This window comes from Papaver somniferum, chromosome 3 (genome assembly GCF_003573695.1).
Source record: "Papaver somniferum cultivar HN1 chromosome 3, ASM357369v1, whole genome shotgun sequence".
NCBI lineage: Eukaryota > Viridiplantae > Streptophyta > Magnoliopsida > Ranunculales > Papaveraceae > Papaver > Papaver somniferum.
Genome location: NC_039360.1, coordinates 175490299 through 175562387, shown reverse-complemented (window position 1 = coordinate 175562387; position 72089 = coordinate 175490299). Strand labels below are relative to the sequence as shown.

Below are 72089 nucleotides of genomic sequence, written 5' to 3'. Positions count from 1 at the left end.
TCCAAATTAACTTCGGTCTGGACTGTAGTTGAACCCCAATCAATCTCACACTGATCCAAGGTACAATTATGCTCCTACGCCTCTGATCCAAGCAGGATGTTATGTACTTGATTCCCTTAGCGGAATCACAAACGATGAGACGAAGTTTGTTTGTGATTACTTTTCTATCTTTTCTATCATAGATATCAATCTCAAGCCAATTATTACAATTGTACTCGTACGATAGAAACAACAAGATCAGATCACACAACTACGATAAAAGTAGTATCGATCTGGCTTCACAATTCCAATGAAGTCTTTAAGTCGTTAACCTGGTTTAGAAGAAGAAACCAAAGGTTAAAGGAGAATTGACTCTAGCTTAGCACAACTAGTATCACACATAATATGTGGGGATTAGGTTTCCCAGTTGCTAGAGTTCTCCCTTATATACACTTTCAAATCAGGATTTGCAATCAATGTTATCTTAGTAACAAAGCATTCAATATTCACCGTTAGATGAAAACCTGATTAGATTCAAGCTAATATTTTTCAACCGTTAGATCGAAAACTTAGCTTGTCACACACAAATGAAATGTCCAATTTTGGGTTTATGAACCGTACCTAAACATTAACATTTGTTGGTTCAACAAGTCAACCAAATAGTTAGCCATATGATTACTCTCATATCAACCTTATTCTTCTTCACCATAACTAGTTCAAATGACTCATATAAACTAGTTAGAGAGTTGTTCAATTGCAAGGAAATATTATGTAACTACACAAGACACAATTGAAGCAAAATCGGTTCATGAACTTTATAGACACGGTTTGCAAAATCATTCCTTAGTTTATTTAAACATTAGTTCAAGAACAACCGACTTTAGATATAACCTGCTCAAGTTCGCAGACTGGGTTCTCGAACTTAAGCTCATGGAAGGAGTACACAAACTCCAGCAGAAAATCTCGGGCCGAGAAATTCCGCAAGTTCGCGGACTGAATTCGCGGACTTGGCTCACGCCACTTCCAACTTCACTTGATCAATAAAGTTAGCAAACTTTGGCTCAAGGAATATGACTTATGCATATATGTGTTTCCACAACAATGCTTATATCCACCAATGGTTATGTAATCTAAACTCTCATTTCAATCATTGAAACACTCTCAGAGAACGTTATATAGCCGTTAGTCACAGACCATTTTTCGTCATAGAAATTTTCAAAGTGATCGAAACATAACATGACTTTCGTCACTTGTAAAGATGAATTCGGCTAAGTAAAAGCTTACCAACACACATTTCAAGAAATAGATAGGCGAGATAAACTCTGCTAGAAATAGCAAATGTGTATAATGAAAGTCTATATATCAAAACGACTTTTGTCTCAAGAGTAGGAGATAGAGTAAATAGACTTTTGAGTGACAAATAAGTTCAAGTCTCCACATACCTTTTAGTCGATGAAGATCCACCAGTTCCTTGAGTAGTCCTTCGTCTTGTATGATGATTTCCATGGAGTCTTGAGCTCAACTACACTTTCTATCCTAATCTAAGACCTTAGCTCTAATAGGTGATGAGTGCTAAAAAGTGCATATTTCTATATATTTTTCTTGGCATTTAACTCATCCTTGGTGCATTAATTCTACATTTTATCCCATATTCTGTATTTTCATTGTTTTCAAGAATAAATATTTTTATTAATTAATTTTGCATTTTTAGGTAATAAATAAAGACTAGATGAGTTGCGGAGCGAAAAGAGCAAAGACACGAAAAAAAGCCGGAGGAAACTCTAGCGGAAAAGAAGTGCAGAACGCGGTATGGAAGACTCAAGGATGAAAATGGGCTTAAAAAGAAAGAAATTGTTCTTAAAGAAGAAGTGGGCTCAAGATTACCTAAGCCCAAATCCAATTCCTAAACCCAAATCCATATCCTAAACCCAAAATCCAATACCCAAACCCGTTTTCCTTCTTAACCGTAAGATTGGATCCATTCCATTATCCAACGTTCGCTGCGTCATCATGCATCAAATTTCGATGCACCTGACCAACACTACAACACCTAACTCCATCTTGAGCCGTTAGTTTCGTTGTATTTTTGCATCCAACGGTCGCTCATAATCTGTCTCCATCTCGCCGTTAGATCCGTTTCAGAAGTTATCATCCCACGGCTCAGCTTCGCGAAACATCAAAATCTTTATCCCTTCCTCACACCTTAATACCCAAATACCTAATACCCACACCCAAACAAGACCCTAACAAATTTCCATCGGGTTCTCCTTCTTCTCCCCCTTTCTTCTTCTCCACAGCAGAGCCTTCCCCTTCCACCTGCTCCACCAACTCGCTGCCACCACCACAAACTCCACACGATCCCTCAAATCTCTTCCATATGTAAACCCATCACTACCCTACCCCTCTATCAACTTATTTCATCATTTCTCAACCCTTTTTCTCTGAATCCCTAGGATTAAGGGATGATGAAATAAGTTAGGTTAGAGAAGCAATTGAGAGTAGCAGGAGACGCAATAGATGAAATAGAAGCATGGGTCGAAGCTCTCAAGTGTTTTCAGATATTAGGTATGCATTAATTTCAATTTTTATCAAACCCTAATTTTTCTGTTTTTTGGAGATTTTGGAGAGATTGTGTATAAACTATAAATAGATGCTTTGGGGTGTTGTAATAAGTGTTCTTGGGTTAGCCGAGATACCCCCTAATTGGGTTAATTTTAATTTCATTTAATTTCAATTTCAATTATACTGTCAGTACTTGTTCTTCACTGTTAAACTCTGTTCTGATGTTATGTTCATGTTCTTGTGTATGTTAATGTTCATGTAAATCACCATGTTTGTTATGTTCTAATTCACCACTAGGGTGAGAATACAACTGAACTTTGTTGGTTAGCCATTTGGGTTAGACCCTGTTGAGCTCAAAACATTTAGGTTAGTAACATTCCAAAGGTTCACTGGCTTGTGATTAGTGGTGCTTTAAACAGACCATTAATGCTAGGAGTTAGTGATAATCTAAGGGATTCACAAAGCCATATTAGTTAGAGACCTAGACCCTAAATGACCTGTGATTGCCTATGCTTTAATCAGATAGGCAATGCTAGGGGTTATCCAAGAACTTTAGGTAGTTAACTAGCCACATGACAGGGATGTAACCAAGGTGAACTAGCTAGGTGAAGGAGAATTCTCATCCATCTTCATACACTTCCATCTTCAACTGTTTTGCTTGTTTTCTGTTTTCTTTCATTTTTTTTACCTTCATTTCTCACTGTTTGTTTTCCCCTCATGCTCACAGTGGTGTCTTAGCACCACAATCTTTACTTGTTTCACTCACTGTTTACTGCCCCCATTCAGCTCTCATACATCAGTCCATTCAGCTCCATGTTAGCTTAGGAAGCAACTAGAGAAGCTAGAAAACAACATTTGCTCCCCCTTGTCCCTGTGGACTTTCCCTTTCTTCCAATTCTAGCTACAATTGACCCTGTATACTTGCAGGTCAATTTGTAGGTTGTTTATAAAACCCATCAAGTTTTTGGCGCCGCTGCCGGGGACTCGGTTGCGGCGCATATGTTGTTTTTCTTTCCTTGCTCATTTGCTTGCTGCTGCTCTTAACTTGCAGCTGCACTTGCATCATTTGCTTTTTACATGGCATTCTTGTTGTTTACATCTTCATCTAGTTGTTGGCTTGCTGTTCTTGTACAACATCAGAGCATCTTCTTGCTTGTTGCTTTAGTGCACTGCTGTGAACTGCTTAGACCATTTGCACTGCCTCTGATGTTGCTGGTGAACTGGTGGAACTGAGGCTGTTACTCTCCCTGTTGCTGCATGCTGCTGCCTTCTGCACCTGTTGCTGTTGATCTGCTCCTGCTGCAAAGCCCTGAGCTGGTGAGCCTGCTGAAGACCAAGCCCAACAGGACTGTGCTGCTGAGGAGAAAATCACAAGCCCAACTGGGCCTGCTGAAGTTGCTGCCAAGCTTAACAAGTTGAGCCAAGCCCAAATGGGCCTCAACAAAGACAAAAGCTTAGGATGATCCAAAGCCCAACTGGGATTTTGCAACCAAACTGAGCAGCTGGGCTGTGCTTAAGCAAGTAAGCCTAAACCCGTTAAGACTAGAGAACCCAACCTGTGGGCTTCCATTTTTAATTTGTGGGCTTGTAATAATTTTTTCCATTTTTCTGTTGGGTTTGTAATTAATTTCTTGTGGGCTTGTTTGTTTAATTGCTTGTGGGCTTGTGGTGTTAGATTGATTTGGGCCTGTAGTTTTAAATTAGAAAAACTGAACTTTTAAAAGCCCAATTGGGCCGCAGACCAAACAAGCAACAATTGGGCTATCTCAAAAGCTACATTGGGCTTCAGTTTGCATACACATTGTGGGCTTGTTCACCTTCCCTTGGCAAAGCAATTTCTCCCACCAATGTGGGCTTGCTCCCAATACTAAAACCAAAATTTTTGCTCCCAATTAAAAAAACCAAATTTTTTCCAAAAATCCAAACCCATTAAAAACCAAATTTTGGGCTTTGTAACATAGTTACTTAGCTTTTGATCCAAATCATGTCTAGATCTTGGTCTACAGTTGGGGAATACAACAAATCCCTTAGAGAACTTGCGTATGGACATACTCCACGTTATGAACCTCCCATAGACCATGATGTCAATAGTTATAGGAATTATTATGGACATTTTCAAAGTCCCGAGCCTCAATCCATGAACCCTAATAACTATTCACACATGCATCATTCATCACAACGTGAAAATGAACATTTTGCTAGTGCCTCACTCACACAATCATCACTGATCGATCAATTAGAAGCTCGAATCACAGCTTTAGAAATGCAATCACATGAGGAATCTGTCACATCTAATTTTCTTAGGCAACCTGAAATCTATGCATGTCCCGCATGTGGTAGTTTAGACCACCCTGTTGAGAATTGTCATATTTTGCATAATTTTAGGCAATCTAGAGAAAATCCAAGGTATGAAATGCCCATAAATTGTGAGAATGGTAGTCATTGGGACCATAATCAATCCTTTGAGGGTTGCGATCAATATTTTGTAAACCCTAATGACCATGCACACATGTACCATTCACCACAATTTGAACATGAAGAATTTTGTACTCCCATGAATTTAGACTCCACCACAGAAGCTTTCAGACTCAGTGAGCAAAACTTTGATAGATCTACATCACGAATTCAGGCATGTTTAGATCAGATTTTGCTTCACCTACAAAAGGAGGAAATTCATGAGGAAATGTATGTTGTCCCTAATGAAGTGTCTAGTCCCATTCTTGTAAATGATGTTGAATATGAACCTAATTTAGAGGAACATGAATCGACTAATGACACCACCACTGTTAATGAGGACCAATATGCATGCTACCATGATGATGATTATGATGATATGTTAGAAGAACATGAAAATATTGTGGAACCTGTTGGTTCAAAAACATATGGCTTCTCGCCCTCGACCTTCATGAATGTTGTTCTTTCTAATACTCATTGTAATTCATATGATTTTGATATTGACATGGGATTCGTACAATTATTCTGTGAAGATGAGCATGACATAGGAATAGTTGAATCTTCTGTAGACACTAATGTTAATATGCATGAAAATATATTTGATGTGTCTGATTCTCTACCTAGGTCACATTGTGATATTTCTCCTGATTTGCCGATGCATGAGAATAAATCTGTTGATGATGTTGATGACTCTGATTGTGATCTTGCCAATTTGTTTGATGATTGTGAGCATGTTGTGACACGTGTAGAAGACTTAGGAGATGTTGATGTGATTAGTAATGATGTGCCTATCGTCCTACATAAGTCACAATCTGATGGCCTTCCACCCAACCTAGATTTGGTTTGTACCCATTGTCAAACCGACTTTTCTGAGAGTCCCAACTAGGTTTGGAACTGTGTGCTTCCCAAGTCCTTTTGGACTATTTTGCATCTAAGTATAATATCTTTGAGGAGCCACAGTTGGAATTAGCATGTTTGCCCGTCCCTAGCACAGTTCATTTCGAGCTAGACCTTGTGCATGATGAACCCCCAAAACTGCGAGATTTTGTTTCCAAAATTTTGTCCGTTGAAAAATCCAGGTTTGGGGGTAGCTCATTTTGTTTCACAGTTTCACTTGCGTTTCTTTCCTGTTATATTTGTGTGAAGCTGTTGAAACCTCTACACTTCGTCTTTTGGGTTGATCCTCAACTCTTTAGATTATTGGTGTATGGTGAATTTTTTGTACATAATCCAGTAGATAAATTTTTTTTAAAAAAAAAAAACCTTTTGTTCCTTTTGTATATATTTTCTAATCCAATATGATCTCGGCTGACATATGTTGGATTCTTGCCTTGAATAACGGAGTTCTAATCTTGCTTTCGCCGAAATCGGGTATTCTCTTTCCTTTTTCTCTACTCAGCATGATCCTCTTCATATGTTGTATTATAATATTGTTCATATTTTGAAACATTGAGGACAATGTTTAGTTTAGGTTTGGGGGTGAAAAGTAGATACTTTGATAATATGCCATAATTGAAAAAAAAAAAAAAAAAAGCAGATTTCTTTTTGAAAAAATTTAAAAATTCCAAAAAAAATTAAAAATTAAAAAATCATAAAAATGGAGCTCATTTACCTTGAAATGTTGACTCTTGTGCAAATATGTATTTTTATTAGGAGTCTTAGTCTAGATATTTAGGCACCCTGATTCTAGCACAATTCACATAGTGATAAGAAACTTGCACGCGCACGATCTACCAATACATGTATAGCCTCATCCTTGAGGTGTTCTATCGGAAGTTTTAGTTGCCAATCACTTTAGAATACTGAACGAAACTTGACTAGCTTGTTCTTTGGTTGGTTGGGATAGAAGGTGGAGGTTACATTAAGAAAAACAACCATCGAATTTAACTGGGTGCATCAAAAAGGGCTACCTCTTGCAAAGTGTCATGTAATTTTTTGTTTCTTTTTCCTTATGTATCAAAAGTGTTTCCTTGTTCCAAAAAAAAAAAAAAAAAAAAAAAACGATGTATATATTCAGAAAAAATATCAGAAAAATACAAAAAAATCAAGTATTTATCAATTCCATCCTCTCTTGTTCCAAAAATAAAAGAGAGTAGTCAATGTAAATAAGAGTCATGTAAAGAGTCATTTTGTTGTTTCATTGTAATAAGCAAGGAGGGTGTATGCCATTGATGTACAACGCGAGTAATTGTGAAACCTCCAACTCATTCACAATTCTCGTAAAGTCCGGACAGCTAGCTAGATTTCGACCTTGGTTCTTAGCCTGAGAAACTATCTCTTGGTGATTAGTAGTCATAACATCCGATCTTTCTTTACACATGTGTAGATACACTTTACACTCTTATCACATGTCTTTATTTGTTATCAGTGCTAGGATTGTGCCTTTGATAGCTAGATTGACATCTCCATTTTGCTGTGAGCTTAAACTGACTTGCACATGTCACATTTGATGGAATCTGAGCTTATATTTTGACCTAGAACTTTGTAGGTACGTTCTAAGCAAACCTTCACGATACTTCACTCGTCCACTAGGGACACTTAGTGGTTTAAAAGGCTTAGTGCATACGCTAAATGCATTCGAGAGACCAGCGACAGTGGTATAGGTAGGATTTCCTTAGTTTTGTTTTACCTGAGGACAAGTAAAATTCAGGTTTGGGGGTATTTGATGAGTGCTAAAAAGTGCATATTTCTATATATTTTTCTTGGAATTTAACTCATCCTTGGTGCATTAATTCTACATTTTATCCCATATTCTGTATTTTCATTGTTTTCAAGAATAAATATTTTTATTAATTAATTTTGCAATTTTAGGTAATAAATAAAGACTAGATGAGTTGCGGAGCGAAAAGAGCAAAGACACGAAAAAAAGCCGGAGGAAACTCTAGCGGAAAAGAAATGCAGAACGCGGTATGGAAGACTCAAGGATGAAAATGGGCTTAAAAAGGAAGAAATTGTTCTTAAAGAAGAAGTGGGCTCAAGATTACCTAAGCCCAAATCCAATTCCTAAACCCAAATCCATATCCTAAACCCAAAATCCAATACCCAAACCCGTTTTCCTTCTTAACCGTAAGATTGGATCCATTTCATCATCCAACGGTCGCTGCGTCATCATGCATCAGATTTTGATGCACCTGACCAACACTACAACACCTAACTCCATCTTGAGCCGTTAGTTTCGTTGTATTTTTGCATCCAACGGTCGCTCATAATCTGTCTCCATCTCGCCGTTAGATCCGTTTCAGAAGTTATCATCCCACGGCTCAGCTTCGCGAAACATCAAAATCTTTATCCCTGCCTCACACCTTAATACCCAAATACCTAATACCCACACCCAAACAAGACCCTAACAAATTTCCATCGGGTTCTCCTTCTTCTCCCCCTTTCTTCTTCTCCACAGCAGAGCCTTCCCCTTCCACCTGCTCCACCAACTCGCTGCCACCACCACCAACTCCACACGATCCCTCAAATCTCTACCATACGTAAACCCATCACTACCCTACCCCTCTATCAACTTATTTCATCATTTCTCAACCCTTTTTCTCTGAATCCCTAGGATTAAGGGATGATGAAATAAGTTAGGTTAGAGAAGCAATTGAGAGTAGCAGGAGACGCAATAGAGGAAATAGAAGCATGGGTCGAAGCTCTCAAGTGTTTTCAGATATTAGGTATGCATTAATTTCAATTTTTATCAAACCCTAATTTTTCTTTTTTTTGGAGATTTTGGAGAGATTGTGTATAAACTATAAATAGATGCTTTGGGGTGTTGTAATAGGTGTTCTTGGGTTAGCCGAGATACCCCCTAATTGGGTTAATTTTAATTTCATTTAATTTCAATTTCAATTATACTGTCAGTACTTGTTCTTCACTGTTAAACTCTGTTCTGATGTTATGTTCATGTTCTTGTGTATGTTAATGTTCATGTAAATCACCATGTTTGTTATGTTCTAATTCACCACTAGGGTGAGAAGACAACTGAACTTTGTTGGTTAGCCATTTGGGTTAGACCCTGTTGAGCTCAAAACATTTAGGTTAGTAACATTCCAAAGGTTCACTGGCTTGTGATTAGTGGTGCTTTAAACAGACCATTAATGCTAGGAGTTAGTGATAATCTAAGGGATTCACAAAGCCATATTAGTTAGAGACCTAGAACCTAAATGACCTGTGATTGCCTATGCTTTAATCAGATAGGCAATGCTAGGGGTTATCCAAGAACTTTAGGTAGTTAACTAGCCACATGACAGGGATGTAACCAAGGTGAACTAGCTAGGTGAAGGAGAATTCTCATCCATCTTAATACACTTCCATCTTCAACTGTTTTGCTTGTTTTCTGTTTTCTTTCATTTTTTTTACCTTCATTGCTCACTGTTTGTTTTCCCCTCATGCTCACAGTGGTGTCTTAGCACCACAATCTTTACTTGTTTCACTCACTGTTTACTGCCCCCATTCAGCTCTCATACATCATTCCATTCAGCTCCATGTTAGCTTAGGAAGCAGCTAGAGAAGCTAGAAAACAACATTTGCTCCCCCTTGTCCCTGTGGACTTTCCCTTTCTTCCCATTCTAGCTACAATTGACCCTGTATACTTGCAGGTCAATTTGTAGGTTGTTTATAAAACCCATCAATAGGCTAGTAATCAAGACTTATAGTTTTGATCACTAATATTGACAAACATGCTTGAGATAGCAACGCATGCGAGTTCGACCGAGCAATGCTCTAACAATCTCCCCCTTTGTCAATTTTAGTGGCAAAACTATTAATACATATGGAATACAAAAAATAAATAAATTAACTTTTGTAGCTCCTATTCCACATGCCTAATCTTCAACATTACTCGAAATCTTCGTCACTTCCAAGTACTCCAATGATCCCAAAGGTTGTAAGTTTAGCATCATCGTTATTGAAAATTCTTAGCTATAACAACAAGAAAACAATAGTTCTCAATCATTGTTATACAGTGTCATAGTATCATTATACAGCGTCAAAGTTCAATTGTATCACAACTTCAACAACAATACTATGGTGATATGTATCACTCCCCCTTAGTCAATACTCCATCTCACATGGAAACCACTCCCCCTTACATAATGATCCGAAAACCATATGTATTTGTAGTGTGAACTACATATTAATTCTCCCTCTTTTTTGTCAATAAAATTGGCAAAGGTACAAGAACGGGATCCTAATGAAATTTCCGAAAGAGATATTTCATGACCAAAAGAAAGAACACACATCATCTTATTTAGATGCAATCATAAAGCCGAAGCTAAATGCATTCATCAAGGAGTTTAAAGATACAAGATAACCCCTATAATATTCCACAACCGCACTCCCCACAAAGATTTTGCAATTAAGTGCAAGTTCAAAAAGAACTCTCCCCCATAATATGTCATTCCCAAGGGAACAACAAGAGCGACCTTAATTTCGAAAGAGAAAAAGGATTTCTTTGGACATAACAAATCACATACAAGTATGAATTTGAATCCAAAATATTAAATTAACCACAAGAAGTTCATGATTAATTTAACCGAAAATGCTCAACACAAATAAACTTATGGAGACTTAAGAGCGCTCAATTAGTTTAGTCACAAGTAAACCCATAATTAATCTAATCGAAATACACAACCAAATTAACCACAAAAGTAATCAATTTAATTGGTCATACTCGATAAATGCCTAAGTTAATCATGAAGCAATCAACCCAGTGATGAACGCTCAAACATAAGAAGACTTATGGAGTCATAACTAAATAACCAAACAGGATGATTAATTTAGTTCAAAATGCTCGACATAAAGTACCTTACGGAACAACAACAAAGCTAATCATAAAAACAATCAACTTGGTTGTTTCGTGCTCAACTTAAGACACATTACGGAGCCACACAGTAATACATAAAATATGGATCAGGGAAGATCAATTACTGCGGAATATACAAGGATTCATTATATTTTCCATCACTATTTGCATAACGACATTTAATAGACATAATCCTTGCAAACAAAAGATTTTAACCTATCTTCCATAAATAATTGACAATATAGGACTTTTGTATTTGTCAAAAGTCCATTCATTCTTTCATGAATACACGCATATCAATTCATGAACGACTTTACTTTTGACAAGATATGAGACAATCAAGTTCACGGACGCAAACACACATATCCCATAAAAATATTGCAATATATAAAACCATAAAGATTAATACTGCAAAATCATCTTCCAAACAATTTAGAATTTAAACCAATAAATCCAAAAACATGAAGATGAAAACATTTGACATAGATATTTTTAATCACAATAATGGCTATTCCAAACTCTAGTTATTCTTCTAAACAAAACAAGAAAATAGAAGATTTACTAGGCATCAAGACAAACTCGTAATGCACATACAAGATGATTTGTCTTTACAGGGTAGAATCAATCTTTTTCGCATGGATTTACACCAATAATAGCTACCAAAGGCGTATAAAAAGATTTTCTTAACAAAGAAGAACATACAAAGTCAATAACGACCATGCACCATAGTTCACATAGGATGATTGTGAACATTCAAGAATTCCATAGCACTGCGTACTACTTTCCATTCTTGAACTTCCTTTTTTGTGATTCACCAACAACATTCTTGTAAAAGCTACAAATTAGCTTAGAATAGTATTATTCCAAGAATCCAAGTGCCCAAGTTCAAGAGAAGTGGAACAAGTGCGACGAAACGGAGCAAAATACTCTAAAACAAGAGACAGGACAAATACCAATATTAACTCATCCAAATTCAAGGTTTCTCATCTCCATTTTGTATATAATTCAAATAGGAAGAGAGTGCAAAAATAATAAGGTCAATCCGAGTTCGTACGAAGAAGTTACGGCCAAAACAATTTTACCGAATATCAACGTCAAGTATGCATACGGGTTTGCAAACGAATTTTCGTATCCTGGAGCAGTATGCAGACGGGGTTTGAGAACTTAAACCCCTGGATTTTGGTTTTAAATGATGTTATGCATACTTGGTATGTGTACCATGAAGTCCAAATATCTCGAACTAATGTTTTCAAACCTAAACATTTAAGAACCTTAAACACATATGAAGTTAGGTAGAAATGAACGATAATCAAGGTACATGGATGTATCATTATAAGTACTCAAACAAGTAATAAAAACATAAAACTTGCTAAAGTTTATAGACATACCTTTTTAGAAAAGTCCGATTGAATTCTACAGCCTTACCGAATATAATCTATGCGCCCCAGTTGTTGTGCTTCCCTCACCGTATACATAACAGGGCATTTTTTGGTGAGGATGTACTTTCAACACAAACAAGTTGTGTTGAGGTGAACAATGTATTGCTCACCATGGCACCAAGAAAGAGTTTCTTTCCAACAACTCTTAAATCTTGTAGTGTTGAGAAGCACCCAAGGAACTGTTTTCATAAGTCTATCAAAGAACTTCAAGAGAACCCAAAAAGATTTGTGTTTCTGATTTCTTGTTTTCCAACTTATAAAAAACATTTTCTGCAGATAGTTTTTAGTACTGCGTAGGGAAACTCTTTTGATAAAAAGAGACGTCCTAGATTCTTCATAAAAGAAGACAATACTACTATCTTGATAGGAAGTATCAGGAATTGAGCAATGAATCAATTCATGCTTTGAGGTGATACACTCAGATGACTGAGATTGAAACGCCTCTTGTAATTCGTTTAGTTTAACACAACTAATTGGATTATGCAGAGGAGGAGCATTGCTCTCACTGATTAGTAAATCAATATCGACCTCAACATGAATATTATTCATCGTAACTTGATTTAGCCTGTCAAGAGATTCTTGCACTTTCTGGAAGTATAACTCAACATCAAGAGATAAGCTCTTAAGCTTCTTTTCAAGCCCTGAAAACACTTCAAGGGATTTTGAACCTGGTGGAGGTTTAGATAGAATTTCTTCTACAAATTTTATTAAATCAGTCATGGAAGAGAATTCTGAGATCCCTGCATCTGGTGGTGCATTTATTGAGATAACACTACTGTCCATAGAGTCAGATCACTACAAACACAGACTTGTAAGGTCTTGAACGTGTTTTCCTGCTCTGATACCAATTGAAAAATGGGGGTACAATAACCACACCCAATATTTCACTTAGCAATCTGTATGGACAAAATCCAATATACTTCTAGAGAATCAACTAGACAGTCAGACTCAATCTAGATAAAAAGTATATCAAAAAGTTTATATCTCAATCTCTCGATTTGATATATACTCAAGCAAATAGAAGTCTGCGAGTCTTTATCAAATACTAGAGAGATAACTTGGATGGTACCAAAGAACAATATCCAAGTGTCAATCAATTTAAATCAACAACCAAAAGGTCGGATATTCTAATTGATTGAACAACACACAACCTGTGATATTTCAATTATATAACAAAATATAATGCGGAAAAGAAATAACACAGACACCAGAATTTTGTTAACGAGGAAACCGCAAATGCAGAAAAACCCTGGAACCTAGTCCAGATTGAACACACACTGTATTAAGCCGCTACAGACACTAGCCTACTCCAAATTAACTTCGATCTAGACTGTAGTTGAACCCCAATCAATCTCACACTGATCCAAGGTACAATTATGCTCCTACGCCTCTGATCCCAGAAGGATGCTACGTACTTGATTCCCTTAGCTGATCTCACCCACAACTAAGAGTTGCTACGACCCAAAGTCGAATACTTTAGTAAACAAATCTGTATCACACAGAAATGTCTACGATAATAGATAAATCCGTCTCCCACGAATATACCTACGAGTTTTCTTCCGTCTTTTGATAAATCAAGGTGAACATGAACCAATCAATAATACCAGACTTATATTCCCGAAGAACAACTCAGTATTATCAATCACCTTACAATAATCTTAATCGACGCGGAAAAAAAAGATATTGCGGAATCACAAACAATGAGACGAAGTTTGTTTGTGATTACTTTTCTATCTTTCCTATCGGAGATATCAATCTCAAGCCAATTATTACAATTGTAATCGTACGATAGAAACAGCAAGATCAGATCACACAACTACGATAAAAGTAGTATCGATCTGGCTTCACAATCCCAATGAAGTCTTTAAGACGTTAACCTGGTTTAGAATAAGAAACCAAAGGTTAAAGGGGAATCGACTCTAGATTAGCACAACTAGTATCACACATAATGTGTGGGGATTAGGTTTCCTAGTTGTTAGAGTTCTCCCTTATATACACTTTCAAATCAGGGTTTGAAATCAATGTTAGCTTAGTAAAAAAGCATTCAATATTCATCGTTAGATGAAAACCTTATTAGATTCAAGCTAATATTTCTCAACCGTTAGATCGAAAACTAAGCTTGTCACACACAAATGAAATGTCCAATTTTGGGTTTTATAACCGTACCCAAACATTAACATTTTTTGGTTCAACAAGTCAATTAAATGGTTATCCATGTGATTACTCTCATATCAACCTTATTCTTCTTCACCATAACTAGTTCAAATGACTCAAATAAACTAGTTAGAGAGTTGTTCAATTGCAAGGAAATCTTATGTAACTACACAAGACACAATTGAAGCAAAATCGGTTTGATTCACACGAATCGGTTCATGAACTTTATAGCCACGGTTTGCAAAATCATTCCTTAGTTTATTTAAACATTAGTTCAAGAAAAACCGACTTTAGATATAACCTGCTCAAGTTCGCGGACTGGGTTCGCGGACTTAAGCTCATGGAAGGAGTACACGAACTCCAGCAGAAAATCTCGGACCGAGAAGTTCCGTAAGTTCGCGGACTGAGTTCGCGGACTTAGCTCACGCCACTTCCAACTTCACTTGATCAACAAAGTTAGCAAAATTTGGTTCAAGGAATAGGACTTATGCATATGTGTGTTTCCACAACAATGCTTATATCCACCAATGGTTATGTAATCTAAACTCTCATTTCAATCATTAAAACATTCTCAGACAACGTTATATAGCCGTTATTCACATACTATTTTTCGTCAGAACAATTTTCAAAGTGATTAAAACATAACATGACTTTCGTCACTTTGTAAAGATGAATTCGTCTCAAGCAGAAGCTTACGAACACACATTTCGAGAAATAGATAGGCGAGATAAACTCGGCTCGAAATAGCAAATGTGTATAATGAAAGTCTACATATCATCAAAACGACTTTTGTCTCAAGAGTAGGAGATAGAGTAAATAGACTTTTGACTGACAGATAAGTTCAAGTCTCCATATACCTTTTAGTTGATGAAGATCCACCAGTTCCTTGAGTAGTCCTTCGTCTTGTATGATGATTGCCATTGAGTCTTGAGCTCAACTACACTTTCTATCCTAATCCAAGACCGTAACTCTAATAGGCTAGTAATCAAGACTTATTGTTTTGATCACTAATATTGGCAAACATGCTTGAGATAGCAACGTATGCGAGTTCGACCGAGCAATGCTCTAACATGAGCCGATTAGTTGTATTGTCTCGACTCAGTCCATAGACAATCATTTCGGAGAAAGGACTTATAGGTGGAAAAGTTTTAGCTTGAGGTATTGATAGACGCATTTATGTGTCTAATTTGTCCCAATTGTTTATATTGTTAGTGCTCGATTTTGTACTTATTTGGTTATTTTATGTCTTTGTAGGTGTTTTTGGAGAAATAAGCTTTTGCGGCGAAATTGGCTCAAAATGTGGCATTTGAACCTCCGTAGATAACGCACCAGAAGCACCCCAGAAATACCCCGGAGGAACCCTGAAAAAGTGTTGAAAATATCCCAGAAAAATTACTATTTGCACCCAAGGGGAAAGTGTTATTCGGACTCTCACTATGGATAAGGGGTAACCCAATTCGGACATGTGCTAAAGGGACACCAGAACTGGATAAGGGGGAGGTCACCTTCACCGTTTGAAAACAAATTTTGGCGGGAAAATTTCCTTTCACCAGACAGATTTAGGGTTGGATTTTCGGACGAGTTTTAATGAGATTCAATCACTGATTCTCATGGGATGGACGTGATATGGATATACAATTCTAGTATGGATGATTTCATGGGCTTAATTGGGCTAGAATATCCGGGAGAAGCAATCAAAGTTAAAACAGAGAGACGTGTCCTGTTGTGCACTTTCAAAGATTTTGTGGAGATTTTGGGAGAGTTTTACGCTGGATAATCATGTATTTGGTCCTGTTCAAGTCATAGGAAGAGTTTGGTGGCTATTTTATAGCTAACAGACGCGTACAAACACTGACAGAGGTGATTATTGTTTCAACGGCAGAGAAAAAAAAAAGAGATTCTATCGGGATTTCTTTGAGCTGTGAAGTATATAAGAGGTGTAGAGAAGTTAGAAAAGATTTTGTCGAGAGTTTGGGGAGGTTTGGAGGCGATCAGAGAGGCGCAGGAGGAGTTGCAGAGAAGTTACCTGCTGCTGCTGCTGCCATTAACACGCCTGAAGAACACGAAGAACGGACTCTCAGCAGAAGTCGTTTATCAACAGAAACATCGACTGTCGACCGTGGGTCGTAGTTCTTCAACGACAACAGCAACTCAGCTCTGTCGTTGATTCTGGACGTCTTCTGTGGGTCGCATAGTTCTGTTTTACATCAATTTCTTGTATTTCTCTTCATTGTAAAACACTTTTGAGCATAAATGAATTATTTTGAGAGCATTTTTACTATGATGAGTTAAACCCCAACACTGGGGCGACGGAGGAGGCCGAGCTTCATAAATGGGTAATTTTATTAATTCTTTTTAAGACTTTTGCATTAAAAATTAATTGAAATATGATTTGATTAAATTGGGTGTTATTTGATTAGATGGGTCATGCTTAGCTTAGGTGATTTGATGTTCCATGCTTAACATTTACAACCAATGTTTTGAGAATCGACTTTGGCAAAATAAGAGTCCATATATGTTTTGAGCTATTATTGTTGAGAATAAATCATTAAGCCTTATGTTATGAAGATTGGCCGAATCATTAGTCCCAGTACCTCTCTACCAATTTGTCAATATTTGTATATATATTTTTAAATCTAAAAATCCATTACCTTCACAAGTTCGATTTTGAACGATACCCCTTATCATCATTACTACAACCACCAAAAAATCTTTTATCAAAATGGCGCCGCCGACGCGGATTTGTGCTTAGGTAGAATTTTTAGGTTTTTTTTTTATTTTATTATTTGTTCCTTTTTACTTTGTCTTTTTGTCTTTGATTTACAGGTTCGAAGTGGAGCACTAAGGACTTGGAGAGGAAAAAGCTTAAAGCGAAAAGCGAAAAGAGAAGAAAAAAGGACAATTTTAGGATTTAATTTTTAATTTTTTTTAGAGTGTGTGAGGAAAACTGTAATTTTTTTTTATTTATTTTGGACTTTGGACTTTAAAAATTGGACTTTATTTTTTTAACCCTACGGAAGGGTATTATTAAAAAAAAAAAATTATTATTATATAAACTGTGTGCAGGGAAGGACGACGATTACTATATCGTCTCGGCCCCTCGGGTTCGCACACGGCATAGGAGTCGTGGCCCGAGTCGACGACAACGGTTCATCCCCGTCTGGTACGGGAGGTAAAATTCTAAACACCCGCGAATCTCCTGCAAGCGGATTACTGTCTGCCTTAAGGTGATAATTGTTTGAGGACGAACCGGACTGTCTTTATTTTCCTAGTAAAGGGCAAGGCCTGGCCTAAACAAGATAAGGGTTCGGATTTCATCACCGTTCCCTTCTTGCCCGCCTTAGGAAAACGAAACCTAACGCGAACCCAAGCTTAAAATTTGGAATAGAACGAGACCGATAGGGTAACGAGCTTAATAGGAAACTCGTTCGAAAAATATTGGTTGCTCTTTAAGCACACTCCAAAGTTCATGATGGTTTCTGTGAGTTGAATGCGTGACTGCGCCGCCTTGTGATAGCGGTGAGGCCTTGGGTATCAAAGCTCCACTGAGCTTCCCTCGCCTCAATTCAACTTACTTTGACTCGGAGTGATTCCAGAGGGGTTTGCTCAAATTGCAACGAATTCCCTTTCGAAAGATAGAAGCTGGTCTAGAAACAATCTAAGTGGAGCCATCATGCTTTTTGTTTGCTAGAAATCTTTAGGTTTGCTTTGGTGGAGTCGAGTCGGCCTTGTTTGTGATTGTATAGAATACCTCTGTAGTTTATATTTCTTCGGTGATGAATCCTTTTGAGGAGACGCCACCTGCGATGACGTTGCGAGAATATATGTCTAGAAATTCTCGTTATCAAGAGACGTCTTCGGAAATGACTCTTGGTGAATATATGCGTGGGCAGCGATATATGGATACTCCAACTTTTATTGAGGAATCACCTCTAACGATCTATGAGAAATATTATAAACATAGACCATGTAGTTTGGAACAAAGATTGAGAATTCTTGAATTTCAAAAATTGTATCATGATGATGAGGATAGTGATGATGAAGAATCTGAAATATGTGGGAATAGTGATCAGGAATTTGTTACCCCAGTTGAGCCTTATAATGATTATATTTTTCTGGTTCAGATCCTAATAATTTTAAAAATTATTCACCTATTCAAAAGGACGAGGATTTGACTAGAGATACCCCCGTTTCAGACGATGTAGTATGTCCTGTTTACGAAACCGATGATGGTTTAGAGGAACCAGTTTATCTTGAGATCGAGTCAAACGATTTAGAAACAATAGTCTTAGATGAACTCGTAGAGATTAGCGAGGATGAACCTGACTTAGAAAAATCAATTGCCGACCTAGAAATTAGGGTGGTTATGACCAGTCTATCTAGAGACGTCGAAAACTCTAAGTTTGGGGGTGAGTATCATTCTCCATGTGCTTTAACTCTTAGTAAGGTCCCTCACTTGGGACTTGACATCAATGCCTCAACCATCTTACAAGATTATCTTCATAATCGTTTTCCAGAACCTAATGATATCCAACAAGAGTCTCAACTGTTAGAAACCCATCCTCTGGTTGATGTGGTTACCCAGGCAATAATACCAAGATTGATTTTGTTTTCCCACCAAATAGTTTTCTTCCATATGTGGGAACATATAGATTTCAAATGTGTCGAATATTAAGTTGTGAGACTAAACCTAAATGCTTTAGGAAATTAGAATCGACACATTTGCTTAAGAATGACCACTACTCTCACTGTGGTCAATTATATAAGTCAAACCTGATTGACTTAAAGGATCCTCAGTTATTTAGGTTATTATTATTTTGTGATTCTAAGTTCTTATTTGAGTTTTTCCAGACTCTAGGACCTAATAATTTGGATCCAACCTATGAGGAAATGCATCCGAGGAAAATATTTTATTTAGACCCTTTCATAGAACCTGAACCTGAACCGCAATTAGATATAAATATCTTAATCAGGAAACTAGATAAGGGCATGTTATTCTTGTTCACTTTCTTGGGTTATTGTAGTTTCCTCTGGTCAGCTCTTTTTCGTTTTGAAGACCCACAATTATTTCGACTGTTACTTTATGGTTCGAGTTGACTAATCCTTTCCTAAGTCTGGCTGAAGACTTTAAACTTAGCACTTCTTGGGAGGTAACCCAATATTCTTGCAACACGGTAATATCTTTCCTTATCTCTTTTGCTTCAAATGGTAACAGTTTCTCCTTGTTCATGCTTTTAATTTCATCTTAGAACATTGAGGACAATGTTAGATTTAAGTTTGGGGGTATGGGAGAAACTTTTTAGTTGCAGTATGAATAAATAAACTCCAGAGCTTAGAAATTTATGCCTATTTAGGATTGCACTAACTAATCTAAGTGGATGGAAGCATTTTGGTTGTAGGAGTTTGAGGAACCAATCTGATTAGATGGAAACATCTAAAAGAGTCTATTCATAAAAGCACAGAGCTCAGGTGTTAGAAATAACATGATAGTTTCACCATATCTCGTTGAGTCCTTTTCACTTCTATTTTTATTTTATTTTGTTTTTAAACTATGTTTCTCTAAGTGATAGGTGGGGCCCACGATTCAAGTTGTTACCAATGCTAGGGTGAATTAGAGTGATTGAGATACCATGAAAAAAAAAAAAAAAAAAGTTGAAAAAGAAAAAGAGATGAAAAAAATAAAAGGATGAAAAAAAAAATGGTAGTTACCAAAAAAGAAAAAAAAAAAAAAAAAAAAAAAAAAAAAAAAAAAAAAAAAAAAATTGAGACCAGACCATTTGACCAAAAGGAATAAATTCAATAAAGTCGACCACTGGTACCCTTGTATATGCCAGTTGTGTTGACCTAGAGTTAGGTTATCGACCACTGGTACCCTTGTATATGCCAGTGTGTTGATTAGTCAGACTAGTATCTCAATCCATTAGGATAGGTTCATTTTGGCGGAGGCCTTCAGACAGATATGGGAAACGCCGTTCACTTAGTAAACATCAAAACCATCTATGTTTTCTATATCCATCTTCTTGATCTATCCATGTGATTAGTTTTGACTCCGAATATGATGTCCATAGTGCAACTATCTGAGTAGAGCTCTGTCACTTTATATGAATTTTAGTATGCTTGAGTGCAAACTCGTGTACAGCAATTGGAATTTCGCATCAGGGTACTTCTTCCTGTAGTCAATAAGTATGTCAACCAAGGAGATTCTTTAGTGCCTTCCAAGGTTCTGCGTAGATAGCTAAGGTCTGGAGTACAGGTTTTGTGGGTACACCTCTGGTAAACCCACCCGAGACTATAACTCGGCCTACTAGGGGTTTAAAGGCTTATTGCATACGCTAAATGCAATCGACGATGCCTGCGACAGTGAGTTAGGATTTTATTTTCTATTTGATTTGCTCGGGACTAGCAAATAATAAGTTTGGGGGTATTTGATAGACGCATTTATGTGTCTAATTTGTCCCAATTGTTTATATTGTTAGTGCTCGATTTTGTACTTATTTGGTTATTTTATGTCTTTGTAGGTGTTTTTGGAGAAATAAGCTTTTGCGGCGAAATTGGCTCAAAATGTGGCATTTGAACCTCCGTAGATAACGTACCAGAAGCACCCCAGAAATACCCCGGAGGAACCCTGAAAAAGTGTTGAAAATATCCCAGAAAAATTACTATTTGCACCCAAGGGGAAAGTGTTATTCGGACTCTCACTATGGATAAGGGGTAACCCAATTCGGACATGTGCTAAAGGGACACCAGAACTGGATAAGGGGGAGGTCACCTTCACCGTTTGAAAACAAATTTTGGCGGGAAAATTTCCTTTCACCAGACAGATTTAGGGTTGGATTTTCGGACGAGTTTTAATGAGATTCAATCACTGATTCTCATGGGATGGACGTGATATGGATATACAATTCTAGTATGGATGATTTCATGGGCTTAATTGGGCTAGAATATCCGGGAGAAGCAATCAAAGTTAAAACAGAGAGACGTGTCCTGTTGTGCACTTTCAAAGATTTTGTGGAGATTTTGGGAGAGTTTTACGCTGGATAATCATGTATTTGGTCCTGTTCAAGTCATAGGAAGAGTTTGGTGGCTATTTTATAGCTAACAGACGCGTACAAACACTGACAGAGGTGATTATTGTTTCAACGGCAGAAGAAAAAAAAAGAGATTCTATCGGGATTTCTTTGAGCTGTGAAGTATATAAGAGGTGTAGAGAAGTTAGAAAAGGTTTTGTCGAGAGTTTGGGGAGGTTTGAGAGGCGATCAGAGAGGCGAAGGAGGAGTTGCAGAGAAGTTACCTGCTGCTGCTGCTGATGCCATTAACAACGCCTGAAGAACACGAAGAACGGACTCTCTAGCCAGCAGTCGTTATCAACAGAAACATCGACTGTCGACTGTGGGTCGTAGTTCTTCAACGACAACAGCAACTCAGCTCTGGTCGTTGATTCTGGAACGTCTTCTGTGGGTCGCATAGTTCTGTTTTACATCAATTCTTGTATTCCTTCATTGTAAAACACTTTTGAGAGCATAAATGAATTATTTTGAGAGCATTTTTACTATGATGAGTTAAACCCCAACACTTGGGGCGACGGAGGAGGCCGAGCTTCATAAATGGGTAATTTTATAATTCTTTTAAGACTTTTGCATTAAAAATTAATTGAATATGATTTGATTAAATGGGTGTTATTGATTAGATGGGTCATGCTTAGCTTAGGTGATTGATGTTCCATGCTTAACATTTACAACCAATGTTTTGAGAATCGACTTTGGCAAAATAAGAGTCCATATATGTTTTGAGCTATTATTGTTGAGAATAAATCATTAAGCCTTATGTTATGAAGATTGGCCGAATCATTAGTCCCAGTACCTCTCTGCCAATTAGTCAATATTTGTATATATATTTTTAAATCTAAAAATCCATTACCTTCACAAGTTCGAGTTTGAACGATACCCCTTATCATCATTACTACAACCACCAAAAAATCTTTTTATCAGGTATATTTGGGTACCCTCGCCTTTTCACTATCAAAAGCCAAAAAATACAAATGTTCACATGACCGTACGGGATCTTTACGACAAATATTAAAATATTATTATTTAATATTCTCAAAATATTTACCACCCAGCAAAACCAAGAGTTTCAGTCAGGATCAAACTTTTCTGAAAATCCGAAATATTGCTCGAACGCTCGTCAGAAAATATCAACATTCTCAGGATTGAGACACGAAGAACATGGTGACACGGGCATGCTACCTTGACCGACCAAGGTAGGTCCTTTGGCTTGCAAGGAGCCGGTCCCACATATCTCTATAATTTTGACCCAATTTGCTCATATTAGGTTCAAACTCTTTCCAAACAACTTGGAATTTGATCAAACGACCGTTATATGGTACCACGACCACCAGGACCGGTTTTCATGCCCCTTATTCGGTCTCTCATCTCTCTATAATTTAGGTTTTATTACCTAACGCTCAGACGAGCACTATTTTTAATAAATGATTAAAGCAGCATTTAATCATTTTTCACCAACTGGTCTGCAAAAGACTTTGATGTTTATTCATTCGAGCATCCGGGCTCTATATGGTCGTCCCATCATCCCATGTAGCCGATCCCTCTCACTTGATCTTCAGTAAATCATCAATTGATCAGCGATCGAGCAAAATTAGGGTTTCGAACCAAATGCTCGACAGAGCATAATTCTGAACAGGTTCAGACACCAATATTTTTTATGTTGATCCAACAATCAAAATTTTAATTAATTGTATTTGGTTCAGCTATCGATATTTTAAATTAATATTTTAGTTGGTCGCGCTACTAATAATCATCAAACGAGCAATATTTTCTCAGACAAAAGCATATTGATTCAACTATCAATATTCATTCATCGAACGAGCAATATTTTCTCAGACAAAGGAATATTGATTCCACTATCAATATTCAACAATTCATTGAAAAAACAATATTTGCTCAGAAGAACAATATTTGCTCATTATCAGTATTTTATTCCATTATCAACATTCGAGAACTATACATCTGTCTCAACAGACATGCCCAATCCATGAATTATAGAGCATTTCGTCAATCATGCTCGACTCAGCAAAACTAAGACTCATCGTCTAGTCAAGTCAACAACTGACTAATTAAATACATGTCTTCCTTGCAGACTCCATAATCATGAGACATCAATCATGTCTCATGGGGGGATATTTTCTAGGATTTTGGTCTGGTGGCTTACGGCAACTATGTACACCCACGATGAGAGATGTGAGTAAGTCGTGCAAGCAGTTGAGGAAGTTAGCAAAATAGTATATGGACGATCAACCAAGTCTCTGCATGACATGGAACTGGTTAGACCACGATCTCCCACTTTCCCACTCTTTCACTCAAGCAACCGTCACACTTACTGGAGATCAATGTGTCTACATTCTGGGAATATAAATAAGTTTTATGGATTCATGATTGAACAACAACAGACATACGGGAATTAACACAATAATTCTCGTCTGAGAAATCACTCTCAAGTCTCAACAGAGCAAATTCAATCAATCAGAACTTATCTTATTTATTCACGCAGAATACACAACACATCCACAATACTTGATCAACATTGATCTCACACATTTCTCAGCTGCCCTCCTACAAATCGACCCTCTTCCCTCTTTGTGACCTAATTGATTCTGGAATGACCATTATCTTGGTTTAGGCCGGAGTCATGCATATTGATCTCTCGAACTCAAAACACTCTCGTGCAGTGCATCTGTTTGGGGTTAATCTGTTTGCTCGGTCGAGGAGTCCCGTCCGCACGACCGTCTCTTCACTTTCCTAAAAAATCCCTAAATCGTTTTGCCCCATCAACAACTGCATATATTGCTCATGTTAATTATACTCCTCCAACTTGCTACACACAAGCTAACAAAGATCCAACATAGAGGATACTACTTCATAATAAGTAAAATGCTTATATTCAAGCAGGGACATGGTCCACAGTTTCTCCAGATCCTTTTCAATATCCAGGTGGATGCAAATGGGTTTTCAAAGTGAAACAAAATATTGATGGAAGTTTATACAAGTCGAAAGCTAGACTGGTTGCAAAGGGATTTTATAAAAAGAATGAATTGATTATTCAGAGATGTTTAGCCCAGTTGCATCATACATGTCTTGTCTCTTGTTGTTCAATTTGATTGGAAGGTTAAGCAACTTAGTGTGAGTAATGTTTTCCTTCTTGGTGATTTGAAAAAAAGACGTGTATATAATCCAAACTACATGATTTCAAGCCATTGGTCATCCAGATTATTTATGCAAACTAGATAAATATATTTATCCAATAGCTTGGTATGAAAAACTTGTTGAAGTTGTTGTCTCTCTTAGTTTCAAGCTATTTCACGTTGATACTTTCTTATTTGTTCACAAGGATGGTTCTCACATTACTATTCTCCTTGTTTATGTTGATGACACACATGTAACATGCTCATCTGAAATTTTTTGTAATTCTTTTTCTGATACTGACTGAGGAGGGAATCCAGATGATAGGCGCAACACAAGTGGTTTGTGCATCTTTTTTGTATCGAATCCCATCACCTGGCGTTCCAAGAAACAAGTTATTGTATCTTTCTCCTCCATGGAAGAAGAGTATCGACCTCTGGCACAGACCATTGCTGAGGTTACTTTCTTCCCCAAAGATCTGCTCAAATATCTGTAACTTTTCTTCCCCAACTCTTACCATTGGTGATAATCTGGGTTCACTTTCTTTAGCTACAAATCCATTTAATCAAAGTCGGATGAAATATGTAGTTGTTGGTTTTTATTTCATCATGTAGTTGGTAAAACTCTAAATCTGTCACTACTACACTTCTACCAAGTGGTGGATGTTTTTACCAAAGGGTTATCTGTTGCAATGTTTGATTTCTTAAGAGACAAATTGATTATGCACAAGTCTGTCAAGATCAACTTGCGGGGACTAATAACATTGGTAACAACAGATGGTTTCCGTTAGTCTATTATAAGATTATTCTGTAACTGTTTGTTAAGTTAATTATAGTTGCATTACCAGTTTATGTATCTGTTAGAAACACAACTTTAATCACATGAGCACTTAATCTTCGACTAGATCAACTCAAGAGCAATATGGCAACTAATAATCACACATCTTGATATAAGTCCAAATCACCGGCTACAACATCGACATGGAGACAACGGAGGAGGACAAACTCAAAATTGGCAACAACAACAAACAACAACTTCAGTTCAACGCCCCACCAACTTTCCGGAAGTCTTATCAACTGCAAACGGACCTGATAATAGGGCGCTATTTGGTTTCACAATATGGCACATCTGGCTGGTTAGGAACGCGAAGGTCTACAAGAGACAACAACAAACACCTTTGTAAACGTACCAGATCATTATAGTCATGCTTGAGGAATATCAATGGGCACAGCGGCACTCGGCACCGATAATGGAAAATGGACCAACAACAACTCGTCAGCAAACGACCAAGTTCTACAACAATAACAATTTTCATAGGATGGAAGGCACCGGCTATACACTTGATAAGAATAAACACTGATGGAGCTTCAAAAGGAAACCCCGGACAAGCAGGAGCAGAAGTCATATGCAGAGACAATGATGGAAATATACTCAGATCTGTGGAGGCACCTTTAGGAATAACCACATTAATGTTAGCGGAAACATGGGCATTACTGATAGCAGTACGAATGGCGACTCAACACACTTCTCCTAGAATCTGGTTTGAAGTAGACTCACAAGCACTAGAGTCTCTCCTTAAATCGCAATAACCACAACCATGGTATCTTACCCAACTGATACAAGAGATACAACAACTCCTATCTACTATTCCAAACTACAAGATCACACACACCTTCAGAGAGGGGAATCAGGTTGCAGATGCATTATTGGCAAACAAAGCAATTGAAGACCAATCACACCAAACAACACCGGCAACAACAACTAGTTGGGAATACACTTGCCCAAACTTTCTACAACCAATTGTGTTCTTAGACAAAATAGGAGTTATGTTTCCTAGAATTGTAATCAATGTTTAGACCTTTATATAAATAAAAGGATGATTACCTTCAAAAAAAAAAAAAAAAAAACTTTAATGAGTTGTCACTTTCTTCTGATCAAGTTTGTGTATATATAACAGTAGTTCTATATGGACGGCGATATTGAACCACATAAGAACAGTCACACACACAATGAGTGAACCCTGTCCCCAAAAGATAATCAGGGGTCCCATTTTTGGGTTCAATTTCACAGTATAACAAGAACATTTGATGTATATCTTTGATCTGCTAATGGGGGTGTCAGGTTTAGTGGGAGTGTACCAAGCCAAGGCAAAAATTGTTTTGTCCTATATGAAAATCTGTTTTGTCTTATTATAATTTTGGTACTCTCCCATTTAATTTGGTACCCCTATTAGCGATGTTGGATCTTTTGCATCTCTTTTTGAAGAGGAAGTAACTACGAAATAGATTTTTTTTAGTTTGTTGAAGGATTATAATTGTAATTATTAAATTTGATTAAGGGTAACATAAACATTAAACCATAAGATAGAGGTTAGCTTCAAAGATAGCACCAACCAGGTGCTATTTCATTTCCTCTACTTGGTAGAGGTTTAGCCTCTATATATATGTAGAGGTAGTGGAAAAAACAAACATCGATCTTATAAGCGAGCTGTTCAATATAATCAGTTGCTGGCAATTATATTGGGTAAATCTGTGATATATATGATACAACATTACTTAACCAAAACCAATGCATATTACAGAATTAGATCGATGCATGGAATTAAAACCGAATTACAGGGTTGTTAACGTATTGTATTATATAAAAGAAATGTAAATTAATCTTCGTTATAAACAGGCAACCATTCTTTGCCACTAATGAAATCAATAGACATGAATGGTGCAGCTTCTTTCTCCGTCAACTGCTTAGACCATGCTGCTCTTCCTTCTTGTTCTGCTCCTGGTCCATGAGTGTCGTATTCCGCTTGGAATAAATCCCTGCAAGTTCATCATCAATCAATAAGATCGATTTATACGAATAATCCCTGTTGCTTGCCTCATGACGTTTGACGAACTGTACGAGCACAACAAAGGGAAATATACTTACTTAGTTGGTCCGACGTAGCTCCAGTTGGTCCAACCCTCAGGGACAATGGCCCTAGATAGGTATGTTTTGGCAAAAACAACCCTAGAATAGGCACCCCTAGCCCTACCCAAGTAGCTACTACCAATGCCATAAACCTTTCCTTTGAGAAACACAAAACCACTGTCTTCCTCTTGTGTTTGCTTGTTTTGTGCTGTGATTGACCCATGAATTTCTACTCTTTTATCGCCAACCACAAAGATTTCACAGCTCTGCATTATATCCATACATTAAACAATGGTTACAATCAGCTCACGAAAACGTCAACAAATATCCATTAAAATGGGGCACAAGACCCGAGAAACTTACGTGAAAGATTGATTGACCGCGACCAAAGATGAAGTCTATTGTGCCCTGTATGTAACAATTGTCATAGTAGTGCCTGCCTTTGTAATCGAATAGGGTATTGTGAGCGCTGTAGAATCCACAGTGATAGAATGCAACTTTATCGGCACCCACCAATGCAGCCACTGATTGATTTGTAGAAGTGAAGGGCATTCCAATAGCCGCCTCATTCTATTTACAAGACGTATTTAACCAAGTTAATCATCGGCAAACGAACAAAAAAAAAAAGAGAACAATGAATAAATGAGCGTGGCCGGGGTACAAGAAGAGACCTTGAAACTAATACCGAAAGCAATGAAGTTGTTAGCTTCAACCCTGAGAGTTGCAGATTCTAGGTTATCAGTAGCGCTTTCGTTCCACATAATGTGTGATCTTCCCTTTCCATTTCCTCTCAAGAATATGTATGGCTTGTTTTCTGGTATATGCACTTTTTCTCTGCATTATTCACATCAAAGGATTCGAATCACATTGTATATGATATGACAGTGGATGTAAATGGATACATTTTGCACTGAAATTACATGCCGAAACTGTGGTGAGCTACTAAGAACGTAAATACAAAGAGACTCGTGCATTACCTGTACAGTCCTTTCCTAACATGAATGATGATCCATTGAGAATTTCCAGCTGGAACTGAATCAATAGCAGCTTGAACAGATGTAAAATCTCCTTTACCATTAATATCGACTTTAATGGTTCGATTGGTGCCAATCTTCTCTGTCAATAGCGGAGAGTCAATGACATGTTGTGCTGTTAATGCATTGACAACATTATTGGATATACAAGCAAATGCCGCAACAGCGACGAATATTACTACGGTAAATGATGAAGAGGACGGCATTTTTATTTGTTACGATGCCACCGTCCAAGAATCGGTGAATCGAAACAGAAGAATTATTAGAAGAAGTAGAAGAAGAGGGAAGGTAGGATGTTATGAGGTTCATGGTTGTGGAAGCATTAGTTGTTGTTCTTGGTTCACAATATTTAGTCATTTTCGGTTTTGGAAGTTAAAATTGAACGTCACCCCTTTAAAGATTAGTTAAGATGTCTTTTCTAGTTTTAGGCCGTGTTGGACTTGTTCAATTGAACTTTTTTGTGGTCTAGCATTTTCTTAAGATAGTTACAGAGATTCTTGGTCTGAGTCATGCATGCAATTACAATGCTTAAAAAACTTGAGTCAAACCACATTCCTATGTGTGTGTGTGTTCTTTTTTGACATGGCTAAGTTTTATTATATTTAACTAAGTTACCACATTCGTACGTGGAAAAGGCTGGAAGGGTGTCCACTGTTTGTTGTGCAATTTACTAGTCAAGGGGTTGTTTTGGACTGTTAATCTTCAAGATCCGCTGCAAACAACACGTGCTATAATTGCAAAAACTCAACAATAATACATCGATGATGACAAAGTGGAAATTCATCCTTTGCAAATTACATTATTAAATGATTTGCAAAAGAGTAGTTGCAAGTCAGTTTCATACAAGTAAGTGTTAATCTGGTTATTGCATGTGGAGATGATGAAAGTGAAACAGACCTCACCACTTATCCGGGTTCGGTAAGTGTATGTTTGTGGTGTCTCGCTCTATGTTCAAGAACATACATAGGAAAGGAAATCAAGTACAGTGGGTCATTGCACTGGAAGAGATTCAGTTTTCATATGTAGAGGTTTCATGTTGTCTATCTCATTGACAGCCGATAAGGTGTAAATAAATATACTAAATTTTTTAAACAATAGGAATGGGACATTGGTAAGAGAGGTAGGAAGGATTGGAAAGCCATCATAAGTTTATGTATTTAATAAGTGTTGGGTCTTTATAAGAGCTTCACTAGTTTTATACTGTACTTCATAATAAACTAAGCAGTACTATAGAATGAGAACAAAGATGGAACCAGTGATTTTAGCTTGTACAAGGATTTGGTTGATAATTATTAGTTGTTTAGTAATAATCAGTATTGTTGGTGATGTTGGAGTGATGAGTAGTAGTAGTACTGTTGCTGGACTACTCTCTTATCAGTATTATGAGACATCGTGTCCTCAAGTTGAAAGCATTGTTACGGATAAACTTACTCCCATATTACTCTCGGATCCTGCTTCATCTGCTGCTCTTTTGAGACTCTTGTTCCATGATTGCCAAGTTCAGGTCTCTCTCTCTCTCTCTCTCTCTCTCTCTCTCTCTCTCTCTCGAAAGGAAGTTATCGTTAATTTTATTTATCGTACTTGATTTTCAGGGTTGTGATGCATCCCTTCTTCTCGATTCTGATACCTCAGAGATGAGTTCAAGTAAGAATTTTGCAATCCGTAACAGAGAAACCATAGGGATAATAAAAACAGCGGTGGACTCAGTTTGCCCTGGAACAGTCTCTTGTTCCGATATTTTGGTATTAGCAGCTCGAGATGCGGTGGCTATGTCTGGTGGACCAAAAATGAAGGTTCTATTAGGAAGGAAGGACTCCAATACCAGTAATCATACATTGGCGGATGCTTCTCTTCCTGCTGCAAATACCGGAGTTGGTGAAATGTTAAGCATTTTCACTAAAAGAGGAATGACGGTCGAAGAATCCGTTGCCATTTTAGGTAAAACATTCTGAAGTTTTTCGAGTCTTTATCAGAACATGCACGTTCTGATTTTGTGTGACATAGAAATTATTTGCATCATTCAGATGATGAAAGTTGTTTCACATTTTTCAGGTTCTCATACTCTTGGAGTCTCTCACTGTGTTAACATTATGGACCGTTTCAGCAGACAGATAATCGGTGCAAATCGAACCCCGTTTGAAACGCTGCTAGCTCTACGCTGTGCATTTGGAGCTTCAATCTCAAACAGTGGTACCGTGGGGAATGATGTTACGATAACTAAGTTTGATAACCAGTACTACAAAGACACGAGTAGAGGCCGAGGGCTACTCAAGATCGATTCAGATATGTCTACGGATCCACGAACAGCTCCTATCGTGGAAAGGTTTGCACAAAATCAAAACGAGTTCTTTAAGGAGTTCACAGCCGCATTCTTGAAACTCACTTCTGCTAACGTTTTAACTGGTCATCAAGGTGTTGTTCGCACTAAATGTAATGCGGTAAATTAACTAGTATTATTGTACGATGGATAATCGTCAGATCTCTTTTTTTTTCTTTCATAAGGCGTTAGGTTAAAATTCTTAATATGCCACATGTAACAGTTTTTTTAACAATGCGATTTATTTTATGCATGGAGCAGTAAACTTATAAATTGATCACGAAAGGCACACACATGTAGCCCGTTGTTTTTTGACGAAAATTACAACATGTATTTTGGCTAGGGTTGTTGCTTCAGCCATCCTTCGTGGTCGATGAAAGACATGTCGGTGTAATAATGCCACTGCTCAGCAGTAAGACTCTTTTTCCCAATCCTCTCCCAGCTTGCTCTGTCATCTAGTTCGGATCCTAATCCAGTGTTGTCAGCTTCGGCATACACAATTCGTCTTCTACAAATTACAAATCAAACAATATTCAAAATGACAAAATCCTAAAATTCGATACATTATTTTTATTTTTTTCTTAACATGCACCCCTAATAGCAAGAAAAATGTCTGAACTTACACGTTTTTCTCCCAATGATCCCATCCTATAGGCAACACTTCGACTAATTGACCATGATCAGAAAAGGTCATGTTCTTGAAAAGAACAGTTGAGCAAGTTCGCCAAGCTCTTCCGAGAAAGGTAGTAGGATTTCCTATGCCATTGAGTTTTCCAAACTTGAAAACAAAGCCAGTCGTTTGTTCCTCACTTTCCCTCCCTTGTGCTGTTATAACACTTGTGACACGATAGCGTGGATGGGGATATGTTCGCACCGTTATCTCGCAATACTTGATTTGAAATCAATCAAAAGAAAAGATCATATATCATTAAGGGAAATACCAAATGATATGCTAATAATAAAAAGTAACAATGGTCGATAGCAACCTCGTGTAGCTACCTCATAGATGGACTGTCCATTGCCCCAGATGAAATCCATAGCCCCTTCAATGTGGCAGTTATGGAAATAATGGCGGCCTGATACATCAGCAAGTGTATCTTGAAGTCCAATGAAACCACAATCGTAAAATGAAGATTTATCTCCAAATATCGATGCTGCTACAGCCTTATTTACCTTTCTTCCTTCTACCTCCAAATTATATGTATTCTGTTTCGTCACAGAAGTAATGCAAATAGTATAACCAATATGTCATCTCAACAAAATGCAGCCAGAGACAGTCTTGTTGTATACTGTAATACATACCTTAAAGGTTATATTTTTCACCACAAGATGCTGAACTGCGGAAGTGAAAGTAGCACTTTCGAAGGGATTTCCTCCCTCGTTCACGTAACTGTTCCATTCAATTGAAGTCTTATCTCTGTCATTTCCTTGAAGCAGAATGCAGTTTTTTCCCGTGGTAATGTTCACCTTTTCCCTATCGTGTTTCCATACGCAGAATATACATAAGCGAATTTATATAAGTCAAAGCATGAACATAAGAGTTTGACTAAAATCATTATACCTGTAAACTCCAGGAGTAAGATTGATTGCAATCCATTGAGTATTTGGCGACGGGATCGAATTAACAGCATCTTGAATCTTAATATAGTCTCCATGGCCCCATGGATCAACAACAATGGTTTTTACATCTTTGGGGGAGCCACAATCGAAGTTTTTGTGACCTCGAACAGCTCTAGAGTCGACACCAAGACAATAGTAAATGAAAACAAACACCAAAACTAATGGAAGTACTGTTTGTTGAGAAAACAACATCTTGTAGCACAAGAATTGACAAGGTAATTTTTTTTCTTCCCTTTTTTGGTCTATACACGAAACTAGGAGATAAAATTAACATCAGCAAGAGGGAAATTAAAGAAATGAAGGCCAAAATCAAAATTTAATGAGTTACGTATCTCTACTATTATTACATGGCTCATTCATCTGTATATACCGTATTTAATATAAATATACGAGCTGTTTATGATCATTTTCTACTATATATGAAAAATTGAATTACGTAATCTGCTAAAATAAATTGTGCTGATTAGTCATTTGTAAATAAAATATTAAAAGCCCAATTCCATAAGTCAAAAAAGTTCATCAGCTGTCGGTGCGTCCCATTAAAATATCATTACCAAACCCATCATACCAAATAGGAAATACTCATTGGTATTAATTAACGTAAAAATTCCAAAGCATTTTGATGCTGATATATGCTGATGTTTTGAGTAGTGATAAAAAAGGGTTTAGAATATTGATTCGGTGAACGTTTCTTCCAACTGAGATGCCTTTTTCACTAATGATAGGATGGAGTGGGTTTTCTCAAAAATGGTGCCAACTTATTAAGTAGTTCTAAGCTTTGTTGTAAAAGACGCACGAGTCATAGGCGGAATGCTTGACAGTTTTAATTTTCCGGTGGTTAATTTGGGAGTCCGGCCGAATGGATTTGAGGAGGGAAAGAAATCCAAAAAATTTCAGTCAACATCTGGTCTAAGTCAACATGTTGGAAAGTGGCTCATTTAATCGGAAGTACCAAATCCGCCCTTACTATCATCCTTACCTAACCAGCATCAGAAGAAACTTTTGATTTATCAAATAAAATAGGATCAGCAGAAAGTAAGATCAAAGTTAATTAATTTAAATATGATTCAAACTTTTCGTTGATCCATCTTGTTACTACGTATTAATTATTTATTACTTTTGAGAATAAGAGGCACCCTCGCTTGATGACAAGCTTTCACGGCTAGATTAACCTATTCTCATTAATAATATCAGTTGAGGAACCATTTTCAGTTAAAGAGTCTGACTAATCCCTTTCTTCTTTAGCTATATATATTCCCTTTCTCTTCTTTCAGTTCATAACACTAGTTGATGGAATCCATGAGGAAATGCAAGAGGAGGGTGATTTTAAGTCAATTGTAACAATATTTACTTTCAAAATTGAAAAAAATGTCATGTGCGGTTATGATTACGATGTTGATTCGACTTGCTCAGTGTTAACTTTTCTCCATATATTGCTATGATGAAGATAATTAAGAAATTAGGGTTCGTAATAAAACGAGAGGCTTTACTGGTTTTAGGTTAGTTTGGTCTTTTGAAAAGAAAAAAAATAGGGTATTACGGACATTTCAATACTATTTAAAAGAGTCAATCCCTCCTTTAAAATTTAATTCCCTCCTCTTAATTCTTCCCTTCTCAAATACATTATTTCCCTCCTATTAACAAGACTCTAATTTGGGGACGTCTTAGTCGAGCAAGTTTACCGAGTTTGACATCTCGTGGAATTTTGAGGGGCCCAATAAGGCGAATAATTCGATCACAAGTCTAAGTTTTAACTATATTTTTCATGATCATCATTATAGAGTACAATTTTCTTAAAATAATACTCGTTAAAATAATAATCTCTCTAAAATAATAAAATTCTTTAGTCCCAATTAGACTTCCACAGGTTAAATTTTTTCTCGCTAAAATAATAATCTCTCTAAAATAATAATTTTTTCGGTCCCAAAACTATTATTTTAAAGAAGTTTTATTGTAACTCCTTTTTTCTTTCTGTTTCCTTTTAAATCAAAATTACTGACATAATGATGAAATATATCGAACGTTCCTAAAAATGATAGAAGGGATTAGTTCTTATTTCCTAATCAGTAATATGGAAACTTAGTATTTTTTTCATATACGAAGGATGGTGTTTTATTAGATAATAGAAGCACTTACATCAATAGAATCTTCCAAAATTTTATCATCTAAGAAGTCTGGAAGATTGTTATACCGTGTGTCAGAAACACCAAATTTTCTAGCATGCTAAGCCAGCAGATCTGTTGGTCAATTGCATCCCTAGTGGCATGTTTGAATACCCAACTCTCAAAACTATCTATTTTATATATTATATAAAGGTAACTATCCTTAGTTGAAGTTGCAAATTTGCTTTTCCATTTTGCCCCTACTTTTACTTGATTCAATCAAAAATGGGAATATTACTTGAGGGAAAAATTGTAACCGCAAAGCTAAAAAAAAATATTTTTCTCATTTTGTCCTCAGCTTTATGGATTTAGAATCATACGTAACAATATTATACGGGGGTAAAATAGTGACTATAAAGCTGAAAACTGAAAGAGATCGAATCAGATCAAGGTTTCACCGATTTTAACTCAAATTCCAATCAAACAAGAAATGGAATTAAGTCCAAAACTCCAGAAATGAAATCATAAATTGCATGCTGAAACAGTCGATGAAGGAGATTTATCCATCAGTAAAGAGACATAAGAACAATGAGTCAAGTAAAAGAAAAGAGAAGCCTTAGAAATAGAAAAATTTGATGAAGATTATAACGGTAAGCTGAAATCAGTGTAAGGTTTGGTAATAACTTGAGACTAATAGATGAAAATGGTTGTGGCAGAGAATGGGTCTAAGAGTAAATGAGAGAGAAGTAGTTCATGTGGTGGTGCGTCCATGGAAGAGAAGGAGAGTAGAAATGAGGTTGTTGGGGATTTGCGGAGAAAACAAAATAGGTGGAAAGTACCATAATACCCATCAACCATGTGACCGTACTACGTCCTAGCTAGGCATCCTTCATATCAAGTTTGATTTTAGCATTTTCATCTCTGCCGAAGATTACGATTTGCCACCGATATTTATATTTTTAGACGCGCATCGTGCGTGCCCACAATCTTGTACTTAAATAAAACAAAATGTCTTTAACTGTTTTTCCAAGAGAAGTAAGAACTATTCCCATTTATTGCATTTGCAACATTTCTTGGGTTGACTTCAATAAATAGATGATTCATGTGATTTTCCAAATCCCATTGTACTCCATCCAGCACAGCGAAGCATTCTCCTTCCTCAGCATTTGGAACATCATGTCTGGCAATGCATCTCGAGCCTGTATGTTCCCCTGCAAAATTTCTCAATATTAGTTTGATTTCATAGTGAATGTAATTCAATTTAAAAGAGGCATCATAGTTTAATTTAAGCAATGGGTTTGCATGCGGAGTATATTTTTGGTTTCTGTTTATAGAGACTTTATCTTGTTGCATACTGTTATTTTCAACCTGTGAGATGGAATTTATTAAAAAATTTATCTTTCCGAAGGTTTTCACTGGATTGGCCTTATAATGTTCAAACACACAGCTACACCTCTCCTTCCGTAATTCTCATGCCATGTGAATGACCCAATCATCTTCAAACAATCCATTATTAGTTCGAACTACAAACCAGCTTCGTACCCAGTCCTTGATATTATTAATGTTCTGGAGAGATCTTCGACTGCCTGGGACAAAAGTATATACTACTCTTGTAAAGTTGCGTTGCATTAGTATATGTTTTGAAGACTCTGGATTATGATCACACATAGAGCAATCAGATGGAACACCTCTAATCTATCTCATAATTCTTTCACTAGAAGGAACAGAGTTAGTCATACACATCTAAAGGAACAATTTGATATTTTCTGGTAGCTTTAGACTCCATAGTGACTTACATAAGGACTGTTAGTGTCATTCCCATTCTTTATCTCCATTTTCTTGTTATACGCCGACTTCACTGAAAACATACCACTATTTGTCAAAGTCCACTTAGAAGGGTTCCCAAGTCTTTTTTTTTCAATTCAAGGATAGAAACTGTTCCAGGTGGTACGTAATTAGGTAAGGCAAGCGTCGTGCTCTCCCGCATTGTCATGCATAAGCTAACGGTGCAGGTTGCTGGATATACTTAGAGCTTCTCCAATGATGAACGTGGATGTTTCATATGTGACACCATTTTTAAGACATCCTTTAGATATAAAATCCTAAATATTAGGAAAAAATAAATTTTATCTCCAACCCATTAGATTGTTTCATCTTTCTTTACTTATTTGTAGGCATATAATTGGTTAAAATTATTTTCATTATTGTTCTCATTGATTTTTATTAGTCAAAATGTGACTAGGATGGGAAGACATCCTCTAAGTGAATGTCTAAAACTAGAGGTTCACCTAGAGGATGTCTAACATTTTTTTTTGCCACCTCATCCCCACATCAATGTGATGGAGATAATTTTTTATAAATATGGTTGTGCATCCTATGTGGATTAATATTTTTCCCCTCACATACATTCCATTGGAGAAGCTCTTAAATATCTTATTTTGTTTTTCCCAATGTTACAGCCGGTGTTAGATATTAAAATACCTTATATACTTTATAGTAAGTCCTCAGTCATAATTTATATTCATAAAACATACATAGCTAGAGAGTTGGTTTCCTTACAGCCACGAGAAAGCACAACATGACTGAACTGTTTTACGAGACTTTGTACATCCAAAAGAAGGCCTGACAAACGCCAAGGAGGTACTATAGACTATAGCGCCGCCATTGTAAAAAGATATTATTAACAACTTAAAGTATCGGAAGCACGACCGAATATGTACGATCAGAACTTCAGTTGTGTCCTGAATGTGTTGCATACTTGTGAACGAGGGATCATTTGATCCATATCAACCGTAATAGCAGAAGAATTCATATCAACAACGAGAAAAAAAAAACAGTTGTTCTATGAGAAATTGCAGAACATTCAACATGATATTTCAAAGGGGAAGGCATTTATGTATCATTTGCAGTGGCTACATGGGCCTACATTCCTTAAAACTAGTCCTTTCTAATCATGTTGGATGTGTTTCAGTTTGTCTGGAACTGTTCTCTCTAGACATAGTTTCCCATAGAACCATAATATTGGGCATACCAAAATCTTTCAAGGCATACTGAATGAAGACAAAAAAGGTTGTTGAATAGCAAAATCAGATAACCCCTTAACCCAAATTTTTTTTAATGGCAAATCTGCCCTTTACGTATTAGTGTTAATAATCTTGATTAGTGATTAAATATTTTATTTAGTGATTAAGATAATTTTCAGAATTATAAGAGTTGTTTAGATGAAAAATTTGAGGAAAAAAAAATCAAAGTTTTGGTTTGGTTAAGAAGGAGAGAAAGAGAAGGAGAAAGTGAGAAAATTCTAATTCTTGATTCAATGGAGGATGAGGAGGGTCATCATTCATATAAAAAACCTAGGAAAATACACATCAACTACAACAATGATCCAGAAATGGCTGATTTCTTAGATTATGAGAATGATTTTACACCCACTCAAACTCAAGCTCAAACTCAAACACAAACTCAAGATGATGATTTTTATAAGCCAAATCCTGATGATGAATACATTGATGAGGAACCCAATTCTTCTAATACACAGGTACACTTATATCCTATACTTAATCTCACTTTTATAGCTCTCAATTATCAAAAGTTAGGTTTTTTGAATCATGGTTCGGCGAAACAGGTTGAGGTTCGGCTCACATCTATGAGCCGAATCTACCATTGATGAACGGTTCGGCTTATTGAATCTGTTTACTGCATGCGCCGAACCTATAATTTCCAATTCCAACCCTTTTGCTAGACACTAGTTCGGCTTATATGAAAGTTCCATAGTAAGCCGAACAACATCCTGAATAGCCCGGAATAGAATCATTACTAATTCGGCTTACATATCCAAAATCGTATGTGTCGAACATAATTTTTTAATTTCTGGGTTGAAATATTGTTACTGGTTCGGCACATATGGAAAATATCGTATCAGCCGAAACCTCTTATGTTCAAGGTTCGGCACATAATTTGATTATAGTATGAGCCGAACATAAATTTATAAATATTTGGGTTAAAATATTGTTCGAGGTTCGGCACATATTGAGGATATCGTATAAGCCGAAACCTCTTATGTCCAAGGTTCGGCACATAATATGATTATCTTCTGAGCCGAACATAAATTTGTAAATTTTTGGGTTAAAATATTGTTCGAGGTTCGGCACATATTGAGGATATCGTACAAGCCGAAACCTCTTATGTCCAAGGTTCGGCACATAATATGATTATCTTCTGAGCCGAACATGCATTTGTTAATTTTTGGGTTAAAATATTGTTTGTGGTTCGGCACATATTTAGGATATCGTACAATCCGAAACCTCTAAATGTTTATAGTTCAGCACATAATGTGATTATCGAATGCACCGAACCTTGTTATTATATTCCCTTTCTAGTGTTTAACCTTGTGATATTCTTTGTAGATCGTGCTTGGACCCATGGAAAATCAACCTGATCCAGTAGACATAATTCACGAGGATACCAAGGATCACTTCCAAAATGATTTGGTATGTAAGAACCTTTTGCTTACCTTAATGTTGTCGGAATATTCCAAAGTTTTGCTTACTAATTACTTGTTTTGGAATGAACGTAGATATGGAAAACTAAACCAGAAGTTCTGGATTGGCTTGAGGAACACGCGATGAAGATAAATTGTGTACTAGTTAAAGGACAACAAAGCCGATGGGATCGGTTTGAAATGATTTGTGAGCGTAGTGGAACCGGCGGTAGCAAGGTTAAAAAGGGTACTGTATACGTTGGGAAGACCGGGAGAAAGAATAGGACGAAGACGAAGAAAAGAAATTTCCCTTTCAAGATCGTTTTCAACCTCAAGAATAAGTCCATGAACAAAGAAGATCAATATTGGATAATGAATAAAGATATGGATTGTCGACATAACCACCCACGTCCCAAAGACCTTCATGGACATGCGAAAGTAGCGCGACTCAAACCCGACGAGATGCTAGAAGTGGATAAAATGACACGAGCACGTTTGCCACCTTCTAGGATTCTTAGCAAATTGAAGGCGGACAAGAAAAATAACAAGTCGACTATGCAAACTATCTACAATGCAAGACAAAAGATTAGAATACTCAATTTGCAAGGTAGGATGGTGATGCAACAAGTAATGTGGTTAGGGGTGAAGAATAACTACGCTTTCCAAAAGAAGTTGGATGACTTCGGTCAAGTCACACACCTTTTCCTTGCCCACCCGGAATGCGCCCAATTTGCTCTATGCTTCCCACAAGTTATTATATTGGATTGCACGTACAAGACTAATAAATATGAGATGTCGTTGATGAACATTGTGGGGCATACTTCGACAAAGGCACCGTTCACCGTGGCTTTTTGTTTCATGAAAAACGAGAAGAAAGAGAGTTATGTTTGGGGGTTAGAACAATTGAAGTTAATCTTCTGGGAGGGTGCTCTTCCTAAAGTGTTCGTTTCCGATCAAGATTCATCGTTGATGTATGCTATTAAGAAGGTATTTCCGGATGTATTCAATTTTCTTTGTACGTTTCACATATGGTGCAATGTGAGGAAAAAATGTCAACCGATAATTCAACCACGTAAGTTGAAAGAATTAGAGAATATTGCTAAGCTACCGTTGGAGACACGAGTAAAGAAAAAGAAGGAATTCTTGAAAGCATATGAAAATAATGAGATGTTGTGGGATTCTTTCCAAGGAGAATGGGAAGCTTTGATATGGTCAATCACCGAGGATTTCTATGAAGAAAATTTTAAAATGCTTATTAAGCATTGGAAGACCGCCTACCCCGATGTCATTACTTACTTGGTCAAAGATGTTTTGGAACCTAATAAAGAATGGTTCTTGAGTTTTTTCACAAATCGGCACAAACACTTCGACAACCAAGCCACAAGTATGGTAGAGTCGGCTCATTATCGGTTGAAGAAGAACCTTTTTGGTTGTGTTGACACTTTTGTCACGGTTTTTGATGCAATTGATGAATATTTCAAAAGTGATGTTGTGAGAATTAAAACCGCGTTCGAGCATGACCTTATGTTTAGACACAAGAATTATGGTACTAATTGGCTACGGGAATTAACTTATAAAGTCTCCCATCTATGCATCGACTTGTTGATGAAAGAAGTGGATTTGATTGAGACATTAGGCGCCACCTTGGAGGAAGAGTGTGTTTGTACAATGAAGACATCTATGGGACTTCCATGCCTCCATGACTACTTCGGTACAAGGATGGTATCATACCATTTGAGGATATTGATCATTTTTGGAAACAATTAAGCTTCGATCCTCTCCCAACCGAAGACGATGAGGATGATCTAGAGATATGGGACACGACAAATGGGAAAAAATTGGCGGAGATGTATAGGAATATGTCCCGACCTCAAAATAAATTCCTATGGGATAACATGATGCCGGTCATGTATCCTTTCACCCAAGAAAATATTTTGGAACCGGAGAAGAGTGACCCGAAAGGTAGGAAGAGTAAGAAAATGAATAATTTTCAAACTAGACAAGCCAACAAGGAACTATTGGCTACTAAAAGGAATCCATCCGGCGTTGAGTACCATGATGCAAGGTTTGAAAAGGCAAAGAAAGAAATTGAGAAGTTGATGAAGGAGGAAGAAGTCAAAGTTCCAAAAAAACGAGGTCGCCCGAGTATTCAAAAATCGGAAACAAGTAACAAAGAGGTGAATGATAATGATTGTCCGTCACAAGCTAAAGATAGTAAAGAGGATGTCAAGGGGAAGGATAAGATGTATCCTTCACAAACTAAGATAAAGGAGAAAAGAACCGTACATGAATTTGGTAGGATGAGAGGACCCAAAAGAGATAAGTCCGGTAGGTATATGAGGCCTATCAATTTTATATACGATAACTACTTGGAAGATCTATCGCCAATAATTCATGAGCATATTATAGCAATGGACGACGTGCAAGGCGATGGAAATTGTGGTTATTACGTCACGGCGGAACAACTTGGTCCTTTTATGGAAGGGAATAATCCGGTGCCCCCTAAAAATGAAGTGAACTATATTCGGCAACGATTGTTACAAACCCTACGTAAAAACAAAGAATTCTATAAGACAATGATGAGAACAGGTCCAAGAAAAGATGCAGGGGTGGCAGCGGAGTACGTTGCATTCGAACGTCGTTTGCATGGGGATTTTATCATTACCGAAGAACATTGGATGTCAATGCCCATTTGTGGGTTTTTAATAGCGGAGACATTCAATTGCGTCGTACATTGTTTCGCATGGACGGGTAGTAGCTTTACTTACGCGCCTCCAACAAAACCTTACAATGATGGTGTAAAGGATAGAAGACTTGTTCTTGGATTTGTTCAAAATTGTTATTTTATCGGCCTCAAACTTAGACCCGGTTGCCCATTACCACCCTTGATGAGTGCAGCCTTTTGGCCTAGATTTGAAAATAATTTTGCGATGGATTGGTGTGCAAATTATGCGACGGAAATGGATCTTTGGAAATCTTTGCATGTGCAGCCTCCAAGTGGACAAGTAATTACGTTTTCAAGTGATGAGGATGAAGATGTTAAGAATGAGGTCAGTGAAGATGATGAGAAAGAGGTCAGTGAAGAGGATGAGATTCGTTTAGGATCTCCATAAAAAATGTTTCATTGATTTATCTTCTTATTTTGTGTCAGATTCGGCTTATAAGAAGAATTCACTGAAAGCCGAACCTGACAACAAAAATATACCAGAGTTTTTTTGTCAGATTCGGCTCATATTATTATTTCACTGCAAGCCGAATCTTGAAACTTTAAAAAACCAGAATTACTTTGCTAGGTTCGGCTTGTAGTATATTTCTGAAGAAATCCGAACCTTTCATGATTCATGAAAACAAGAATTATCATATCATTCCAAATAGACTTTTCAAATTCATAGAAATTATGGATTACATCCCTGCTACATAGTAGGCTTGCAATTAATTTCTAATATCCTAAACGGGTAATGAGAAACCTTCTAAGAATGTGGTAGTGATCTTTGTATTTGAAATTCTTTCCCTTCCATCGTCTCCATTCCTCTAGAGCTCGAACTTCAATCTCAGAGTTTGTTTCACCTTTGAGTCGATATCGACTCACAATCCGAACTAAAGCTATGAAGTCTGAGACTTTTTTCTTAATACTTATAATTCGGAAAAACAAGGACGCACTATCCGGTTGTGAGGATTACCTGTTTCCGTGCTGAAGGCTTCATGAATTCTAACCAAGTAGTACATACTCATCAGACCATTTACTCGTCGTTCTTCACCCTTCTTTGGATAGTATGCTACAATATAAGTGAGATAAATCTTCTTCTAGAGTAAACTTAGGAGTTGGGGGTGCCATTTGTTGAGCATATGTGGTTAAGAATATGAAAAAACATGTAGGTATATATAGAATATAGTTTTACAACGGCTATATCTTTCAAAAAAAAAGTCGTTCCTAGATTTTCGTGAAAAAAAGTAAAGGTTCGGCTTACAGAAATTTTAGAACATAAGCCGAACCTATATAAGTAACGGCTATTTTTTAAAAAATTTTGAAAATTTTTACAGATTCGGCTCACCATATTGGTGAGATTTAATCCGAACTATGTACTGAATTACACCAATAATGATTTTTAAGGCTCGGCTTATAACTCAAATTATAGAAAAAGCCGAACCTGAAGGACAAATGATTCGGCGCGTAACTAACATTAGACGATAAGCCGAACTCTATAAATTCGGCGCATAACCTTTAAGCTATTCATTAAAACATGAAATTGAAGATGTCCATAACCAAACCCAGCACAATTAAAAACAAAGTTGAGCACCTAAAAGCAAAGGTGTTTGCAACACCATAAAAGTGTACTTAAAACTTAAGAAAAACATTAAAAGGAAGTTGGAAACATAAAAGGACATTTAACCACGACCCCTCTTCTTAGTGGTAGGCTTTTGTCCGGGTTCCTCGGGTCCTTCTCCTTTGTTGATGATTGCATCCCACTTTTTGTAGAGGTAGTTTTGTTCTTCCACGGTCATTGGTGTTTTGGAATCAATTTTGTCCTTCATTTTTTTCAACATCTCCCTACCCGCGGCATTGGTCCTGACACAAGTATGAAAGTTATAAGACTAATTCGGCGCAAGTATGAATCATGTCTTGAAATTTTTATTAGCTTACACAGAGAGTGGATCGGCTCATACCACAAAATAATTATACGCCGATCCTAAATATTCGGCTCAAAACCTATATTGTCGAGTAAGCCGAACCCTGTATTCGGCCCACAACCGATATTGTCGAATAAGCCGAACCTATGATTATGAACTCAAACATGTATTCAGCGCAACATGATATCATATAAATAAGCCGATCCTACACACTTGTAAAATTTATGAAATTTTAACAATGACATTCGGCGCAGCCCTAATACTATCGAATAAGCCGAATCTAGGCTTATGAATTGAAACATTTATTCGGCGCAAAACTAATACTACCATACAAGCCGATCCTAAGCACATGCAAAAATTCTGAAATTCAAACAACATTTATTCGGCACAAAACTAATACTACCATACAAGCCGATCCTAAGCACATGCAAAATTTCTGAATTTCAAACAACATTTATTCGGCACAAAACTAATACTACCATACAAGCCGATCCTAAGCACATGCAAAATTTCTGAATTTCAAACAACATTTATTCGGCACAAAACTAATACTACCATACAAGCCAATCCTACGCACATGCAAAATTTCTGAAATTCACAAAACATATTCGGCACAAAACTAACACCATCGAATAAGCCGATCCTAAATATAAGTCTCTGTTTTACTAAGTTCGGCTCAAAACAGATTTCAGATATACGCCGAGCCGTTCATATGCACTTTCAGAGTTCGTTTTCAAGAACAGCTCGGCACACATCTAACATTTGTTTTACGCCGAACCATACCCTGTAACCGCCGCAGAACACATGATTTTGACGAATTAAATCGACCAAAACAATCAAAAACATCAAATATGAGATGGGTTTGTAGAGCTAACCTTCTTATTTTCATTTCCGGCGTTGGTTCTTTTTCAATCTCTTCTTCCGATTGATTTTGTGGTTGATTTTGAGTTTGTTCTTCACTCTCTAAATCTTCTTCTTCATGAATAGGTTGTTCAATCGATCGATTTGAACGAGATACTGCCTTACGACGATCCATTATATAGTTTCACAAATCAACAATTAAATTTCCGCGATGAAAAAAAAAAGAAAGGGAATGGTGGAGTTCGGCTGTGGAGAGGAAGAAGAAGAAGGTGAATGAAACTGATTTTAGGTGTAGTTGATTATATGTTTTGTATTAGGGTTAGGGATAGATTAGTAGTAATTTAATGGATTTAAGGGCATATAGGTAATTGAACCACCCCATAGGATACCCCTTATAAGGTCACCCAAGTTAGGACTAGTCCTTTGTATGCCTTGAAAGTTTTAGGCATGCCCAAAATTGGTGTTCTTCCCATAGGTTGAACTAGTCTTCCTTCAAGCTTGAAATTTTGAAGCATTGCATAATGCTCAGAGGAGGTGTCCAAGCCCAGAAAAACTATAAGAAGTTTTAGAGAACCAGAAAGAAGCATAAAAATTCGGAAGTTGAAAGTTCAAAGACTAAAAACTAAGCCCAAAAAAACTATAAGAAGCTTTAGCGAACCAGAAAGAAGCATAAAAATTCCAAAGCTGAAAGTTCAGAAACATACTCATATTAAACTTCAAAAAAAGAACATCCAACAGTAATCCATATCAACATCAGCATTAGGAAAGACTAAACTAAACACAACCCATCAATATCAACCTTCCAAGCAGCAACACCCTTCTCCAAGTTAACACTTAATCAACCTCCTCGATCTTAGGTCCTGCACCACTACCAGCGCCGATTGAAGGACCATCTTCATCCATGCCACCAGCACCACCCATGTCAGGTCCAACGCCACCTTGATACATCTTAGCAATGATTGGATTGCAAAGACTCTCCAACTCTTTTATCTTGTCATCAAATTCCTCCGCCTCGGCAAGTTGGTTAGTGTCAAGCCACTGGATAGTAGCTTCGATAGCATCCTCTATTTTCTTCTTGTCAGCTGGTGACAGTTTCACAGCAATCTGCTCGTCCTTAATAGTATTCCTCATATTGTAAGCATAGTTCTCCAAAGCATTTTTCGACTCAACTTTCTGCTTGTGTTGTTCATCCTCCGTCTTGTATTTTTCTGCCTCCTGCACCATCTTCTCAATCTTCTCCTTCGACAACCTTCCTTTGTCATTAGTGATAGTGATCTTGTTCTTTTGCCCTGTTGTTTTATCCTCAGCAGATACATTTAGAATACCATTTGCATCAATGTCAAAGCAGACAGTGATCTGAGGTACACCACGAGGTGCAGTTGGAATTCCAGACAACTCGAATTTACCAAGCAAGTTGTTATCCTTGGTTCTTGCTCGCTCTCCTTCATACACCTGAATCAACACTCCAGGCTGGTTGTCGGAGTAGGTAGAGAAAACTTGCTCCTTTTTGGTGGGAATGGTGGTGCTTCTTGGAATCAATGTAGTCATAACGCCTCCAGCTGTCTCCAGTCCTAGGGAGAGAGGAGTAACATCCAACAGCAACAAGTCCTGCACTTTCTGATTCCCTTCACCACTCAAAATTGTTGCCTGCACAGCTGCTCCATAAGCCACAGCTTCATCAGGGTTGATACTCTTGCAAAGCTCTTTCCCATTAAAGAACTCCTGCAATAATTGTTGCACTTCAGGAATCCTAATAGATCCACCAACTAGAAGAACATCATGAACACTGCTCTTGTCCATCTTAGCATCCCTCAAACACTTCTCAACATGCTTCATACATTTCCTGAACAAATCCATGTTCATCTCTTCAAATCTTTCACGAGTAATGGATGTGTAAAACTCAACTCCTTCATATAAAGAATCAATTTCAATAGTGGTCTGGGGAGTGGACGAGAGAGTCCTATTCTCTCTCTCACACGATGTTCTCAACCTCCTTAAAGCCCTGGGTTTTCCACTGATATCCTTCTTGTTCTTCCTTTTAAACTCTTGCACAAAGTGATTAACCATTCTATTATCAAAATCTTCTCCTCCAAGATGGGTATCTCCAGCAGTAGCCTTGACTTCGAAAATACCCTCTTCAATAGTCAGTAAGGAAACATCAAATGTACCACCACCAACGTCAAAAAGAAGAACATTCTTCTCCCCAGTACTCGACGCCTTCTTATCAAGACCATATGCAATTGAAGCAGCAGTTGGTTCATTGATGATTCGCAGCACATTAAGACCAGCAATCATACCAGCATCCATTGTAGCTTGACGCTGTGAATCATTGAAGTATGCAGGGACTGTAACAACAACATCCTTTTTAGAAGAACCAAGGTAAGCTTCGGCAATCTTACGCATCTTAATTAGAACCATAGATGAAATTTCTTCAGCTGCATATTGCTTCTCTTCGTCTTTGTATGTGACAATGATCATGGGTTTTTCACCTGGTCCAACAATAACCTTGAAAGGCCATAGCTTCATATCAGCTTGAACTGATGGATCGGACAAACTTCTCCCAATCAAACGCTTGACATCTACAAATGTCAGTAACAAGGGTAATTCAGCAGAAGCACTAACAAGAACCAGAAGAGGCATATTAGTGGCATCTTTTTTCGCTAGACCTCTGACTCAACTGAGTCAGAATCATGGATACATATTTGGGATTTTTAACAAACTGCCACACTTGCAAATCCCGATTCAAGAAAATGCCACTGTTTTTTTCAGAGTTTATTAAATGCCACAACTGTTAGTTTTTCCGTCAGGACCCACACACTTGGTCTTTTCCGCTGACTCGGTCAAAATAATCTGTCGCGATTTACATATTTACCCTTGAAAACCCTATTATACTAGTCATGGGTTCACCATCTTTCCCTGTTAGTTCTTTCTTCTTCCTCTTTCCCCTGTTCTTCTCTTCTCGTGTTTCCGTGAGAAGATTTTGTGATTATGATATCAGAAACTTAAGAGAAACGTTAAGAGTTGATTGTCGGTGATGTTGTTGTGATTGTTTGAGCACGGGATGAAGAGGATGGAGTTGTTGTTGTAGATCGAACCTATTAGGGTCTGCAGATTGTGTTAAAATTGAAATTAGGCTTTGATTTTGGTCGGATTAATGGGTTTTTTGTTTTCTAATCATATCTGACTAATGGGTTTCCATCAGGATTTGAAATTGAGATTCAAATTTTCCTTTCATTATTTTTCTTCTGAGTTTGAAATTGAAAGTAGGGTTTGATTTTCTCACTAATGGTTTCATTTCAAACTCAGGCGAAAAATAAATCAAAGACTTAGTTAAGGTTTCTGGATTTGAATAAAGGGAATTAGTTACTGAACTGCATGAATGATGAAGGAGATGGAATTGTGGAGTTATGAATTGGTGAGGGTTCTATTTTGACTGAAGAGAATTTTGGGTTTGTGAGAAATTGATCACAAAATCGATCAATTGATAATGGGTTTTTACTGTTACGAGGAAGGGAGAAGGATTTATTGATTGAATCTCTGTTTGCAGTGAAAATATAGGGTTTCATGAGAAGAACTCAGGGAAGGATTTGGGATGGCTATTTGGTGTTGGTTGAAGCCGAACCGAGCTAGCAGTGAAGATTGGTTAATTGTAAGGGGTTAGAGTTTGGGTCTGAGGTAATTTTCTTCAATCAATTGAATTGAATTTCTGTTACTGTGATGAGTTATAGAGTTTAGGTAATTATTGTATTAATTTTGAATTGAAGAATTAAATGGATGATATTGTTGACCTTGATAATCTTAGGATGTCTGAGTTGATAGGAATTGATGTTGAGGCTATGTTAATGTGGAGAGCTGATGTGTTGAGCTGAGCTGAAGGTGATGGTTGCAGAGAAAGACAAACAGATATGAATGTTGTTGATATAGGATTGAGTTGAATTAGAGATTGGAGAAGATGCAGTCGCAATGGTGAATCATACAAGATGAGATGGTGCTAGTGATTGTTGCTAAGGGAAGTGAGTTACAGCTGAATTTGCAAGTAGATGAGCAGCAGCTGAATATGGATAAAGTAACTGATTCAACAGAAGTAACTAAAAGATTAGGAACTGATGAGCGTGGTTATGAAAGAGATGAAGAAGAGAGTTTTGGAACAGACGGAGGCATTCTTAGTGGTGGAGGTAGTTTTGGTGGAGGACCTGGAGGTGTGGAACCGAAACTGATGATACTGCCAAGTATCCTAGCTATGTTTTGAGTTTTGTGTTTTCTTTTTTTGTTCTGAAATCTGCTCAGTGGTGATTTTAAGTACACAATAAGTGAAATGTAAGTTTAGGCGCATCGTTTTTTATGTTAGTGTGATTGCTTCTTTGTACTTGTAGAAATCTATGTGAATGGAAATGCACTTTGTTTTCGCTTTTGACACTAGAATCTGTTGTGAAGTGCAAATGAATCAAATGATGTTGTTGATGCTGGATGAGCACAACGCGGTCTATTTGTTCGATGAAATGACCCAAAGAAGACATGAACTGTACTGAGGTGTTTCAAGGGTGTAAATGTCTTTTTCTAAGCTGAACTACTGCCACCTATGCACTAACGGATGTAAACTTTTGCTTGGAAAAAAACTGGATGGAAAAGGTCAAATGTGTGGCACTAAATAAATTCTGAAAAAAACGGTGGCACTTTCTTAAACATGAAATTGAAAGTGTGGCACTTTATTAAAATCCCCTACATATTTTAACAAACAAATACAGGTAAGTCGGTAAGGTCCGCATGTAATAAATAAGGCAAAATCTGACTGTTCATTTCAACACGTACCAGTAGATCGGGATAACTCTTATTTAAATCACACAAACATGCACATTGATGAATCTACTAACTTGATGAATCTACTAACTTTTGAATCTGAGTCACTTCCACTCGCCCATGCAAAATTTCCGTTAGATTAATCCAATTCAACTCAAACCGAGTCAGACTCAAAAATTCAAAAACAAACACATTAAAAGAAACCAAGAAAAAACAAAGAATCAAAATCTTACCAAAGACAGTATTGACAGGGTTCATAGCAACTTGATTCTTAGCAGCATCACCAATCAAACGTTCAGTATCAGTGAAAGCAACATAAGATGGTGTAGTCCTATTTCCTTGATCATTAGCAATAATCTCAACTCTGTCATGTTGCCATACTCCTACACATGAATATGTTGTTCCTAAATCAATACCAATTGCTAGCCCTTCCCCTTTTCTTTTGATTCTTCTAAATTATAAGTCACTCACACTGAAAAAGTTGCTTGGAACACAAAAATTGATTTAACAAAAAATTGGTCCGAGTCTGAGAAAAATTTGATTCTGAGAATTTTTTGAGAAGCTTGTTTGTTCACCGCTTAATTGGGGGACCCTGGAAAATAATTAGGGGTCTCATCCAATTTATACTCACACCAAAAAATATATGGGGCTTCCAAAATGATGGTGAAAATACCATTTTACCATTCTCTAATAACTAACCCTAAAATTCTATTAACACTTAAGAGAGGACCCCATTTTCTTTTCAATCAAAATTATTCTTCTTCTCCTCCCCTACCCCTCTCTCTGGTCGTCCATCTTCTCCATTAACGACTGGAGAATTTTTTTTTTCTTCAACCGATTCATCGCGTAATCGTCGATTAACTTCAATCGACGATTAACTTCTTCTACAAACATGGCTCGTACAATGCAAACCGCTAGAAAGGCAAATCAAATCCCTAATCTCGTCGACTCTGTTAATGCAGCGAAGGCGCATTCGAGACTCAGGAATGAAAAAGCGGGGGTACAACAACCACACCCAATATTTCGCTTAACAATCTGTATGGACAAACTCCAATATACTTTCTAGAGAATCAACTAGACAGTCAGACTCAATCTAGATAAAAAGTATATCAAAGAGTTTATATCTCAATCTCTCGATTTGATATATACTCAAGCAAATAGAAATTTGCGAGTATTTATCAAATACTAGAGAGATAACTTGGATGGTACCAAAGACCAATATCCAAGTGTCAATCAATTTAAATCAACAACCAAAAGGTCGGATATTCTAATTGGTTGAACAACGCACAACCTGTGATAATTCAATTATATAACAAAATATAATGCGGAAAAGAAATAACACAGACACCAGAATTTTGTTAACGAGGAAACCGCAAATGCAGAAAAACCGCGGGACCTAGTCCAGATTGAACACACACTGTATTAAGCCGCTATAGACACTAGCCTACTCTAAATTAACTTCGGTCTGGACTGTAGTTGAACCCCAATAAATCTCACACTGATCCAAGGTAAAGTTATGCTGCTACGTCTCTGATCCTAGCAGGATACTACGTACTTGATTCCCTTAGCTGATCTCACCCACAACTTAGAGTTGCTACGACCCAAAGTCGAAGACTTTAATAAACAAATCTGTATCACACAGAAAAGTCTACGGTAACAGATAAATCCGTCTCCCACGAATATACCAACGAGTTTTGTTCCGTCTTTTGATAAATAAAGGTGAAAAGGAACCAATTGATAAACCAGACTTATATTCCCGAAGAACAGCCTAGTATTATCAATCACCTCACAATAATCTTAATCGACGCAGCGAAAAAAGATATTGCGAAATCACAAACGATGAGACGAAGTGTTTGTGATTTCTTTTATATCTTGCCTATCAGAGATATCAATCTCAAGCCAATTATTACAATTGTACTCGTACGATAGAAACAGCAAGATCAGATCACACAACTACAAGAAAGTAGTATCGGTCTGGCTTCACAATCCCAATGAAGTCTTTAAGTCGTTAACCCGGTTTAGAAGAAGAAACCAAAGGTTAAAGGAGAATCGACTCTAGGTTAGCACAACTAGTATCACACAGAAGGTGTGGGATTAGGTTTCCCAGTTTCTAGAGTTCTCCCTTATATAGTCTTTCAAATTAGGGTTTGCAATCAATGTTAGCTTGGTAACAAAGCATTCAATATTCACCATTATATTAAAACCTGATTAGATTCAAGCTAATATCTTTCAACCGTTAGATCGAAAACTAGCTTGTTAAACACAAATAAAATGCACGTTTCTAGGCTTGTGTAACCGTACCCAAACTTGTACATTTGTTGGTTCAACAATAGTCAAGCAAATGGTTAGCCATATGATCACTTTCATATCAATCATCTTCTTCTTCACCATAACTAGTTCAAGTGACTCAAATGAACTAGTTCGAGAGTTGTTCAATTGCAAGAAAATCTCATGTAACTACACAAGACACAATTGAAGCAAAAACAATTTGATTCACTCGAATCGGTTCATGAACTATATAGACACGGTTTGCAATTTGCATTCCTTAGTTTATATAAGAATAAGTTCACAAACATCGTTTTTAGATATAACCTACTCAAGTTCGCGGACTGGGTTCGCAGACTTAAGTTCCCGGACGGAGTTCACAAACTCCAGCAGAATTTCTCGGGACGAGAACTTCCGCCAGTTCGGGACTGAGTTCGCGGACTTGGCTCACGCCACCATAACGGTTCTCTTGATCAACAAAGTTCGCAAACTTCGGTTCAAGGAATAAGAACTTATACATATATGTATTTCCACAACAATGCTTATATCCTCTAATGGTTATATAATCTATACTCTCATTTCAATCATTGAAACATTCTTAGAGGACGTTGATATTCTATAGTTGTTATTCACAAACTATTTTTCGTCAAACTAAGCAATTTTCAAAGTGATTGAAACTTGTCATGACTTTCGTCACTAGGTAAAGATGAACTTGGCTAAAGCGAAAGCTTACCAACACATATTTTGAGAAATAGATAGGCGAGATAAACTCAGCTCGAAATAGCAAATGTGTATAATCTAAGTCTATATAGCAAAACGACTTGTGTATCAAAATAGGAGATAAATAGACTTTTGAGTGATAGATAAGTTCAAGTCTCCACATACCTTTTAGTCGATGAAGAACCACCGGTTCCTTGAGTAGTCCTTCGTCCTGTATGATGATTGTCATGGAGTTCTTGCGCTCATCTACACTTTCTATCCTAGTCCAAGACCTTAGCTATAGTAGACTAGAAATCAAGACTTATAGTTTTGATCACTAACATTGACAAACATGCTTGAGATAGCAACGCATGCGAGTTCGACCGAGAAATGCTCTAATAATCTCCCCCTTTGTCAATTTTAGTGACAAAACTATCAATGCATATGGAATACAAAAAATAAATAAAAATTAACTTTTATAGCTCCTATTCCACACATCTAATCTTCAACATTACTCGAAATCTTCGTCACTTCCAAGTACTCCAATGATCCCAAAGGTTGTAAGTTCAGCATCATCGTTGTTGAAAATCCGTAGCTATAACAACGAGAAAACAAGAGTTCTCAATCATTGTTATACAGTGTCATAGTATCATTACACAGCGTCAAAGTTCAATTGTATCACAACTTCAACAACAATATTATGGTAATATGATCACCCCCCCTTAGTCAATACTCCATCTCACATGGAAACCACTTCCCCTTACATAATGATCCGAAAACCATATGTATTTGTAGTGTGAACTACATATTAATTCTCCCCCTTTTTGTCAATAAAATTGGCAAAGGTACAAGAACGGGATCCTAATGAAATTTCCGAAAGAGACATTTCATGACCAAAAGAAATAAATACATATCATCTTATTTAGATGCAATCATAAAGCCGAAGCTAAATGAATTCATCAAGGAGTTTATAAAGATACAAGATAACCCCTATAATATTCCACAGCCGCACTCCCCACAAAGATTTGGAAATTAAGCACAAGTTCAATTAAGAACTCTCCCCCATAAAATGTCATTCCCGAAAGAACAACAAGAGCGACCTTAATTTCGAAAGAAAAGAAGGATTTCTTTGGACATAACAAATCACATACAAGTATGAATTCGAATCCAAAATACTCAATTAAATTAACCACAAGAGAACCCATGATTAATTTAATCGACAAATGCTCAACATAAGTGAACTTATGGAGACTCAAAAATAAATACAATTAGATTAATCACAAGAGAACCCATAATTAATCTAATCGAAATACACAACCAAACTAATCACAAAAGTAATCAATTTAATTGGTCATGCTCGTCATAAGAAAACTTACGGAGAAATAACTAAATAACCAAACAAGATGATTAATATAGTTGAATATGCTCGACATAAAGTAGCTCGAGGAACAACAACAAATCTAATCATAAGAATAATCAACTTGGTCGTTTTAGTGCTCAACATAAGACACTTTACGGATCCTCACAGTAATACATAAAATATGGATCAGGGAAGATCAATACTGCGGAATACACAAGGATTCATTCTATTTTCCATCACTATTCGCATAACGACATTCAATAGACATAATCCTTGCAAACAAAAGATTTTAACCTATCTTCCATCAATAATTGACATAATAGGTTTAATTTTTGTATTTGTCAAAAATCTATTCATTCTTTTATCCATACATGCATATCGACATACGAAAGACTTTACTTTTGACAAGGTATGGGACAATCATAGTTCACGGACTCAAACACACATATCCCATAACAATATTGCAATATATAAAACCATAAAGATTAATACTGCAAAAATCATCTTCCAAACAAATTTAGAATTTAAACCAATAAATCTAAAAACAAGAAGATGAAAATGTTGGACATAGCTATGTGTAATCACAATAATGCCTATTCCAAGCTCTAGTTATTCTTCTAAACAAAACAAGAAAAGTAGAAGATTTACTAGGCAAATAAAGGAGAAAATCAAAGTTCGTTGGGAATCTCATATCTTTCAATGAATCCATCAAAGAAGGCATCACTGATTTCCTTTATTCTCTTGACTGTAGACACACCATGTTCATGAGTTAGAACACTAACTTTGCGATCAACAACCCGAGCAAGTTGTCTAGCCTTGGCGCAGTCCATAATGAGCTTCTTTTGATTCCGTATCAGAATATTCTGATTAGCAAGGATTCTGTCCTGACCATCCAAGAGTTGGTTTGTTTGCAGTTGAAGATTTGCAAACTTGACCTTTGAATCATTCTGAACACGAATTAAATCCTTGACAGAATCATTAATCCAGAAGTTGTGATCCTTTTTTTCAAATATCTTCTTTAGAACCAGCTCTTGAATTGACTCACGTACTTGAGCGTCTTCCTCCATATCAAGATGCACAATTTCTTGAGATTTTGCAGAGTTCTCCATATAATTTTTGTTAGGGATGGAAAGACACAATAAAGAGAATATATATGAGTATGTAAACAGGAGAAGGAAACTCTTGTTTTTGTAAACCCTAAGAACTCTCAAGAGGAGGACGCAGACGTTTGTGGACCGTCAGCAAAAAAACTCAAATTGAAATAATATACAACATACTTGAGTATTTCTCAATAAATTTCCTTGCACATCTCAAGTTAGAAACAAGGAAAAGAATACCTGGAGTCAGGTGGTAGAGTGGAAATTAATCCCACTATGATCATCGAGAGAGGAGTTGTATATATCATCTGACAGTTTGATCTTCGTGTTCTTCGCCTTTCTTCGGTTGTCTTTCATCCCAGAAGAGTAAGACACGGTGTGTTTATCATATCCGTCAGAAGGCTTTCTCTGAGGAATAAATCTAGGACCTCTTGCAACTGGTTCAAGAGGATCAAGATAGAGAGGGATCCATCTTCTAGACTTATATTTATCAGAAACAGTCTTATAAACACAGGGAATGCTTTTATCAGCAGCACAAGAATTTATACCACTAGAACGCATTTGAACCCTGTGATGATTTCTATGAAAAAGATCATATTTATAAGGTTTCTGGTTTTATGTGGGAATGCGATTCACTGCAGTAGTCGAACGACTATTTGTTCCATTGACAGTGAAAAGAAGCAAATTATGAAGTTTAGAAATTTGTTTCCTCCTGGCAAAATAATGGATAGCATACTGATTCTTTTTTCCACATAATGTACAGGTTCGTGGAGGAGAAGCAATAAAAGGCCCCACTTTTAACTTCATATCCATATGAGAAGATTACAAGTTGTATATAACTTTCTTGTCACAACCTTCTTCTGGAGGATCCTTCATGTACTGCAATCCATGAGAATTAGTTTGTACAGAAGAATTTCTCATTAAGACAGAGTTTTCCTTTTTCAAGGATCTGCATTGTTCAGTGGCTAGAGTAAGGGATGCTTCTAGTTTCTCTTTTTCGACACGAAGCCTGTTAAGCTCTGATGAATGCGTCTCGATCAAACGTTTCTCTCTAATTGAGTCTTCCTTAAAAATATCCTCAAGAACACTAATCTTTTCACGTTGTAGAGTAGTTTCTTGGAGAAGTTTTTCAATATTCTTAGAGAAGGACTCAATGATGCTATAGAGTTCATGTTCTCGATCAAGAGACTTTTCAAATTCATCAATAAGCTGATCATGATCCTGAAAATCAATAATCTCAGCAGAGTTTTTTGAGATTCTGGTGAGCTTCATTTCAGCTTTTTCCATAGTGTCCAATATCTCATCGGAGAGAGAATTGTTGACACAAGATGGAATAATCTTCTTACCTCGGGATTCGGAAGAATCAGCTAAGGAGTAAAACTTTTAGGTATTCCCAAGACATTTGGCATAGTTAAAAGCTTTAGAAGACATCTTGGTATGTGTATATGTCAGAGATTCTGTCCTCAGACTCAGACTGCCACAAACACAGACCTGTAAGGTCTTTTAAACGTGTTTGCCTGCTCTGATACCAATTGAAAAAACGGGGGTACAACAACCACACCCAATATTTCGCTTAGCAATCTGTAAGGATAAACTCCAATATACTTTCTAGAGAATCAACTAGACAGTCAGACTCAATCTACATAAAAAGTATATCAAAGAGTTTATATCTCAATCTCTCGATTTGATATAAACTCAAGCAAATAGAAATATGCGAGTCTTTATCAAATACTAGAGATATAACTTGGATGGTACCAAAGACCAATATCCAAGTGTCAATAAATTTAAATCAACAACCAAAAGGTCGAGTATTCTAATTGATTGAACAATGCACAACCTGTGGTATTTCAATTATATAACAAAATATAATACGGAAAATAAATAACACAGACACCAGAATTTTGTTAACGAGGAAACCGCAAATGCAGAAAAACCCCGGGACCTAGTCCAAATTGAACACACACTGTATTAAGACACTATAGACACTAGCCTACTCCAAATTAACTTCGGTCTAGACTGTAGTTGAACCCAAATCAGTCTCACACTGATCCAAGGTACATTTATGCTCCTACGTCCCTGATCCCAGCAGAATACCACGTACTTGATTCCCTTAGCTGATCTCACCCACAACTAAGAGTTGTTACGACCCCAAGTCTAAGACTTTAATAAACAAATTTGTATCACACAGAAAAGTCTACGGTAATATATAAATCCGTCTCCCACGAATAAATCTACGAGTTTTGTTCCGTCTTTTGATAAATCAAGGTGAACAGGAACGAATTGATAAACCAGACTTATATTCCCGAAGAACAGCCTAGTATTATCAATCACCTCACAATAATCTTAATCAACGCAGCGAAAGAAGATATTGCGGAATCACAAACGATGAGACGAAGTGTTTGTGATTTCTTTTATATATTGCCTATCGGAGATATCAATCTCAAGCCAATTATTACAATTTTACTCGTACAATAGAAACAACAAGATCAGATCGCACAACTACAAGAAAGTAGTGTCGGTCTGGCTTCACAATCCCAATGAAGTCTTTTAGTCGTTAACCTAGTTTAGAAGAAGAAACCAAAGGTTAAAGAAGAATCGACTCTAGCTTAGCACAACTAGTATCACAAAGAAGGTGTGGGGATTAGGTATCCCAGTTGCTAGAGTTCTCCTTTATATAGTGTTAGAGCATAGCTCGGTCAACCTCGCATGCGTTGTTATATCAAGCATGTTTGTCAATATTAGTGATCAAAACTATAAAGTCTTGATTTCTAGCCTATTAGCTAAGTCTCGGACTAGGATAGGAAAATTGTAGTTGAGCTCATGGACTTCATGTTGATTCAACGACAATGACGAAGATCTACACCAAGGAACCGTGGAACTTCATCAACAAAAAGGTATGTGAAGACTTGAACTTATCTATCACTCGAAAGTCTATCTATTCTTCTCCTACTTCTTATGAGACAAAAGTCGTATGCTATATAGACTAGATCATATACACTTGATATTTCGAGCTGAGTATTCATTGCTTATCTTTTACTCGAAATCATGTGTTGGTAAAGCGTTTCACTTTGATCAGGTTTATTTTCACCTAGTTACGAAACTCATGAAAGTTTCAATCACTTTGGAAATTGCTCTGACGAGAAAGGTTTGTTGTTCTTCACGACTGAATATCACCCTATGAGAATGTTTCAATGATTCAAATGAGAGTTTAGATTATATGACCATGTATTCCTTGAACCGAAGTTTTCGAACTTTGTTGATAAAGAGAAATCGGTAGGATTGTGGAGTTGGCTTGCCAAGTCCGCGAACCCAGTCCGCAGACTCAGTCCGCGAACCCAGTACGCAGACTCAGTCCGCGAACTGACGAAAGTTCTTGACCGAGAATTTCTTCTGGGATTTCCAAAACTCGTTTGTGTGCTAAGTATGCGAACTGGAGGAAGTTCTCGACCCGAGAATTTCTGTTGAGTTTGGAAAACTTAACCGATTAACTTAAGTCTGCGAACTTGTTTGTGAATTTAAGAGGTTATGATCTAAAGATGTGCTCTGAACATGAAACATTAATTATTAAGGAATATTCTATGCAAACCGTGGCTATAATGTTCATGAGACGATTCTAATCGAATCGAATCATTTTTGTTTCAATTGTGTCTTGTGTAGTTACATAAGATCTCATAGCAATTGAACAACTCTTAACTAGTTCATTTGAGTCAATTGAACTAGTTATGGTGAAGGAGAACATGATTAATATGAGATGCTCATATGGTTGACCTTTTGGGTTATCATGTTGAACCAACATACGTATACTCGTTTGGGCATGGTTTTCTCAAACCCAGTAAACGTGTACCCAAGTGTGTGTGACAAGTTATGTCTTTCGATCTAACGGTTGAGAGATATTGGATTGAATCTAAATCAGGTTTTCATATAACGGTGGATAGAGTTTGCTTTGTACCTAAGGAAAAACCCTGAATTGAAAGGATATATATAGGAGACATCTAGCTAGAGCAAAACTTAATCCCCACACGTATGTGTGCTACTAGTGCGCTCGCTAGAGTCGATCTCCATTAACTTTTGAGTTTCTTCTCTAAACTCGAGTTAACGACTTAAAGACTTCATTGGGATTGTGAAGCCAGACCGATACTACTTTTATCGTAGTTGTGTGATATGATCTTGCATCTTCTATCGTACCAGTACAATCGATTGATTGTCTTGATATCGTGAGAGTTCTCCGATAGGCATGATAAAGAAGTCACAAATATCTTCGTCTCACTGTTTGTGATTCCTCGAAAAACCGCATGTGTAGTCAGGAAGGATTGTAGAGAAGTGATTGATTAATCTAGGCTGTTCTTCGGGAATATAAGTCCGGATTATCAATTGGTTCATGTTACCTTGATTTTATATCTAAAGACAGAACAAAAACTAGGGTTTATCTGTGGGAGACAGATTTATCCTTTCGACAGACTTTTTTGTGTGAGACAGATTCGTTTATTATCAAGTCTGTGATTTTGTGTTGCAGCAACTCTTGGTTATGGGTGAGATCAGCTAAGGGAATCGTGGGTAGTATCCTACTGGGATCAAAGGCGTAGGAGTACAACTGTACCTTGGATCGGTGGGAGACTGATTGGGGTTCAACTATAGTCCAGTCCGAAGTTAGCTTGTAGTAGGCTAGTGTCTGTAGCGGCTTAGTACAGTGTGTATTCAATCTGGACTAGGTACCGGGGTTTTTCTGCATTTGCGGTTTCCTTGTTAACAAAACTTCTAGTGTTTGTGTTATTTCTTTTCCGCATTATATTTTTTATATAATTGAAATAATACAGGTTGTGCGTTAAAGATCATCAATTAGAAATCCAACCTTTGGTTGTTGATTGATATTGATTGATCCTTAGACATTGGTCTTTGGTACCGTCCAAGTATTCCTTGTGTTTGATTAGGACTCGTTGATTTCTATTAGCTTGAGTAATATCAAAAACAAGAGAGAGATATTAACTCCTTGAGATACTTTTATCCAGATTTAGTCTGACTGTCTAGTTGATTTTCTAGCAAAGTATTTCGGAGTTAGTCCATACAGATTGTTAAGAGAAATATTGGGTGTTGTTGTTAGACCCCCTCTTTTTCATATAGTCTTTCAAATCAGGGTTTGCAATCAATGTTAGCTTGGTAACAAAGCATTCAATATTCACCGTTAGATGAAAACCTGATTAGATTCAAGCTAATATCTTTCAACCGTTAGATCGAAAACTAGCTTGTTACACACAAATGAAATGCACATTTCTAGGCTTGTGTAACCATACCCAAATTTGTACATTTGTTGGTTCAACAATAGTCAACCAAATGGTTAGCCATATGATCACTTTCATATCAACCATATTCTTCTTCTCCATAACTAATTCAAGTGACTCAAATAAACTAATTAGAGAGTTGTTCAATTGCAAGGAAATCTCATATAACTACACATGACACAATTGAACCAAAAACGATTTGATTCACTCGAATCGATTCATGAACTATATAGCCACGGTTTGCAATTTGCATTCCTTAGTTTATATAAGAATAAGTCCACAAACATCGTTTTGAGATATAACCTACTCAAGTTCGCGGACTTAAGTTCCCGGGCGGAGTTCACAAACTCCAGCAGAATTTCTCGGGACGAGAACTTCTACCAGTTCGCGGACTGAGTTCGCGGACTTGGCTCATGCCACCATACTGGTTCTCTTGATCAATAAAGTTCGCAAACTTCGGTTCAAGGAATAAGGACTTATACATATATGTATTTCCACAACAATGCGTATATCCTCCAATGTTTATATAATCTAAACTCTCATTTCAATCATTGAAACATTCTTAGAGGATGTTGATATTCTATAGTTGTTATTCACAAACTATTTTTCGTCAAAGTAAGCAAATTTTCAAAGTGATTAAAACTTGTCATGACTTTCGTCACTAGGTAAAGATGAACTTGGCTAAAGTGAAATCTTACCAACACATATTTCGAGAAATAGATAGGCGAGATAAACTCAGCTCGAAATAGCAAATGTGTATAATCTAAGTCTATATAGAAAAACGACTTTTGTCTCAACATAGGAGATAAATAAACTTTTGAGTGATAGATAAATTCAAGTCTCCACATACCTTTTAGTTGACGAAGATCCACCAGTTCCTTGAGTAGTCCTTCGTCTTGTATGATGATTGTCATGGAGTTCTTGAGCTCAACTATATTTTTTATCCTAGTCGGAGACCTTAGCTATAGTAGACTAGAAATCAAGACTTATAGTTTTGATCACTAACATTGACAAACATGCTTCAGATAGCAACCCATGCGAGTTCGACCGAGCAATGCTCTAACAAGGAATAAATCAAATCATCCGGAGAAGGAAATGGATCCAATCAGAAGGTATGTCCACTAAAACCCCTAACTCTAACTTGGGTTTGAGTTTAATTTGATGTTCTGATGAAAAATTAGGGTTTGAATCAGAAAAATTGGATTCTCAGAAATCGAGTTGTTAATCATGAGGCTTGTTTGCTTAACGATTTTTCTTCTGCATGTTGGAATTTTGAGAAATCGTCAACCATTAGGATGGCGGAGAAAACGATCCCTGGTGTAGTTAAATTTTTCTAGGTGAGAATCGTTAACCTTTTTTTTTTAACGATTTTTGATTTGCATGTTAAGTTCATCAAAAATCGTTAACCATTAGTAATAGGTGAAATTGACTCTAGTATGTTTGTGTGCTAGAGTATCTAGTCGTTAATCATATAAGTTAAATGTTGTCGATTCTTTAGACGACCATTTGTATTCATTAACGATTCTATGATATGCCAAACCACCGCTCTATCCCAAATAATGAAATAATCGTTAAGGAAAAACGCTTGAATCCGCAAGCATATTTGAGAATCGGTAACGAAGTACATGTGGTCGTTAGTATTTCAAAGGGTCGTTTATTTTAAGATTTTTTTCTGAAGACCCTTTGATATTTTGTTGTTTTTGGCCTATAGTAGCAAGAATAAAAAAGATAAGCTTGCCATGGTAACTCCTCCATCCAGAACTCCCCGCAACGGAAAATACCTAAATGTCGGTCTATTACGAGGAAAAACACCGAGTGAGGTATCCTTAATTATTCGCGAACCCAGAGACCCATGTGATGAATCGTCAGCTTCATCCTCTCCTGTTGTATCTGCAACTGGAAGCGATGAAGAAGAAGTCGCGGAACATGAAGAAATTCCTTTAGGAGGTGAATATGCTGCTTATGATGATGATGATGATGATGATGATGGTAATGGTAATGGTGGTAATGGTGGTAATGAGGAGGCAGATATTGAGGAAGAGGAGGATGAAGGTAATGATGATGATGAGGATGAGGATGGTAATGATGGAAATGGTGGTGGTAGCGGTGATGAAGAGGGGGATGAGGATGATGGTAATTATGGAAATGGTAATGAAAGAAATGATGGTGATAGTGGTGATGAGGAGGAGGAGGAGGAGGAGATTCAGGAGGTTGAGGAGGATGCAGCGCAACCACAACCAAAGAAGAAAGTCCCAATCGCACCTAGCGCGCGACACATTCCACCCCAAGCATTTTCAGCTTACTCGTCTTAGCAATGGGAAAGCCAGAGGTGAACCTAAAGACGGCGGCAAAGTTCTATTTGGATATGATAGCTCGTGGGCCCGTACCATCAACGAGACAATTGTAACATTCTCAACTTTTCTTTTCATATGATATGTTGATACTCAATTTCTTATGTTTAATTTATATTTTTTTGTATTTTGTAGGATCAAAAGAATGCCACGCGTCTTTTTAGACACCAATCTTCTTATGCAAAAATTAAAAAAATGGCCGCTAGAAGGTGAATGTGCAAGAGTGAGAGAGATTGTTGAAAACTCAGGTTTGTATGCTGTCATTCAGAACTCCATGATTTCATATGACAAGGCTGCAGTATCATGTTTTTGTGTGAGGTTTTACGGCGAAGTCGATGCATTCCAATTCCCTTTTGGAGAGATGGCATTGATTCCCGAGGATGCAGAATAAATTCTAGGATTGCAGGTTGAAGGTAAATCCACGGGTCACAAGTTGACGAAAAACCTAGATTAGAAAAAAATAATATATGAATTGACGCAGAAGTTGTTTGGATGGGATGAAAAGATGACGCTTGGCCTTTTTGTGAAGGGAAAGAAGTACCCAAAGAAAGAGTTTAAACTTAAAACCATTAGAAAGATGTATGGCGGGGTCACTTGAGAAAGACAGAGACAATGAACTACTCTCTGATTTGGAAGTTTGTGCGACGGCAACCGCATACTTGTTGTATGTCCTTGCTTCGGTTATATTTCCTGATAGCAAAGGAAACGAATCAGCGCCAACCTTCTTCAAATTTTGGATCCCTTGGACGAGGTGAGTAGGTATTTGTGGGGGACTGTTGTAGTAGCACATTTGAACGCTCAGCTAGCAAAGGCATCCCGGGAACGAACTTCTCAAATGAATGAGAATTTGGCTTTATGATTATATATTTTTCGTGGGGTTGTAGTAATGAGGTTCAAACTCTCGGACTTGTGAAGGTAATGGATTTTTAGATTTAAAAATATATATACAAAAATATTGACAAATTGGTAGAGAGGTACTGGGACTAATGATTCGGCCAATTTTCATAACATAGGGCTCAATGATTTATTCTCAACAATAATCGCTCAAAACATAAATTATATGGACTCTTATTTTTCCAAAGTAGATTCTCAAAACATTGATTGTAAATGTTAAGCATGGAACATAAAATCACCTAAGCTAAGCATGACCCATCTAATCAAATAACAACCAATTTAATTAAATCATATTTCAATTAATTTTTAATGCAAAAGTCTTAAAAAGAATTAACAAAATTACCCATGTATGAAGCTCGCCCCGGGCAACTTTTCGAGCTGATTTTTCCAAAAATGTTTTATTCCCAAAAATGCCTACAAATACATAAAACACAAAAATTAGTACAAAATCGAGAGACAACAATATATACATTGAGGACAAATTAGACACAAAAATGTGTCTATCAAATACCCCCAAACTTATTATTTGCTAGTCCTCGAGCAAAACTAAAAAATAAAACCGAGTTAATCTCGGGTGGGTTTAACAGAGGTGTACCCACAAAAACCATGACTTCTAATTGGTCACAAGTATCCAAAGAGCTATGAGGACATACATATTCTCAACCTATCTCCAAGTATCTAGAATGCCAGAGAAATTAAAGGTGTCAGCTCTAAAGCTGACTGAAGAAAAGGGGAGACACATCCGCACGACTGCTAGATAAAGAGATATCCGCTACACAGCTAGATAAACATTGTAAGATGCGTCCGCTGCTTTAAAGCTGGATAAGATTAGGAGAGAGATAAAGATGAGAGGGACATCTGCTACACAGCTGGACTAATTACGTGTGATGAGTTAAACCAGTGCTAGAAAGATCTTGTGCCAGATTGAAAGCAGACTAACAAAGCAACCAAAATGCATCTTTCTTCGACTCTCTCACAGTGCTCAGTAGAAATAACGTCTTCTTCGGTCTTCAACTGTTGATGATAAACTCTCGAACCTCATAGAACCTTGACAATTAACTCTTCTCTTCGATTTCTTGCTTGACTTATAAATTTCTTCTTCCCTGTGACCTTATTGAACAAAAAGAACGTAATGATGTTTTTTTTTTTTTCCATTTTTCATTTTTCATTTTTTTTTTTTTTGGAAACAAAAATTTACATGGCCATGAGAGAAGGACTTTAGACTTGGATCTTCACAACTTGTGATGTCTTGATACCATGAACTTCAACAACTTATATCATTTGCTCTTGTAACTTCTTGTAACTAAGTCTTCAACTTTGATTTTTGAATTATTCTTTTCTATTGTTGCTTCTAAACCTTAAACGTCTTCAACTTTTTCATAAATTTTGATGTCACTCCGCTTGTTGATGATGATAAGTTTCTACTGAGAGAGAGTCGTAATCCAGTAACTAAGACTACATTGTGAGGTTGCTCTGTCTTTCTGGCATTTCCTTCTGACCTACTTGCCTTTCCATCATGGATGGTTAGGTCCATCACGGTTACCCTCTAAAAGGAACAAGTTCTCTCCTAAATTTCAAGGATCTCAATGTCTTTTTCTCTAATGTCTCAATAGGTTGTTATCTCTAGCATTCCAATTTCTATCTTTTCGGTGAGAAACAGTATGTAAACTTAGCTAACCGGGTACTATGTGACGCTAGAATTTTCAAAAATGCGACTAAAATGTTTCTCTCATACCCCCAAACTTAAATCTAACATTGTCCTCAATGTTCTAAAGATAAAATTAAAACCATATGAACAAGGAGAAATTGTCACCATTTGAAGCAAAAGAGTTAAGGAAAGATATTACCGTGTCGCATGAATATTAGGTTACCTCCCAAGAAGTGCTAAGCTTAAAGTCTTCAACCATACTAAGCAAGGATTAGTCAACTCGAACCGTATAACAGTAGCCGGAATAATTGTGGGTCTTTAAAACCAAAAAGAGCTGACAAAAGGAAACTGCAGTGAACCAAGAAAATGTACAAGACTAGCATGCCCTTATCTAGTTTCTGGATAACTATTGCTAATTTCGGTTCAGGTTCAGGTTCTATGAAGGGGTCTAAATAGACTATTTTCCTCGGATGCATTTCCTCATAGGTAGGATCCAAATTATTAGGTCCTAGAGTCTGGAAAAACTCAGATAAGAACCTGGAGTCACAAAATAACCTAAATAGTTTAGGATCCTCTAAGTCAATTAGGTATGACTTACAAAGTTGACCACAGTCAGAGTAGTGATCATTCTGAAGCAAATGTGTCGATTCTAATTTCCTAAAGTACTTAGGCTTAGTCTCAGAACTTAATAAGTGACACATTTGAAATCTATACGTTCCCACAATTGGAAGAAAACTATTTGGTGGGAAAACAAAGTCAATCTGGGTATCATAGCCTGGGCAAACCACATCAACCAGAGGATGGGTTTCTAACGACTGAACTTTTTTCAGGACATCATTAGGTTCGGGAAACCTAGTATGAAGATAATCTTGTAAGATGGTTGAGGCATGGATATTAAGTCCTATGTGAGGGGACTTTGTGAGAGTTAAAGGTAAAGCACTAGGAAAGTGATAATCACCCCCAAACTTAGAGTTTTCAGTCTCTAGATAGACTAGTCACAATCTCCCTAATTTCTAGATCATCAGATTCTTGGAAGTGGTCAATTGATTCTTCTAAGTTTTTATCAGGTAGTGCATCTTTACTCATCTCTACGAGTCTATGTTCTTCATTCAAGATTATTGTTTCTGAGTCGCTAGACTCTAAAACAGCATTTTCAGAATAAACCCGTTCCTCTAAACCACTATCGGCTTCGTAATCAAAAGGAAATACTACATCGTCTAAAACGGTGGTATTCCTAATCAAATCCTCGTGCTCTTGAATAGGTGAATAATTATTAAAATTATTTGGATTTGAACTAGAAATATCGTTATAATCATCATCACCATCCTCCTCCTCATCATCATCACCATCCTCCTCCTCATCATCATCACAATATAATTTTTGATATTCACGAATTCTCAAGCTTTGTTCCCAACTACATGGTCTATGTTTATAATATTTCTCATAGATCGTTAGAGGTGATTCCTCAATAAAAGTTGGAGTATCCATATATCGCTGCCCACGCATATATTCACCAAGAGTCATTTTCGAAGACGTCTCTTGATAACGAGAATTTCTAGACATATATTCTCGTAACGTCATCTCAGGTGGCGTCTCCTGAAAAGGATTCATCACCGAGGAAACACAAACTACAAAGGAATTCTACACAATCACAAACAAGGCTGACTCGACCAAATCAAACCTATAAATTCTAGCAAACCAAAAGCATGATGGCTCCACTTAGATTGTTTCTAGACTTGCTTCTATCTCTCGAAGGGGAATTCGTTACAATTTAAGCAAACCCCTCTGGAATCAATCCGAGTCAAAGTAAGTTGAATTGAGGCGAGGGAAGCTCAGTGGAGCTTTGACACCCAAGGCCTCACCGCTATCACAAGGCGGCGCAGTCACGCATTCAACTCACAGAAACCATTATGAACTTTAAGGTGTGCTTAAGAAAGTAACCAATATCCTTCGAAATTTTTTCCTAATAAGCGCATTACCCTATCGGTCTCGTTCTAGTCAAGTTTTAAGCTTGGGTTCGCGTTAGGTTTCGTTTTCCTAAGGCGGGCAAGAAAGGAGCGGTGATGAAATCCGAACCATTATCTTGTATAGGCCAGGCCTTTCCCTTTACTAGGAATTTAAAAACAGTCCGGTTCGTCCTCAAACAATTATCACCTTAAGGAAGACAGTAACCCGCTTGCAAGAGATTCGCGGGTGTTTCGATTGGACTTAATTACCTCCCGTACCAGACGGGCGATGAACCGTTGTCGTCGACTCGGGCCACGACTCCTATGCCGTGTACGAACCCGAGGGGCCGAGACGGTATAGTAATCGTCGTCCTTCCCTGCACACAGTTTGTATTTAAATTTTTTTTTTTTTTAATTTACAACCCTTCCGTAGGGTTTTAAAAATAATGTCCAATGTTCAATGTCCGGGAAAAAAAAATAATGTCCAAAAATAAAAGATTACAAAAATAAAAACTTTAATTACAGTTTCTAAAAAAAAAATTAATAAAAAAAATAATAATAATTAAAAAAAAAGTCCTTCGTCTTCTTTCCGTTCTTTTTGCTTTAAGCTTTGCTCCTAGTCTTTATGAAATCGCCAAAAATCTTTGACAACTTCTTCTTCTTTTTCTTTTCGATTCAAGCCTCAAAACCTGTATCACATAGACAAATACCCAAAGAACGTAAAAAAGAACAAAGAAAAATAAATCTAAAAAAAATTCTACCTAAACACAATTCCGCGTTGGCGGCGCCAAAATGATTATAGATTTTTCGTGGGGTTGTAGTAATGAGGTTCAAACTCTCGGACTTGTGAAGGCAATGGATTTTTAGATTTACAAATATATATACAAAAATATTGACAAATTGGTAGAGAGGTACTGGGACTAATGATTCGGCCAATTTTCATAACATAGGGCTCAATGATTTATTCTCAACAATAATCGCTCAAAACATAAATTATATGGACTCTTATTTTGCCAAAGTAGATTCTCAAAACATTGATTGTAAATGTTAAGCATGGAACATCAAATCACCTAAGCTAAGCATGACCAATCTAATCAAATAACAACCAATTTAATTAAATCATATTTCAATTAATTTTTAATGCAAAAGTCTTAAAAAGAATTAACAAAATTACCCATGTATGAAGCTCAGCCTCCTCCGTCGTCCCGGTGATGGGTTCTAACTCCGCATATTGGAAACACGCTCAAAGGAATTTTTCATTGCTCAAAAGAGGTGTACAAATGATGAAATGGAGATAATAATGAAAATCGGGTGTTTGCAACGTTTATAATTGTTGCAAACACCGTTACAAAGAACGATAAATGAAAAGTGCTGTAGTATATAGAATACTACGACCCACAGCTGACAGTCATTGTTGCTGTAGTATGAACGACTGTCTATGGTTATCCAATGTTCTTCGTTTTCTTGAGTTGCAGCAGCAGAAATGGTGGCTCTGCAACTCGATTCTTCTTCACTATGTAGCCTCCAAAGCTTCCACAAACTCTCGACACCCCTGGTAGTCGACCCAAGGAGCCTTTATATACTGACATGCACGCTGAAATCCCTCACAATAACTCCAAATAATTCTTCTTTACTCGGGCAGTGAAGAGAGAATATTTTGAGATATTTTCTTTCTCCACGCGTTTCCAGCTCTGATTCTTCCCTTTTTTAGACTTTATACGCATAAAACAATAGTTATAACTCTCCCAGATCATCTCAGCCATACGCAAACACAAGAAATCCCGTGAATAATTCTTCTCTGCACGTTCTCCCCTGTTTCCAGTTCGTGGATTCCCTAGCCAATTCTAGCCAAACTTAATCGACCATAACACTCGCAATAGATTTCTAAATGTCCCAGGAACAATACCACAAATTTTCAGCGATTTAATCTCCCTATAACACCTTCATTTTGTTGATTGAAAATCTGCCAGAGAGTAAAAATATTTTCCCGCCAAAAATTTTATTTGAATTTGAGAAGAAGGAAGGGTGTCCCCCTATCCTGAACTGGGATGCGAATAACAGGTGTCCAACTGAGGTGCCCCTTATCCAATAGTGAGAGTCCGAATAACAATTTTCCTCCAAGGTTGCCCCGGGAGACTTTTCGAGCTGATTTTTCCAAAAATGTGTTATTCCAAAAAATGCCTACAAATACATAAAACACAAAAATTAGTACAAAATCGAGAGACAACAATATATACATTGAGGACAAATTAGACACAAAAATGTGTCTATCACTTTACTTCAGGTAATTTGAGTTATAAAATTTGTTCGTTGTTTGTAATATTTGTTGTTCTATATTTTTAGATTTAACTTTTTTATTGTTTTGATGTGTTTTAGGTGTGGATTTACGAGCATTTCCCTTCATTAATCAAAAACGATGAAGACGTCCAATTAGATCCAACATGGAACAATAGTAAACTAAGACGAACCCGATACAAGTACATTGGAAGTCAGGATAAGTAGGAAATGCAGAAGTTGAAGTTGTTAGCCATGCTCCAAAAATTGGACAACATGACAGCCAAAGAGGTAAACTTTGATCCGTACAAGGAAGATAGAGTAGGAGGAATCCAAGATCTCGGATATTACCATGGCCTTCTGTTTACCCTTATGGATATTCAATGTACAATCCGATTAGAGTAATGTGTCAGCTTGGGTATATTCAAGATTCACCCGATGAGGATTATGTACCACAGTTCAACTATAAATTAAAGAAATGCAAGGCGGGCGGAAAGGCGTTGGATGTTGTTTACGAACCTGAGCCTAAGACTGAGCATTGAAATAATAGGAATTTGGGTACTAGTAAGGTAGACATCTCTTATTGGGAGCATGTTAATGAAGGTCATGAGGCAAGTGAAGATTACATTCCATGGTACGAAGGCTTCTCCCACGATCGGGTGATAAGGATTGATCAGGCTACGGGTAGGAGGAGCAACAAAGCATCTTCCTCGGCTTCTACAGCTGACACTAGAGATGACTCTACCATTCTTAAGCTTGTGGTAAGTACTTATTTTTCGAATTGAGTTAATCATTTACATACAATTTTAATTATGTTATCTTAATCGGTATTTGAATGCAAATAGAGGGAACGGATGAAGATTTTTATGAAGTCATTTTGTTGCAAAGCCGACAAAGGAGAAGTGATAGAACCTGAGCAAAGTCGTATGTATACTGAGTACTGCCAACACATTGAAAATCCACAAGCGAAGAAATTTTTTGCTGATCTGGCAAAGCAATGTAAAAGGACAAGGAAAACAGCTAGCCAAATAAGACAAGAACGTGCTGAAAAGGGTGAAGGAAACGAAGATGATGATGATCAAGCTAATGGAGAAGAAGGTGGTTCTCCAAGGGGCAGTCCTGGACAGGGTCCTTCAAAGAAAAGTCGGACATCATCAAGTCAGGGAAGTCAGAGAGGTCGAGGCGAAGGTCGAGGTGGTGGTAGTGGGTGAGGAGATGTTTTAAAGTTTGAATACATCTAGAACTTATGTCTTTTAGTATTGTCGACTTGAAATTATGTCTTTCTTAGATACAACTATTTTCTGTAGTTCGTACTATCGGTTTGGTTTGGATTGCTTGTTTGTCAAAACTATTTTGTGTTTTTTGGCTTTCCTAACAATTTAGCATGATGTTTAGAATTTGTTGTGCTTATATGATTGTTAAAATTATGAGGACCATCACATTGAAAAACAAATATGTCAGGGTGTTGTTATAGTCGTCAACACATTTTATGCAGATGAACGACTCAAATCCTCTCGAAAAAAGTGAGTGTTAGGGTCCTTAGCGGTGTACTTGGAAACTAACGACCCTATATAAACCCGTTGACGATTCTCTCGCCACCTTTTTAATAATCAACGACTCATTCTTAGGCCAACCCACTTCTATGTTTGATTTAATTAAAGGGTCGTCAAATTTATATATGAACCATTAACGATTCTGTTTTGACGACCCATTTATTAAATTAACGATTCTATACTATACATATCTAGCTCCTCTGTCCAAATATTTTTAAGGGTCGTCAATGAAAAGAATTTTTTTTTAAGAATCGTCAATGAAAATCCTAAAAACTTTAAGGGTCGTCAAGATAATTTTAAGGGTCGTCAATCTTACCTTTTATTATATTACAAACTTTAAGTTGGAACGAAAGCTGACACTCATTTCATTAAGGAAATATCATTACATCAATATTGCATTACAGACGAGTTAGTATGGATAATCTAGAATTTGAAATATCAAGTGTTCTTCGATGAACCTCCTTGCACATCGGTACAACGTCATATATTCTTTGTGGTGAACGAACTTAGTTTCCCCATTACGAATTCTCCATAGCCCATTGAAACGTTCCAGCTGAAATTCAGTGAATTCTTAAATGCTAGTATTCGAACTTTTAACAATGCCATAAGTATAAATATTATCGGATTACTCACTTTTTCTCTAAGAGGAGCTTGTGGATGATGTTGGTACACCATATTTCTAACTTTAACATGCTCTCGCATTGCACTTTTTATGTAGTTGAATCGAAATGCCAAGTCTCTCCATTTGCGGTTATTGGGATTCCCGGTACGCCCGTAAAAGAACTCTTTAACTCTCTTCCAAAACATTGAATGGATTTCATTCGGACGTTCACGGAAAGTATTAGCAAACGATTTAACAAGACATAAATCTTCATATTATTCCCATTCCGCCATTCCCATTGAAAATTTACGTAGTTTGGTAGAAAATTGATGATTTTTGGCAATTTTCTCAAGAGAAGAGGGTGGTAATATATAGAAGAAAATCCCAACGGTCGGATTTTTTGAAATCCACAAGGGGGTCGTTAGGATATAAAAAAAGCAACTGAATACTTCATAGAAGGTGTTGAAAAACTAAATTAGGGTCGTCATTATACCACTTATACAAAGACTAACGACCCTTACTTAAAATTAACAGAAACTCCATTTCATTGAAACTTGGAAATAGTAGCATAGGAATAAATTCTTATGCTACATTAAAGTTGATCTAAATAAATTCTTTCAACAAGTTACATTATTATTCACTTTCCTGGTGCGAGATTGAATCACCACCGCGGCTTCAATGTGATAAAATGGCTCTCCTCTCCATTTGGTATATGCATCCTATGCCGCACGCCTATCCCCTTTGTGCCTCGCGATAAAATCGTTGTACTTGGTGCACAATCTCATAACGTGAATCGTCCT

The 72089-nt window shown here is 37.0% G+C and overlaps 5 protein-coding genes across 5 annotated transcripts; 2 read left to right on the top strand and 3 right to left on the bottom strand.

Moving 5' to 3' along the window:
• Window positions 1–27066: 27066 nt before the first annotated feature.
• LOC113358094 (probable pectinesterase 67) lies at window positions 27067–28814 on the bottom strand. The gene is made up of 5 exons (XM_026601604.1): window positions 28463–28814; window positions 28157–28319; window positions 27849–28055; window positions 27504–27751; window positions 27067–27394 (listed from the first exon to the last, which is right to left on the bottom strand). Exons 1-5 carry the CDS (start codon window positions 28723–28725, stop codon window positions 27235–27237), a joined length of 1041 nt encoding a protein of 346 aa, XP_026457389.1. The 5' UTR covers window positions 28726–28814; the 3' UTR covers window positions 27067–27234.
• An 822-nt stretch (window positions 28815–29636) lies between these two features.
• LOC113358095 (peroxidase 29-like) lies at window positions 29637–31089 on the top strand. Its single transcript, XM_026601605.1, has 3 exons — window positions 29637–30023; window positions 30112–30457; window positions 30572–31089. Exons 1-3 carry the CDS (start codon window positions 29754–29756, stop codon window positions 30964–30966), a joined length of 1011 nt encoding a protein of 336 aa, XP_026457390.1. The 5' UTR covers window positions 29637–29753; the 3' UTR covers window positions 30967–31089.
• Window positions 31090–31148: 59 nt separating this feature from the next.
• Window positions 31149–32689, bottom strand: LOC113358093 (probable pectinesterase 55). Its single transcript, XM_026601603.1, has 5 exons — window positions 32398–32689; window positions 32139–32310; window positions 31836–32042; window positions 31460–31725; window positions 31149–31344 (listed from the first exon to the last, which is right to left on the bottom strand). Exons 1-5 carry the CDS (start codon window positions 32646–32648, stop codon window positions 31176–31178), a joined length of 1065 nt encoding a protein of 354 aa, XP_026457388.1. The 5' UTR covers window positions 32649–32689; the 3' UTR covers window positions 31149–31175.
• Window positions 32690–45362: 12673 nt separating this feature from the next.
• On the bottom strand, window positions 45363–49766 carry LOC113358092 (probable mediator of RNA polymerase II transcription subunit 37c). The gene is made up of 2 exons (XM_026601602.1): window positions 49559–49766; window positions 45363–47107 (listed from the first exon to the last, which is right to left on the bottom strand). The coding sequence occupies exons 1-2, from the start codon at window positions 49581–49583 to the stop codon at window positions 45363–45365; spliced, it is 1770 nt and encodes a 589-aa protein (XP_026457387.1). The 5' UTR covers window positions 49584–49766.
• Window positions 49767–61761: 11995 nt separating this feature from the next.
• Window positions 61762–62334, top strand: LOC113360364 (histone chaperone ASF1-like). The gene is made up of 2 exons (XM_026603878.1): window positions 61762–62074; window positions 62138–62334. Exons 1-2 carry the CDS (start codon window positions 61762–61764, stop codon window positions 62332–62334), a joined length of 510 nt encoding a protein of 169 aa, XP_026459663.1.
• The last annotated feature ends 9755 nt before the right edge of the window (window positions 62335–72089 follow it).

Excerpts from the sequence above, each read along its gene's own strand:
- LOC113358094 (XM_026601604.1), bottom strand. The coding sequence starts at position 28,725 with ATGCCGTCCTCTTCATCATTTACCGTAGTAATATTCGTCGCTGTTGCG. Across the intron at positions 28,056-28,156 it reads CTTTCGGTATTAGTTTCAAG|AATGAGGCGGCTATTGGAAT; the intron begins GTCTCTTCTTGT and ends TCTTGTAAATAG. Across the intron at positions 27,395-27,503 it reads AGCTACGTCGGACCAACTAA|GGATTTATTCCAAGCGGAAT; the intron begins GTAAGTATATTT and ends ATGAACTTGCAG.
- LOC113358095 (XM_026601605.1), top strand. The coding sequence starts at position 29,754 with ATGAGAACAAAGATGGAACCAGTGATTTTAGCTTGTACAAGGATTTGG. Across the intron at positions 30,024-30,111 it reads TCCATGATTGCCAAGTTCAG|GGTTGTGATGCATCCCTTCT; the intron begins GTCTCTCTCTCT and ends CTTGATTTTCAG. Across the intron at positions 30,458-30,571 it reads AGAATCCGTTGCCATTTTAG|GTTCTCATACTCTTGGAGTC; the intron begins GTAAAACATTCT and ends CACATTTTTCAG.
- LOC113358093 (XM_026601603.1), bottom strand. The coding sequence starts at position 32,648 with ATGTTGTTTTCTCAACAAACAGTACTTCCATTAGTTTTGGTGTTTGTT. Across the intron at positions 32,311-32,397 it reads CTTACTCCTGGAGTTTACAG|GGAAAAGGTGAACATTACCA; the intron begins GTATAATGATTT and ends GAAACACGATAG. Across the intron at positions 32,043-32,138 it reads TGAAAAATATAACCTTTAAG|AATACATATAATTTGGAGGT; the intron begins GTATGTATTACA and ends GTGACGAAACAG.
- LOC113358092 (XM_026601602.1), bottom strand. The coding sequence starts at position 49,583 with ATGAACCCTGTCAATACTGTCTTTG. Across the intron at positions 47,108-49,558 it reads CCCTGTCAATACTGTCTTTG|ATGTCAAGCGTTTGATTGGG; the intron begins GTAAGATTTTGA and ends TGACATTTGTAG.
- LOC113360364 (XM_026603878.1), top strand. The coding sequence starts at position 61,762 with ATGGTAACTCCTCCATCCAGAACTCCCCGCAACGGAAAATACCTAAAT. Across the intron at positions 62,075-62,137 it reads TGAGGAAGAGGAGGATGAAG|AGGGGGATGAGGATGATGGT; the intron begins GTAATGATGATG and ends GCGGTGATGAAG.